The sequence below is a fragment of the Schistocerca serialis genome, unplaced genomic scaffold (genome assembly GCF_023864345.2).
Source record: "Schistocerca serialis cubense isolate TAMUIC-IGC-003099 unplaced genomic scaffold, iqSchSeri2.2 HiC_scaffold_1362, whole genome shotgun sequence".
NCBI classification, from domain to species: domain Eukaryota; kingdom Metazoa; phylum Arthropoda; class Insecta; order Orthoptera; family Acrididae; genus Schistocerca; species Schistocerca serialis.
The window spans coordinates 11,872,311-11,944,399 of NW_026047583.1; the positions used below are offsets into that span (position 1 = coordinate 11,872,311).

The following is a 72,089-nucleotide window of genomic DNA, read 5'->3' on the forward strand; positions in this document are numbered from 1 at the left end:
GAACAAGCCATACTAGATGTGCAAACAGCAATGTCAGCATGGTCATCACAACATCCCTAGTTCGTGAATAAAATGGGAACCTCAGATGGAGACGTTACTCTGCATCAGTAATGAAGTAAATGGGATCGAAAAAGAAGCCTTACACATCACGAAGGATGCTTCTCAGGATGTAAACCATGTCAAATGTTAATCGTTGCTGATCTTGGAGGTGTGACCACCAGTAGAAATATTGGAGCATATAGGAATCACACAATCCCAAGTTCCTGCAATTACTACGGGGACAATCCTGGTAAGGTCCACGGCGCTGAAATGACGATGGCTAGTGAACAAATGAAAGTGACACAGAGAAGACTGATGTTTCAAAAACTCCTGTGATATTATGTACCATGCCGTAGACCGCTCACAAGCAAAGTAATTTTGTGGTTGCCAGTTGCGAAGAGAAGACGATGTGAAGACGGGAATAGAACGCTGTGGTAGAGCATTGCTGTATCAGATACTGGTGTACTTCCTCCCAAAACAGTATGTCTGTAGTACACAGCCCGCCAGATGGCACCATATTCAAAGTTCTGTGTCTCAGACCTCACGGACGTCTGCACTGATTCTCATCACTTCTGTGTTGGTGGCTATAACTGGAAGAATTTTGATCATTTGTCATTGAAGAAGATCGTTCCGCAGATCAGTCAGCAAGAATAAGAGAAGAGGTAAAGCCAGAACTTCACCTGCTGTCGTTCACTTGGCGAAGAAGATCGTGGCCTCCGCTGAATGCAGTCCTTACAGCCATTTCACTGTCACTACTGCCTGACCTGAAAGCACCCAGCTTACGAGATATACAGTGAACGATGCAAGTTGTTGGCCAGCACCTCAAAAGTGGAAATCCGTTCCCAACGATTTACGAGCCTTTCAGCTAGACATTCCAGAGTTGGCTCTGGAAGGACAGTGATAGTTTAAAGGCCAGTGGCTCCGAAGTTCGGGACATCCCCTCCCCCCCCCCCCCCTCACTCCCCTCCCCTATCTTACGTACTTCATACTGTTGTTTACTGCTTCTGTGCCTAAATAAGTTACATAAAGTAGCAAATAAAATTTCATGTTCAATATATATGTAAACTGAAACTAGCTGTCAGATCTCTTAGTAATACATTTTCCCTCAGTTTTACAATTATGTAAATGACAATCAAAGTTGATGCATTACATCACATGACTGTAATATGATTAAATGTGCAAAATGTGAGTAATATAGTACTGTCATTAACACTTCAAATAGTTTAAATTTGTAAGTGCAAATGTTTTTCACCATTGTAAAAGACGAAAGTTGTCGTCAGACGTAGGTAATAAGTTAGAATGGTCGAAAGAGGAGAGAAGTGGTGTACTGGAAGTATCCTGTTCGAGGGTGTTGTTTATCTATAAATGTGTCGGTAGGCTAAAAAACCGAAGCAGATGAAACGCCCGTTGTATCCATAGTCGTTGAGATGGAGCTATAGCTCCGAAACACATTGGGCGGATAGTAGAAAATGAAACTTGTGAATGATTAAGGATTTTTTCCTCTCTGTACTGAAAGTTGACAGCCAGTGATGTTCGACAATTTCCATGAAATTGTCCGTTAACAACAAAGAAGTTTATTGTAAATTAATATTATGCATATATTGTTACCAGTACAGTAACATGACTATTCCAAATATGGACGTGATGTTTCCATATATCTCTAATTCATTTGAGAAAGCGCTGTGCCTGAACATGGAGGCGTTCTAAATGTACCAGTAAACCTCTGAGCCTTAAAGACTCGAACTCTCATGTACAAAACAGCTTCAGTCGTCTGATTACTTTATAAATTAGCTACTGTTATAATAATTGCATGTCAAATTTAATTTCAAATCATTCATAAACTTTCTAAAAGAACTTTATGTACATAAGCAAGAAAATCACTGGGTGTTCGCATCCTCATAATGGATGAATTGTCAAGATACTTCCGTGCTGTCAGTTATGCTGCCTAAGGTCACACAGTACGTAACTGTAATACTTGCTTAGTTTTGTTGTTAAACTTCAAAAATGAGATTATGCCTCGTAATGTGCAGATCATTATAGCATTGTACATATTAAGTCAATTACGTGAAGAAATGGAACTCAAATTGGTTGCTCTTGGAAGCAGCTAGGTTCTTCATGCACAATCGACCAGGTCTGTAGTAATATTTATATTGAATGGAGTCTGTCAGTAGTTGGATTAAAATAATCCTCTAATTTACCATTCTCCACTAGTAAACTCCAACTGTGTAGTTGAGCACAAATGTTTTTGACGTAGCTAAGCAGCCACCTTCTGTAATGAGGGGAGGTTGTAAAGCCACTTCCTACAATGTGGTGTATCTGACACCGGGACCACAGTGCCATCTTGCGTAATGAACACGCGTCAGATAATGCTCTTACACTTCCTGCTGTGGGTTCGTCATCTGAGCACCCCATCTCAGATGTTTTGCGATTTCCAGTATTTCCTTACTTTCAGTGATCGTCCATATTTAGCTTCCAAATCATTCTGTACAAACCTTCAAATTCTCCTTTCCCTGATGTGTATCATCCCTAAAATATGCGGAAGGCTACCCGAGGTAAATTTTAAATGAGCTTTCGTGCAAAGTCTGTAATACTGATCGAACTGACATTTCCTTACGGCAAGAAACTCACCGTTACCATTATCAATAAATAGTAAAGGTGTATCATTCTTAGCAGTTGAGGCAGTTGCAATGTAGTGAGCATTCCATCAAAGTTACTCGTAATCGGTTTGAGGTCTAGTTCAGGTTTGGTCGTTAACTTCAGTTCTGCCTGCACATCTCGCAGCTTGTGATTAACTGGAATTCTGAGCTTCTGTGCTGGTGTCGCATTCTAGCTGCTGTATCGAGCTCGGAGGGATGTTGTTACTGCACAAAGTTGTTGGGCATTGTGACGTGTAACTTTCATATTCGTGGTATGTTACGGGGTCTTTGAAAGTACAGTGATGTAGCTGGAAAGCGATTACCCTGCGCGTTTAGGGTTAGATTTTTAAACCCAGTCATTCGTGAGGTCACTTTTGTCCTATAGCTCATGGACACATTTTGAAAATACGTAAGCCAAATTTCTTCGAATTTCTATTCGGCCTAGGGGCAATTAGGCCTAATTGTTATATGGAATAAAAGAGTTAATATTATTTTGCATGACTGTGTCTAACTAGGCACAATTATTTTAAAGACGGAGTGTCAGTTACTCGCAGGGGAAAAAATCTCATGTTTTACAGTAGTCAGTTTGTATGCTTTTGACACTTCCTGAATGAGAACAGGAAAATTTTCTCAAAGTAAACTAAAAGCAAAAGAAATCTTAATACGCGGGACAATGTATCAGAAACATGTCGCACGCACCAACGATCGCTTTGCGAAAGAAGACCTTCAGCAACTGTCGAGATGACAAAACACCGTCGGGCAGAACGCAGGAGCCGCTGCCCAGGGAAGGCGCGGCCAGGCCGCACTGCACGGCCAGAGCTCAGCTGCGGCGATACACGGCCCTGCAGGAACACCGCTCCGGCCCTCGTTGTTACACGCTGCCGACTTGGGCTGAAGACAGTCCAGGCTTCGTAGTAGGGAAGACACGTCTGCTGCTAACCGCTGTCCGTTCCTATCTGCCCACAGCTCTGAGACACACCTCGCCACTCCGCGAGAACGGCCAGCAGACGTCGCTTTCTTTCTTTTTTTTTTTTTTTTTCGGTGGTGTTTGATCAGTCTCCTGACTGGGCTGATGCAGCCTGCCACGATTTCCTGTCCTGTGCTAACCTCTTCATCCAGAGCAGCACTTGCAACCCACGTTCACTATTTGCTGCATGTATTCCAATCTCTGTCTTCCTCTACAGTTTTCGCCCTCTATGCTATAGTACCACTAGTACCATGGAAGTCATTCCCTCTTACCAGATGTCCTATCATCCTGTCCCTTCTTATCAATGTTTTCCACATATTCCTGTCCTCTCCGACTCCGCAGAGACTTCATTCTTTACCTTGCCAGTCAGCCTAATTTTCAACATTCGTCTGTAGTTCATCTCAAATGCTTCGATTCTCTTCCGTTCCGGTTTCCCTCCAGTCCGTTTCACTACCATACAATGCTGTACTCCAGATGTAAATTCTCAGAAATTTCTTCTTCAAATTAAGGGCGATATTTGATATTAGATTTATCTTGGCCAGGAATGCTTTTTTGCCAGTGCTAGTCTGCTTTTGATGTCCTTGCTCAGTCCGTCAGTCGTTCCTGTGCTGCCTACGTAGCATAATTCCTTAACTTCAGCTACTTTCTAACCATCGATCCTGATATTAAGTTTCCCGCTGTTCTCATTTCTATTACTTCTGATTACCTTCGTCTTTCTTGGATTTACGCTCAATCCATACTCTTCTCGTGGAAGCACAGCAGTCACACCTGAATAAGATGCGTTCGTCTGCACAATGAAAGATTTCTGGAAAGCACACTGTAAGAAATGGGGTTAGCCAAAGCAGTCTTCACAGCATCATAGGCAGACAGTTGCGATTCTCCCCACCTGAGCTCCGCATCTGTCTTACATAGGTCGTTCAAGGGGATGGCTAATTGAGCAAAATGGGCCACGAACTTCTTCAAGAAAAATTGGCCATGCCTATAAAACCGAGCAATTATGTTCTTGTTCTGAGATGGACTGTCCTTGATCGAATTTGAACCTTTCAGCTGACAGTAAATGACCTAGGAAAGAGATTACCTTATGTGGTAGACTTACTTTAGACAGCTTAATTGTGAGGGCTCCATCACGTAAACGAAATAAGACCTACTCCAGATATTGGTGTTCGAAGAGAGCGCTGTAGACGACAGCATCGTCCAGATAATCGTAAATAGACTTAATTTCAGATCTCGCGAGATATTATCCAATAATCGGGAAACGACGGCTCCACCTATGTGCAGTCGCAATAGGACTCTGTTAAACCTAAAAAAATAGTCACTGCAGACGGCAATCACTCCATCACTCCATCCCTGGCTCAGATTTTTCAGTGAGAAGAATCTGAAAAAATGCCTGGTTCAGATGGAAGACCGTAAAAATCTTTGTCTCCGTAAATCTGGTGATACAATGGCGTAAGTCGGTAACGGAACAGGTTGCAAAATAACCTTCACATTCAACCGCATATAAAAAACGAGCAGGCGGTACCCAGACCACCCTTTCAGGACTAGAAACACGGACGAGGCAGAAAGAGAAGCAGATGGCCTAATGACTCATTCCTCAAACACTTTGTCCCCTATCTGTCGTAAGGCCTGCCTTGCACAGTGAAAGCAGATACGGGGGTTGCCTAACTGGAACATCATTGGTCAGCCCTTTCTTGTAATGTATGCTATTGGTGACCGACGATTTATTCACTAAAAAGTCGGGGAACTGAGTGAGAACTTCAAACAGGTCCTCAGACTCCCCTCTGGATAAATGGCTCGCGCCGAACCTCTCCACAGCTACATTCTTAAATCCTGTCACAGCTTGACATGAACATGATCTGAATTTGTCAGTACAAAACCTAAAGAAAAATGCTTTATCAGCTTCATCTATAACTAAGCCCGCTCGCTGGATCCAAACGCAGCCAATAACAAACTGCCTGAAAGATATCTAGTTACTAATACTTGAACTAGCAACGAAAAATCTTGTAGACACATCACTTTACAGTAACACCTGTCCGTTGACAGCATGATGTCCTTGTAACGTAGGCTCCAAGGGAGAACACGTATGTGAATGATTACGATACGACTGGTAGTTGTAATCTCACCCTCCCACACACTACCACTAAAGTTTTCATTCTTTGCACAATTTTGGAAAACTGAGAGAGTAAGACTTCAGAAGTGCAATTTTTTACTTACGTTGATTATTTCGTTGTTGTAGATAGCTTAGTCTTGTCTACAACTACTTTATTGCAGCTGAAAATTTCGATTTCCTAGGTTCGTGAAAAGAAAACTGTTGGAAAGTTTCCTTTTGCTGTGAACGTCCTTTTGTTATACCATTCTTCTAAATCACACACACTTCAATGTTCAAAAAACCAATAATTACATTGTTGCTGACAGGGTCAACAAAATACATGCGTTTCCATCAGACATGTCCACCACTCCTTACATTCTCTGCGGTACCCAGAATATATAATTAAATCCAGACATCAATCATTAGTGTTAGATTGTGCAAGAAATGCGAATTTTAAGTATGCCACAAATTTTGTAATTTACAATAGTTTCTAAAAGAGCCATTTTAACTGCTACTACCAATGGATTGACAATTTTTTTTATACATTTTAGCCTGACATATATCATATACAAAATAAAATGAATTCTTGTAATGAAACGGCTGATAGTTTAACCTGTGAGAGATCTGAGATTATACATGGTATCGATTATGTCTATAAACGTAATGTCGGAGGAGGAAGATCCATTATGTAGTGCAACAATGAGATATTACTGCCGGATTCGAAAAAGTTGCAGACTGTACAAACAACCACAGCACTTCAATAACGTGTGGCAACTCATCCAAGGTAAGCACATCCAATCCCTGCACAAAGGTAAACGTAGGATGGAGGAGCTTAGCAAAGGGTCATCAAAGTCATTCACTACAGCACCAGTAGTTCACGCGTTGCTGTACATACCACCTTGATTTCCTACGCTAGTCGAAAAACGTAAGGAAGGAACTGCTAAAAGCTTCCTTACCAACAATATCCATCTGTAGATAAAGTTACTGGGTAGCTGTAGGTAGTGCCTTCATTTTCTAACCTAGGCGAAAAACGTAAGAAAGAACCCACCGGAGCTTCCTTACCAACATTTTGGAAGCCGTTCTTTCTACACAGACGTAGACAGCAGGCAGCCTGCATCCCGGATTTGAAACTATCATAACTGTCGTACCAACCCCACAGTCGCAGCAGTTGCAAACGTTGTTTCGGGAGCAGAACTGTCGCAACATCGTAAGGGTGTAGATGAAAGGCCAGTCTTGGATACCTGGAATTAAAGAAGTAGACAGCCGTGCAAAGCAAGTACCGTGGCATGCAGCTAATGGAGCTACTATATATATGATAAGCTCCCTATCAAAGATACGATACCGATGCTCACGAAGCGGTTGTCTTTGGACTGGTAAGAGGAATGGTCGCAGACATCCAAAATCAAAGGCGATCACTACACATTAAACAGTTCAGTGTGTTCCAGGGTATGATAACAAACATAAATGAGCTTCAGAACCACTACAGTAAGGCTGAGAATTAAACATTGGAAGTTCAACACACACTTGTAATGACTCGAAGTGTAATCCATCCACTCACTTCTACGATGTCCTCTGGGCATGTATCACATCAACGTCCTTACCAGTAATCTTCGGGCACTTTGTCATGTGTTCCCAATCAGCCTCCGAAGTCCGTTAACATCGAACGCTGTAGCAACATGCAACCTGCCGTACGAATTAGACAACAGTGCCAACATAAGGATATAGCTCCCAGTTGCAAATTAATGCTTAATGTACATACAATGCCAGATGAAGACCAAAGCTCAGTTGACTGTGTCTGCTACTCTGCAGAATATGGAATGCTCAGTCTCTAAATTTATGTCGCTGTATACGTTCTGTGTGTACTTGCCTGTGTACTGGTGTATCTATGCGTGTGGCTGTAATACAACACTTCAGTTCTTGTGAACTCTTTTGCTGTGCTGTTCTGTTCTGTTCTTTGTAGACGGAACTTACAGACCCGTACAAACACTCAATTCTCTATCCGAAGCTTTTGAAACAATTGTTAGAGAACATGAAAAAAATTTCATTGTTAATTTAGTCGTCATTGTGGACTGACTGGCAATATCCCAAATGTGTACCAACGACAAGTTATGTTCTGTTACCAGTACATTTTTTATAGCATACTAGCACTGTGTATCCTGTGTGCGATTTTCGTAGTGTTCACTCGTTTTCTTGTAATGATCGTAAATCTTGTCCAATGTCGAATCCGATCTTCGTTAATCCTTTGTTACATGGTACCAGGACACGAATTCAAATAAGTCTTACATGAACTGTCGAAACCAACTGTAATGACATTTCCTGTGTTTGTCTGGCTGTGTGTGCACATTCCAAAAGCCAAGAAATTAAAAAATAGTTAGGCCTCCTATTCTTCCTGCTCTATTCACACACTTGATTCACCGACATGCACTGAAGTGGCAATGTGCACTGAAGTGGCAATGTGCACTGAAGTGGCAATGTGCACTGAAGTGGCAATGTGCACTGAAGTGGCAATGTGCACTGAAGTGGCAATGTGCACTGAAGTGGCAATGTGCACTGAAGTGGCAATGTGCACTGAAGTGGCAATGTGCACTGAAGTGGCAATGTGCACTGAAGTGGCAATGTGCACTGAAGTGGCAATGTGCACTGAAGTGGCAATGTGCACTGAAGTGGCAATGTGCACTGAAGTGGCAATGTGCACTGAAGTGGCAATGTGCACTGAAGTGGCAATGTGCACTGAAGTGGCAATGTGCACTGAAGTGGCAATGTGCACTGAAGTGGCAATGTGCACTGAAGTGGCAATGTGCACTGAAGTGGCAATGTGCACTGAAGTGGCAATGTGCACTGAAGTGGCAATGTGCACTGAAGTGGCAATGTGCACTGAAGTGGCAATGTGCACTGAAGTGGCAATGTGCACTGAAGTGGCAATGTGCACTGAAGTGGCAATGTGCACTGAAGTGGCAATGTGCACTGAAGTGGCAATGTGCACTGAAGTGGCAATGTGCACTGAAGTGGCAATGTGCACTGAAGTGGCAATGTGCACTGAAGTGGCAATGTGCACTGAAGTGGCAATGTGCACTGAAGTGGCAATGTGCACTGAAGTGGCAATGTGCACTGAAGTGGCAATGTGCACTGAAGTGGCAATGTGCACTGAAGTGGCAATGTGCACTGAAGTGGCAATGTGCACTGAAGTGGCAATGTGCACTGAAGTGGCAATGTGCACTGAAGTGGCAATGTGCACTGAAGTGGCAATGTGCACTGAAGTGGCAATGTGCACTGAAGTGGCAATGTGCACTGAAGTGGCAATGTGCACTGAAGTGGCAATGTGCACTGAAGTGGCAATGTGCACTGAAGTGGCAATGTGCACTGAAGTGGCAATGTGCACTGAAGTGGCAATGTGCACTGAAGTGGCAATGTGCACTGAAGTGGCAATGTGCACTGAAGTGGCAATGTGCACTGAAGTGGCAATGTGCACTGAAGTGGCAATGTGCACTGAAGTGGCAATGTGCACTGAAGTGGCAATGTGCACTGAAGTGGCAATGTGCACTGAAGTGGCAATGTGCACTGAAGTGGCAATGTGCACTGAAGTGGCAATGTGCACTGAAGTGGCAATGTGCACTGAAGTGGCAATGTGCACTGAAGTGGCAATGTGCACTGAAGTGGCAATGTGCACTGAAGTGGCAATGTGCACTGAAGTGGCAATGTGCACTGAAGTGGCAATGTGCACTGAAGTGGCAATGTGCACTGAAGTGGCAATGTGCACTGAAGTGGCAATGTGCACTGAAGTGGCAATGTGCACTGAAGTGGCAATGTGCACTGAAGTGGCAATGTGCACTGAAGTGGCAATGTGCACTGAAGTGGCAATGTGCACTGAAGTGGCAATGTGCACTGAAGTGGCAATGTGCACTGAAGTGGCAATGTGCACTGAAGTGGCAATGTGCACTGAAGTGGCAATGTGCACTGAAGTGGCAATGTGCACTGAAGTGGCAATGTGCACTGAAGTGGCAATGTGCCATTACTTGGCTACACACGATTCATACAAAAGTTTGACACACTTCTAGTCAACGATAAATTACACCTCTAGGTAAGAAAGGTTTGCAACGCTTGTGCAAGGGCTCGTGCTATTCATTAATTTAATTTTAAATACCAATTAAATCTCCATGTAGATACTTATTTGCGGTTCACAAGCAGAGTGGCGAATTAGAGCTTCATAAATGATATTCATCTAAAAGATTTGTGGGACATGGAATGTAATTCATCAAAACCCCAGAATAAAAGCATAATTGGCAAGCTGGTGCATACGAAGAACGAAACGGGTGGAGACGCTTAAAGATAGTTCAGAAATCTAAAGAACCTATGCAAAATATAGTTACGGTTCACTGCTGCAGATCAGCAGCAATCGTATAAGCGGGACTGTCCTTTCTCAGATTTCAGTCATAATGTATAATACTTTCTGTACCTGTCGCTGCAAATTTCTCAAACTTCGCTCACAACTTTCGATAGCATATTTTTGTACACTGATGGTTCCAAGTGCGCCCACAGTGTTGACTGTGCTTTTGCCATCGGGGCTGATCAGTTTCACTAACTGCTTCTCGATCAGTGGAGCAGAGCTTTTTGCCCTGTATCAGACTGTTGACTACGTCCATAGGCACCAGCCCACTCGCTGCATCATCTGCTAACTCCCTCAGTGCCCATCAGTCTGGATCTGGTCCACCCCATCGTTCTACGGATCCAGGACTGCCTCCATTTGTTCCCGGATGGGGAGCCCAAGTGATGTTCTTCTGGGTTCCTGGCCATGTTGGGGTGCCAGGGAATGACGCTGCCGAGGTCGTAGTCCATCTCGGTCGGCCCGCCTCTTACGCGGTCGCTTTGGCATGACCAATGGTGCTCCCTTCATGGGAACAAACTGGGAAGTGAAACCTCTCCCAGCAGCCTGGTCCACTTCCTCCCGGCCGTCTCGCCGTGAAGAAGTAATGTTAGCTCGGTTGCGAATAGGGCACTGCCGCTTTAGTCACCGCCACTGAGTGTCGACCCTGCACCCGAGTGTCCTTACTGTAGCCAGCCATTAAGTCAGACATTCCCGATCCTCTACCCCTATTTTGACCACTTACGTCTCAGGGTCGGTCTGCCGCACACTTTGCCGGACATTTTAGGGATGACGTGCGAGCTTTGGCTCCCGTTTTGATTTTTTAAAAAGCAGTACTATGACGAAAGATATCTGATCTTTACCTGGTGACTCCAGTGTCTTGTCGACGTCTTTTACACAATCTTCTGTAACATCTTTAAGTTTTACATTAGTTTTTTCTCACTTCCTGTATTGTACCTCGCAGCGGTTTTTTTATCCTCGCGGTCCCAGCATTCTATGGTTCTCTACTGGGAGCTTATGACTTCAGGTGTTTCGCGCCTTAAACCCCCACAAGAAGGTACTTCCCACATTTACGAAATTCGTGGATCTCTCTCGTTTGCCCCCTCCCCTCTACGTTCTTGTACGTAAACAAACATGCGCAATTTTTTCTACCGGACGCGAGATACTACCTGTGTCAGCGATCCGATTACCTGTCTTGGCATAGCAGCGCTGTCTCCGTGTATCCGGCCACAAGGGTGATAGCGGTAACACCTTGGAAACGCCCTGCATCATCGCCCTCAGGCAGCAATGTTGCGGAGCCATACCGAAAAACTGCCGTACGTTGCATCCACACTGCAGCACTCCTAAAGGAAACAAGATTTCCGACACACAATACCATTTAAACGTCCTTAGAATACCACACGCTGCCCAGGGATTATCCCGATACAGCGCATCACGACAGTCACACGTCCGCAACTTCGAGCTCATTCACAGAAATCGGAAAATGTTACAAGAAACTGGATGTAACAGCCACTAAACGGCAAGTACAAAATCAACGACGACGTTGGGAAATTATTTGCGCACAAGAGAAATGCACACGTCAAAGAAAGTTCAGCATCACCTCGGATCCGAGAGTTTCGGTACCTGTACAGAAAATTGGAAGAGATAGACATAAACATCAATTCCGCCCTTTCTTTTGCTCATGAAAACAAATTATTGCATTTTGTAGCACCACACAGCGAGACCTTAAAAGACGATGGTCCAGATTTCTGTACACACCGGTACCTCTAACACCCAGTTGCTCGTCCTCCTGCATTGATGGATGCCTGTATTCATCGTCGCATACTAGTCACAAGTTCATAAAGCCACTGTTGGCCCAGATAGTTCCACTCAACGGCGATTCGGCGTAGATCCCTCAGTCACGTGGTCCATAAACAGCCCTTTTCAATGTATCTCAGGCATATTCGATAGGGTTCGTGTCAGGAAAATATGGTGGCTACTCCTTAGACGTTATCCTGAACGAAGCCATTCACAAGACGGGCGCGATGGGGGCGCGAATAGTCTCCCATGAAGACTAACGCCTCGGCAATATGCTGCCGATATGGTTGCACTATCGATCGGGGAACGGCATTCGCGTATCGTACAGCCGTTGCGGCGACATCCTTCACCACCAGTAGAGTACATCGGCCACATATGCCATCTCAAAACAGCCGGGAACCTCCATCTTGCTGCACTCGTCTGGACAGCGTGTCCAAGGCGTTCAGCCTGACCGGGTTGCCTCCAAACACGTCTAAGACTGTTCGGTTCAAGGCACATGAGACACTAATCAGTGAAGAGAACGTGATGCCAATCCTGAGCGGTCCATTCGGCATGTTGTTGGGCCCATCTGTACTGCACTGCATGGTGTCGTGGTTGTGAAGATAGACCTCGTCGTGGACGTCGGGGGCGAAGTTGTGCAACATTCAGCCTATTGGGCAAAATTTTCTTGGAAACACGACGTCCTATGGCTGCACGAAAAGCATTATTCAACATGATGGCGTTGCTGTCAGGGTTCCTTGGAGCCATAATCCGTAGGTAGCGGTCAACCACTGCAGTTGTAGCCCTTGGGCGGCCTGAGCGATGCGTGCCATCGGCAGTTGTCTGTATCTCCTCAATGTCCGAACCTCACTTCGGTTCACTCAGAAGCCCAGAAACTTACGTTGTTGAGAGCCCTTCCTGACACAAAGTAATAATGCGGACACGATCGAACCGCAGTATTGACCGTGTAGCCATGGTTGAACTACAGAAAACTCTAACTCTCTAACCCTCTAGCTCCTTCCTGGTGGAATGACCGGAAGTGATGCACTGTCCGACCCCCTCCACTAAAAGGCGCTGCTCCTGAACGGTTGTTCACGTCTTTGGGCTGGTTTAATAACGCCACTGAACAGTCAACACTGTGTCTGTGATACAGTATCCATAGTCAACGTGTATCTTAAGGACTTCTGGGAACTGGTGTGATGCAAAACGTTTCCTGACCTGTGTTAATTTACTGAATACGTATACATATATTTTTTAGTCAGAGTTAGAAATGATACCAACGTGTACATAGATGATTCATATTTCTCATCACGGTACGCGTGATAGATAGTGAGCGAAACTGGATGAACAGGACAGTCCGCAGCCCATACGCTAGTTCGGGAACTACGGATTGAGGATGAGCACGAAGCCGGGACATTTCTCCGATTGACGAGCGGCGAGGTGGGGTTTCTTCTAGACTCCGTCCATAACGAGACAAAAGTGAGACGAGCAGTCAGATTGCACCACAGTGATTGTTGCCTTCCGCTTCACTGCAAAAGCTGGGACAACCTTACCTTAAAATATTTTATTTCACAAAAAACGTTCATTTAAATGTACTGCGTTCCAATAACAATTAGCGTTTATGTGATTCGTGCGGCAGCCTACAGGATCCCTTTCTCGACCTTGTTTACACAATCGGCAGGATCATTAAAGAAGCTGCTACGGTGCTCTGAAAGTTAAGTATCTGCATGTAGGAATGTAAACATCTAAGCAAAGTCTGACAGGAAAAGAAATAAAGCTCATTATTTATAATTAATTCCAACGTCGGTAACTTTGACATTTTTGAAAGGTACTGTTCTAAATTTGCTTTGTCGTGTAGCACGTGTTCATTATTTTTTCAGCAGTGCTCAAAATACAAAGAAATTCCGGCTTCGCACATACATAACATATTGCTGAAAACGCAGTTAAACTACATAGAATTTCTGAAAATAGTTAAATCTGACAGCTCTTTCTTATCGGGAATGGTGGTTTGTTACATATCCAACAAAGCGCAGAAGACTGGCCACAAAGATACCGCGCCTACTCATCACTGATTTCGTCCAAATTAATGGTGCATGTAGTGCTTGGCCTGAATTGAAAAGGCGAAGCGTTTAGAAAAAAATAATAATCACTTCGCTTTTGCAACTCCTTGACGTCTATTTTTATTGCAAGGTAAAGAATTTAATCAAAAAGCTACGAAACTGTTCTTACCTTACCGAGTCACAAAACTGAATCACATTCCGAGAAGAATGCATCTCTGTGCATCACCAGCTATACTATTTGGCGAAATGATGCGTTACACGCCAAACTGTGCGGTGAGAGAGCCTTTCGTGAATGTACACAAAGTTTGCTTCGCCATAGAAACTTTAAAGTAACCTTATGCAGTAAAATGAGGCGTTCATAACGCGTGCAAGTTAGAGAATTAGTGCTACCTTGTTTTTACGATCAGTATCACTACAGAAGTGTATTTCACTAACCGTATAGCAATGAAGTATTCAGTTTTATATGCTAAGGTCTGGTGTACGCCTCATAATCCTTTCCTGGAAATTTGTTCGCAGTGTCACATTGTCCTCTGCTTTCCCTTTACACACCTTTTATGAAAACATCAGTATTAACAAATAAAATACATTGACCTATACTTCGGTTTATATGCAGCGCAAGTGACGTCAAATTTGAAAAAAAAGTTGTTGCACTTACGAACTCAACCCCACGACCCTCTGATTACCGTTCTGCACTACATGCATTGTCCGACCCGCAACAAAATACAGTTTTTCTGAACGTCTGGTGATGTGGAGTTCCCACTTCAGTCACTTTAATTTCTGGCCAAGTTTTGCACACATCATGTATGTGAACGAAATCTGTGGTGAGCCAGGGCGGTAGCCTTGTCATTGCGACAGCAGATTGCGAGAGAAGCTGAAATTTCCCCCTCATCGTCTCGACGCGCTACATGGAAAGCACGTGATAACAAGCTCGATGAATAGTGCGAGCCTTTTTATAAATTTAAACGGCGGCATAGAACTGTTCTTTTGGAAATGGCAGATGCAAACTATATATTTGCGTTGACTGTGGTTGCAATGGGTAAATATGACTGTAGTTTCTAACAGTGCTTTAAGAAGCTAGAACAGGGAAGTATTCTCCTGTCGAACGCCTCACCACTTCATGGTAGGAGTATTCCAGTTCCATAAATTATAGTCAAGGATGATACTTCAGCAATTCAGTCAGTCTTGCTAAATCCAAGCCCCATTAGACGTCAGCCGGCACCAGAGCGTGTTTTTAACCGCCGGCTCTACTGAAACCAATTTCGGCATTTTAGTTATCAGTTTTAGAGAATTTAGAAAGCCATTGTACTTTAACCCAGACACAGTATCAAACACTACTGTGTGTGCGGTCCATAACTTCTTACTGGTACAAAACGTGTCCTCTTGCATGAGTAATGGGATGCGTGACTGAGGATTCCATAAACAGGGATCTCGTGCCAAATCTCAACCATGATGGATGTAATAAAGAAAATTGATTTTCCACTGCAACGAGGGAAACTAATAAAACGCGCCATTATCGTGAAAAGATGGGCTTGTTTAGGGACTATAGCTATTGAAAGTGAACCGGATTGTCAGCGAGCCAAGAGCTGCAAGATTTCTGGGAACAATGGCTTTCGGGAGACTGAAATAAAGCCAAATACTCTTGCGATTTTCGTCTTGTCTGTACCTACATTCTCGGTTTCTTATATTACCCAATTCATCAATCACAAGATGACAGCAAAATGAGGGTAAACGTAATTACTATGAAACACGTATGTAACGTAGCAGCGATGGCGAGGCATTGTAGCATCTGTGACCAGAGAGTATGCGCTTGACCGCGCGAGTGTTGCGAGCGGTTCTCTGTCAGCAGTTAGTCGTTGCGAGTCTGTGAGTAGCAGTCGTTGCGAGTCTGTAGCTCTGTCTAGTTGAGTGCAGTACTCAGTCAGTAGTCGTCGCGTGCAGTACGCCAATAGTCGTCATGGAGAGCGGTCGGCAACACTGGTCAAGATGGTGAATAAGATATACTGTTAATTAATATAATCATTAGATAATGAAAAATTTTATTTATTGTAACTATTCTCCAACAAGTTCCCCAATAATAATTTTTATTTCAAAAGCATTTTCTCGAAAATTTAATTTTTTATTGAACTAAAGATCTCGTTGCACTTCCCATTTCATTCCACTTCTTTTGAAGAAAAAATTTCACTAGAATCACAAAAAAAAGAGAATATTATTATTTGCAATGCAGTTCCTCCGAGCGGTGCGCAACAACAAGAGCAGATATGTGACATCTATTTATTCTGAGGTAAGACTTTAATTCTGATTGTTTTACACAGGGCCAAAGACCGATATTTCGGTTTAATTGAAATTTCTTGTCACTGAATGGACTTTAATTTTGAAGGATTTATATTTGAGTCAGATTGCGTATTTCACATTTTTGTTGCCATTGTCAGTACATTTCATTGTGGGCAGGTTACGCTTAGAGCAATGTCCATTAGCATTCATAATTAAATATTGTTCATTACTTCTAAATTTTTGTGGGGAGGTTACACTTGGCGACACCCAGTCCAGGATCGTATTTCGTTGAGAGTCTTTTGAGCAACAGTCAGATATCTGCTCTTATTTGCTTAAGTATAATTAGGATTTGGCGCTACGCTTTTATTAATCTTGTGACTTTCTCTCTGCAGGTCAACGGCAATTTGTTGCTTTGTTGTATTTGTGTGTTGCTTTTGCATTGTGCTCATTTGTTTTGTGAATAATTGTGACCATTGCAAAAATGCCGCGAAAGACTATGAATAGTGTATCGCGAGGTATTACGAACGAAACTACCGATTTAAACAATTTTACCGATAGGACGTGTGACACGCAGTGTAATGATGACAATCCTGCGTTCACTAACAATCAGTGCATTCCAACCACTAATGATGACTTTCACCTTAATGATGAACAAACGAACTCAATTGTCTCGTCTGTTAACATGACGAGAATTGATGACGCAGAATGCTCTATGGTAATGAGCGCTGCCGAGCTTAACACACCCGATTTGGAAAATTTAAGTGACGAACAGACGAATTTGTCTAATGAAAATGAACAGGATACACAAAGTAAGACGGATTTATTTAATTCCGAAATAGTGAGTGACAGTGTACATCGGACTGATAATCCTTTTTGTAAGTTGCAAAATGACCAAATGGTCACACAAAGTGCGGCAACTGCAGGGATATCATTAAACAGTACTGAGAATAGAAATGCTAATTTTGGTTCGGATCAAATTATGACACTATTGCTGCAACGAATTAACCAAATGATGGAAAACCAACACAACAGTAGTAAAGAGTTCAAACAATTTAGTGAACAGAACGAAAATTTTAAACAACAATTTAGTGAACAGAACGAAAATTTTAAACAACTTAGGGAACAGAACAAACAAGATAATGAAAATCTCAAACAACACTTAAATGAAAAATTAGACGACAATTCGAGACAGCTCAGTGAACAAATTAGAGCCGTTGCTGCGCAGTGCCATGACACTAAGGAACAGCTGCGCGCGGAAATTGAGGCTTGTTCACAAAAAAATAGCGAAGAAATTAAATCTGTTTCGCAAGAATTAAGAGAAATGCAAACAGCCGCAACAGAAACACTCAGAGACGAAATTAGCGGAGTCGCTAAACAATGCTCTGAAAAAGCTACACAATTACGCGACGAGTTTAAAGCAATGACGGTAGAACTTTCGCGCACTATGGACGCAAAGATAGACGCGAAATTCGAACAGCAGAGCACTCAGATTAACGAGCGCTTTAGTCAGCACATACAGGACAGTAATACGCGTTTCCGCAGATTTATTCAAGATCAAAACAAAGTAAAACGACAAGTCATGGAAACAATCACTGCACAGAGACAAGAGGACAAACGTAAAATATTCGCGAAAGCGAAGACGTATGTAGACAATAATATTACTACAGTGTCCGACAAAATTAATACCATAGAACAATTGAACGCGGAATTACAGGATGAAATTTCTGATCTTAAAGCAGAAACAGATACACACACAGTAAATATTCAAACAGTGACAGATAGATTCGAACAACTAGATCTAACACAGGATTGCGATGTCATCAAAGCTGATGTTAAAAAACTGAGCGAAACTACGCGCAAGTTGCAAAAACAGATTAATGCGTCTGATTCTAAAACCGATGATCAGGTTAAGATATTGACTGAAAAATGTGATGAATTGGCCAGTCGTATTGATGTTATCGAAAATGCTAATGACAATAAATCAGACGATACTGCACCGGTTTCATTTATCCAAACGCCTGAATTTCAAAATTTACAGCAGACTATTAATGAGATCGATTCATCTAACAACACGTTACGTAGGAAGTTATCAAATTTACAACAAGAAGTAACAGAGATGAAAAACACTTCAGTTAATAACATACAGCAGACGCCACGTTGCGAGCATTTGTCAGAGTCACGCAGCGTGTATAATGTGAACAATTTACAGAGACTACGCGACTTAAAATCCGAAAGGCCACGCGACTTAAAATCTGAAAAGCTACGCAACTTGAAATCCGAAATGACACAGACGAACAGATTCACACACAAACCTGAACGTGTTATCAAACTGAGTGACGAGAATGTAGATTTCGAGCAATTTGCATTTGTAAGAAAATGTAAGGAATTTAATAATGACAGCGTACAGGTACACGCTTTGCACTGTATACGACAATTTATCTTTGTACATTCACCGCTATTACCTGTAATGCAGAAACTAGCTTTGAACCTGATGCAACAATTTGCTATTGTATTTTCATCAGCATTACGTATTATGCAGAAACTGGAGTTGGCAAGAATACAGCGATTTACTTTTGGAATTTTACCGCTATTGCCTGTAACGCAAAAACTAAAATTTATTTGCAGTGCGTAAATGACCTCAGGGGATTCATTACGCTTTAATGAATATGTGCCGTAGCGAGCATAGGGCCCCGAGCTGTAGTAGTGCTGTTTCATCTTTAGTTTTCTGCACTGCTGCCTTTTCTTCTACTATCCTTTATATCTATCAAAACTGCTCTTTAACTATTGCTCTATCTAGAATTAAGAAATATTGTACTGAAAACCCGATGTGACAAATCTTTTACCGAATGTGACAATTTTCAGCAGGCACTCCCGTAATAACTACCGCCGTAATTTTAATAACAGATAAAATCGTAATCATCAGTATGTGTAAAATTAACAGCAAACGCATTTTTTGGTAACAATAGACGTTTTCCACCACAATAGCATGAAAGTCAGCCGCTTAGCATACGTAACCAACAATGCAGTCTACAAGGTCAACCAAACTTTAATGTTTCGCCGCGTGCACGTATAGTCCCAGCTCCAACAAATGGTAACGCATGGCAGCAAAGAAATAACTACGTACAGATAACACACCATTTCAATTCGTATCGCAATACGCCGTATAGAAATTACTATCTTGACAGACGTAAAAATAACGAGCACAATTTTCAGCGTACATTTAATAACAGTCGATCTTATGAGCAGCAACAACATCAGCAACAACAAATAATCATGAATGAAACAGACAATAGGTGTCATCCATAGCGTAACACGTCAGTAAGAAATAACAGAACAGTTCATATAGTGGATATGCCACAACATTCTCCCGTAAACAATAACACGTACGATAGATTTTAACCAGATACAGCACAGATTGCATATTACAGTAACGCAAACATTACTTTTGACACGCAGAATTTTGTTAACGAGAATGTTATTTGAAACATGCTTTGTTGAATGCTCCACTTTTATCGCACCCAGATCTTACTAGAAATTTTTCCATTGCCACTGACAGTTCGAACACCGCTTTAGGCGTACATATTTTCCAGGAAATTGAAGAAGATGGTTCAACAGTTATTAAAAACATCGCATTTGCAAGCCGCATTTTGTCATCTGCTGAACGAAATTATTCCGTTACAGAACTTGAAACATTATGTGTTGTATGGGCTTTTACGAGATTTCAGCACTTTCTTTATGGCAGACATACCACAGTTTACACAGACCACAGAGCGATACAATTTTTACTTTCGGCCAAATTCACTCACGATAGATTAAGTAGATGGAAACTGTATTTACAGGAATTTAATTTTACAATAGTTCACATTCCCGGCACACAAAATGTTATAGCAGACGCACTATCGCGTTCTCTCGGCAACAATTAGCAAGACGTAGCAACCAACTTCTGCAAAACAAATTTTAGTGTCATGTACATTCAGCAAGTTGCATTTGAAAACTTTATTTCATCGTCATTACAGGACATAGCACAAGAGCAAAATAAAGACAATGTGTGGAAAGAAATTAAACACCTTTGGCAAGATAGGAATAATGTTACGATTAGAAACCACTACACTGTGCGCAATGACATTCTGTTTCGCCGCTCTCATCCTGACAGCAACAATTGGTTATTATGCATACCTGACGAACTGGTCAACAAATTAATTTGGTACACTCATTTAAGTTACGCACATTACGGAGCAAGAAAATGTTTTCTTATACTGAGACAGAACTGTTATTTTACTAACATGGAGAAACGTATACGACGAGTTTTAGCGTCTTGTAAAATTTGCCAGAAAGCTAAATCAGACACCACTTCACATATTCCTCCTTTATATCCCATTATACCTGTTAAATTAAGACACATGGCTGCAGTAGACATTTTTGGTCCGATTCCCAGAACCAACAGAGGTTTTTGCTACATCTTTGTCGCTGTTGAGCTCACTTCAAAATTTGTTACTTTCACTCCATTACGCAAAGCTACTGCTAAAACTGTTTCAAATGCATTTGTAAAACATTTTCTATCTCATGTAGGGCATGTAATGAAAGTAATTTCTGACAATGGATCACAATTTCGTAGTAGTGTATGGACACGCATGTTACGAGCTAGAAACATTTCTCCGATTTATATATCCAAGTACCACGCTTCTTCGAACCCCTGTGAAAGATTAATGAAAGAAATTGGTAAACTGTGCCGAATATACTGCCACAAAAGACATATTGATTGGGATACACACATACTCTCATTCCAAGATGTAATTAATTCCATTCCAAATGAATCCACTATGCTATCTCCGACTGTTATACTGAAAAACGTTGAACCACCGAACAAAATTAAAGAATTAATAGAATTTCCCAAAAGTCGTCGCCTACGACACCACGAAATAGTTGACATTGCGCTGAAGAACATCAAACGTGCCGCAGAGCGCCGGAGAAGACAGCAAAAACAGGTTTGTACACGCCGCGTCTTTCACGTTGGACAGAAGATACTAGTACGTACACACTATTTATCCAGCAAATTAAAAGGTAAGTGCAGTAAATTTGAACTTCTATACGCAGGTCCATATCGGATTCGCAGCATCCCTCACCCCAATGTTGTACACGTCGAAACTTTGAGAACCAGAAAATCGAAAGGCAATCACCATATCTCAAACATTAAACCGTTTATTGAATGAAGACACTGTATGATTCAACACACTATGATGCCATTTACTAATGCAATTATTTCACGTGACTAATTACTGATGATTATCGTATTTTTTCTTGGCAAGTGCCCGGCAAGGTAAGGTCAGCAGGTCGCTTTTCTTGTCGTTACACATCAGACCGTGCACATTTTCCACTTTTTTGTGTATATGATTGTACTCCAGTTTTGCTTGTATGTATTGTGAAATAGTTAAGATATAACACACAACAGTCGACTTTGAAATTTTTTTTGCCGTATGACATCTCAACATCGTGACTGTTTTACATTTTTTTTTTTGCTACTGCATTGTATTATTCTATGTACATTTTTGCATCTGAACACTGTCAACGTCTTTAACATATTACGTTTTCTGTCATGTTATGCTGTATGGTTAATTATGTTACCATAAACCAGTCATTATTTAGTGGGTATATGATTTAAATGCAGGACATTAATCTTTGTTCATCAATTTCAGAAAGGAATGATGATTCTAAGAAATAAATTTAACATAAATGGGAATTTCACCTACGGATAAACGAAAGGAGATGCAATAACTTTATGAGGAAGAGTAAATGGATCAGGATTAACAAGCATTAGCAAGACTATACTGTACTCATCACAGAATAGCAGTCTTAACTAATTTTTTCTTTCAGATTACAAGGTGATTGATGCAGGCTGTCAGAGAGAACTACACATCTTAGTTTTAATGATGAAATATGCTAGAGATAAGGAATAGTTGTATAATGAGTAATGAAGTGATTTTTTGCAGATGATAATGAATACTGATGAATAATGATGAAGGAAATGGTATTATGAATAATGAAGTTTTTCTTTACAGGTGATGATAATGGTGAAGTTATGATGATATGGATAATGAAGTTTTTCTTTACAGATGAGAATAATGTTGAAGTAATGTATTTATGTTATGTAGTTATTTAAGTATTTGTTGCAGTTTGCTTTGACAGCAGGTGTTACATTGCATAGTAGGATGACTGAAAGTTTTGGAAAGGACAGCTATGGAACACATTTTTATACACATTTTTATACACATTTCACTACCTGTTAATTCGAAGTTCACTACTTTTCAGCATAGTGTGCGTTTCTTCTTTCAGGTCAATAATCCATTTTGTATTTTTTTCAGGAGAAGCTTTTCATGATACTTGCTAAACCTGTTACTTATTATACCTGTTCTAGTACTTGCATTTTTATATTTTTACCCATTTGTGTCTATCGTTTATAAATGTGATCACATGTACTGCCTTGTTACGTAATCTTGCTACAGCTGACTCATGACGAATGACGTTACCTATCCTCATTTGCAGCAATAGGTCAAAAGCAAAAGGTATTATGCCTCAGCAATTAATTATCGATCCCAACGCAATGCATTGCTAACAAAAAAAAATGTATTACCAGTCCCACATAATGTCACTAGTTTATGATAATTCTGAATAATACTGATCAACTCTGAATAGCATGTCACTTGAGTAATGACCTCTTAATGAGACTATATTCAAAATAATGCTTTGTCACTAGCTAATAACTGCCACTGTTTATTGTAATGTTACCACTTATAATGCTTGTGATTACTAATGATTTGACTGTAATTAACTGATTTTAATAATGCCTTTGTAATGATCTGAATACTACTGAATGAGGAACACTGTTTATTGTAATGAGTACTTGTAATGCCCATGATTATTAATGCTATGACTGTAATTAACTGATTTTTAATAATGACTTCGTAATAATCTGAATAATACTGAATGATGATTTTATTCAATACTTGCTGGCCACTGAGTGCCAATAATTAATGTCACTCCACGAATTGTTATTAATTATGCCATTGATTAGCTCTTGTTTCCAATGTTGATACTTTGTAATTTGAAATGAATGTGACTGTTTAATAATGCTTTGTAATTAGGAGAAGGCTAATAATTCTTAATATATTGGAATTTCAAATGATTAATTAACGATGCCATACTTTGTTGTTGGAAATGAATGTGACTGTTTCATAATGCTTTGTAATTAGGAAAAGACTAATGATTCTTAATAGATTGGAATGACACATAATTAATTAACTATGGTACTGTTTAATAATGCTTTGTAATTAATTAAGGCTAATAATTCTTACTATATTGAAATGACAAATGATCAATTAATTAACTGTAATTAGACAAATGATTAATTAACGACAAATGATTAATTAACTGTAATTAGACAAATGATTAATTAACGACAAATGATTAATTAACTGTAATTATACAAATGATTAATTAACTGTAATTATACAAATGATTAATTAACTGTAATTAGACAAATGATTAATTAACTGTAATTAGACAAATGATTAATTAACGACAAATGATTAATTAACGACAAATGATTGATTAACTGTAATTAGGAGAAGGTTAATGATTCTTAATTATACTCTGTAACTGAAAAGAATGCGATTATTTCATAATGCTTTGTAACCAGGAAAAGAAGGCTACTGATTCTATGTACAACAATTAATGAACATTTTTCTGTAATACTACATACTTGGTACAGAAATGTTCAATAACTGGGCTATGAATGCCACAAACTACTAATTAAGTCTGTAATTGTCAATATTATGTGACTTGATGTCCTTCACCTCATAAGCTGACTACCCTGAATTATTGCAATGTCCATTTGTCCTGTCTATCCCAGTGATCACGGAGCACTATATTTGGTTTTGCACTAATTCTACGTTGGTGTGCCTTGTAAGAGTGTGGTGTTGACACGACATGCTGTCCACCACCATGAGCGATGAAGACATTATTATGGTCCCACTGTTTGGTGTACCTAATGTACTGCCAAAATGAAAACATGGAACATTACTACGACAGTTCAGTGTCTTGGCTACACTGATAAATTCTGATGGGAAAAGAACTTCAAGTTGTGTCACTTGGTGTTGTACTTCTGTGGAAAGATATGGACTTTCAGAGCAGCTGTGTGCAATCTAAAGTGCTACAACCATGATGCAATCCTTCCCTTTCCTATCCTGATTCTTGTCACATAAAGAAAAAATTTTTTGGTAACATCATTTATGTTCATAGGTTATACATTTTTCGATTCGCTGAACTCCAATGCGAGTACACTTATGTCACTTGTCAACATAATATTTTTTGCCAGTCTGTTCATTTGTTCTGAATATGCTAAAGAATTTTCAGTGCCTGTGCACTTTGTTATCTGTCAAATAATTTGTATATACTTTTCTGATTTGCTACTATGTTTTGTACTCACATTTTGTCTTTGTCTGATATATTTTGTACTTAGTGCGTGTGCACAACATATACTTTATGTACTACATCTAATTATTCTTGCCAGTCTGTTTATTTGTTCTGCATATGCTAAAGAATTTTTTTTCAGTGCCTGTGCACTTTATTATCTGTCAAATAATTTGTATATACTTTTTTCTGATTTGCTACTATGTTTAGTATTCACATTTTGTCTTTGTCTGATATATTTTGTACTTAGTGCGTGTGCACAACATTTAAATATTCTGTAAGTTGTAGAATTTTGTTAATTAAAGAAAAATTTTGCCGCGCTTGGCAAGTCCAAATGACTCACCATCGCTGCCAAATTTTTTCCCCCCCAGTGGAGGGTTATGAAACACGTATGTAACGTAGCAGCGATGGCGAGGCATTGTAGCATCTGTGACCAGAGAGTATGCGCTTGACCGCGCGAGTGTTGCGAGCGGTTCTCTGTCAGCAGTTAGTCGTTGCGAGTCTGTGAGTAGCAGTCGTTGCGAGTCTGTAGCTCTGTCTAGTTGAGTGCAGTACTCAGTCAGTAGTCGTCGCGTGCAGTACGCCAATAGTCGTCATGGAGAGCGGTCGGCAACACTGGTCAAGATGGTGAATAAGGTATACTGTTAATTAATATAATCATTAGATAATGAAAAATTTTATTTATTGTAACTATTCTCCAACAAGTTCCCCAATAATAATTTTTATTTCAAAAGCATTTTCTCGAAAATTTAATTTTTTATTGAACTAAAGATCTCGTTGCACTTCCCATTTCATTCCACTTCTTTTGAAGAAAAAATTTCACTAGAATCACAAAAAAAAGAGAATATTATTATTTGCAATGCAGTTCCTCCGAGCGGTGCGCAACAACAAGAGCAGATATGTGACATCTATTTATTCTGAGGTAAGACTTTAATTCTGATTGTTTTACACAGGGCCAAAGACCGATATTTCGGTTTAATTGAAATTTCTTGTCACTGAATGGACTTTAATTTTGAAGGATTTATATTTGAGTCAGATTGCGTATTTCACATTTTTGTTGCCATTTTCAATACCTCTCATTGTGGGCGAGGTTACAATTAGCGTAATGTCCATTAGCATCCCTAAATAATATTGGCCATTCTTTTAAATTTCTGTGGGGAGGTTACACTCGGCTCCCATTTGTATTAAGTATTGTATTTTTTTCTTTCTTATAAAATTTCGGTGGGGAGGTTACAACTACCAATTCCGTGCCTGCTTTCAGTGTGGTTTAAATACTCTTAAAATTGAATCGAATAATTCACGAACCGTGCACCTGCCTCTGAAATACCCTGCGGAAAATAATTCACCTTCAGCTACCCCTGAGCTTCATTTCCTTCCTTCTGCAGAGTCAATAACAGAACCGCAAACTAAAGCAAAACATAATAGTAACATAACATAACTTATCCGCGTACTATATAGCGTAATAAAATTTTTTACGTGATTTTCAGGCAATCAACTGAATGTTTGTCCTCTGTACTTCCAAACATGTCACAGTTTCTTGAGGGAAGTCATTGACCTGCGTACGCGATTTTAAATTTTGAAACAAAGACTTTATTTCATGATGTTTAGCTATTAGCTAATTTTGTGACATTGCTCATATTCAAGCTACCTGGTTGTCACATGACTAAAGTTGCAGCCGCTTCAAGAAGTCACTTAGGAAAGTGGTGGTAACTGTCACAACCTACAGATAAATCACTAGATAGCACACTCCACATGAAATGTAAAAATATGAATTAAATTTGGTATCACCGTCAAATGACGTTACACCGTTCACATGGCAATTCTGTATGTGAAGTGATGAATTGCAACCCTTGCACGGGTCTTTGTCGCTGTTCCTACCATAAAACGCAATAAAATCCGTTGACTCGCGCTTCAGATTCTCCTAACAATAAGACGCAACTTTATGAATCTTTCTGCCACATGGCCGGCCGAAGTGGCCGTGCGGTTAAAGGCGCTGCAGTCTGGAACCGCAAGACCGCTACGGTCGCAGGTTCGAATCCTGCCTCGGGCATGGATGTTTGTGATGTCCTTAGGTTAGTTAGGTTTAACTAGTTCTAAGTTCTAGGTGACTAATGACCTCAGCAGTTGAGTCCCATAGTGCTCAGAGCCATTTGAACCAGCCGACCTTGTGAAGATTCTACAGTTTCAGTGACGAAATGAAGCAGACTGGTTCCAATGACAATGTACTTTGAGACTAACATTGATGTCAGCTTCAGCAAATTAGCTGTCATGAAACTCAGCTATATTAAGATCATACAACCGTAAAAATATGCTTCCCTTCGACACCAGGGTCTCAGCTTCTAGATCTACCTGGACACATTCCGCAACAATTCTCAAAATTGCTGGTGACACTGCATAAGTAACGTGGACTTCCCATTTCTCAAACTACCTTCCACAACACACAGAATAAATAAGTTCTTACAAAACAACAAAAAGTGTTGAAAAGAAACGAGCTTTGAATAACAGCAAGATCAAATTTCTTTAAAAATAAGGTAGCTAGGAGGGATTGGATACACTATCCCACGCGGAAGCGTCAGATAAACGGGATCAGCATTAGCCATTCTACCGGCATGACGAAGACTCCTGATCACCCATTACAGAAATGATGATAGCCAACACACACGGAGTAGAAGGAATGACAAAACTGAGATTTCTAGCCAACCTTGTTAAACATAGGAAGAATATGCATGACCTGTGTGTCCTGTACAAAAGAAAAATGCATATTTTCTAATAAAAGTGGAACAGAACAAAACGCTTAAAGCAGAACTTTCTAACCTTGGAAAACAACATTAACAGTGCCGAAATATTGCAGTCCAGTAACGTAAGCAAAGCCTTGTGGAAACTGATTGAGGCACCTGCAGTCAGCAAGCCATTATGCGTAGTAATATCGTAAAAATATCAAAAGCAGTATGTATTTTATTTTATAAGAATTTCGTATCACGAGCAGAAAATAGAATATTGTTATTGGTATCTACCATGAGATACAAACTCAAAACCGTGAAGATTCAACTTGAAGAGGTTAAGGGAAACAAAACAAGCAAGGTAATCCTAACATTAAAGAACAAATACCCAGCTGTTATGTCGATCCCTGAAGAAGTGCATAGAAGGAACCACAACTTGCGTCAATCTGTAGTAATAAGGGAAACGTCTTTGTAGTCTAAAAACACAGTTAAAACAGTGCTAAGAAGCGAAGTAACCTACAATAGAGGCTTCAAACTACAGCTAAGTATCATTGTTTCCTAGCTTTAGTATGGTTTTTGAAATGGTTACTCTTTACGGGCTTTCCGCTCATTTGACTTCATAAATGAATGCTGCATGGCTTTAGAAAAGACTGTACACTCTCCTAGATAAAGGAATGAGAACCGGCATGGTATTAAATCTTTCCAAAGCCTCCGATCTAGTGAGCCGTGGATAGCTCATGAAATTTAAGGCATAGAACATCAAGCACTTGCCTACGCAGTCACAGTTAACATACTTAGATAGCCAGCAGTGCACTGAACTATTACTACTACTACTACTACTACTGCTACTACTACTACTACAGTAATGTGACAGTTCTTCCACTTCTCTGGTAAGGTATGCTGAAGACACCACCCTTTTATTTTACCAGCAAAGCTGACTATATAGTCATTTGAAACTGAAGGAGTGACAGAAGAAATCACGTATTTTCCTACATTGAGGCCTAAATCCTAAAGTCAGTAAATCGCTTACTAACATTAAAACTACTTGCTCTCATGGAGATAAAATGTGATATTACGTAAGTAGAAATAGGTAACATACCTCTATATTTTAGACATAACTGTACAACAGCAACGGTTTCACGTAATTAAATCATAAACAGCCGACCAGTTGCAATGGATAAAGAAATTCCTTACCGAGGTTTCGATAAATATAAATGTCCTCTTCAGAAGGTAACCTAAGGGCAATGAACATCATAGCTTACATTAGAAAAGTATGAAAATTAAAATTTATTCTTGGCTTATAAGACATATTAGAGAACTCTTGCATTACAGAATTATGACGACGCCTGGTACTTAGAATTTTACACTAATAAGGACTAATGTACCATAGCCGTTTTTACAATTGTCGGCATAGATCCATGTGTCAAAAATAAAATATAGCCCTAGAATTAGGGTTTGTCACGTTAATATAAAATAGCTCATGGATCTTGCAGGGCTCACAACCGACTTAGTGTAATCGGCGAGCGTAGTTACTCTGCAAACAGGGCAGGTGGCTTCGTGCCGAGAAACATGTGCCAATTGGCGTACAAGAGCAACTTGTAAATTATCTGTATCAATAACGTCCATAGGTAGAGTAACAATAAAAGAGGGAGGAAATTAATACTCGCGTTATAACAGTATGGGAGCATTGGTACAAATAATAGTTATACATCAAAAGGCAGGTGGCGCTTACGCCGAGAAACTTACGCCCAGTGGCATATACAGCCGAAATGTAAAAAATTTTACATTACTATATTAGTGAAGCCCACAAACGGTATACATGTCAGAACTTGAAAATTGACAATGGCTCTTGTCAAGAAATACGAACACTGGTAAAAGATCCTGTTAATACACATTCACAGGAAAAACAATTTTAGAGCCAGGCAAAATCACATAAGGGCCGATGTAGTAGCAATCATACATCGTGACAAAACCACCATTACGTAAGGGGTAGTGAGCTTAAACCACTGAAGGTGCACCATAGCTTCCTGAGAAAATAAACCACTAAGGTTACCAGCATTAATGTTATACCGTAAAAAGTACAGGTTTAAAACCTTCGAAAAATTGTCTACAAGCTAGGTTCAACTGCGTGACCAACACGCAACTTTTACCCAAAACTGTTGATAAATTTGAATATTTAGGAGAAATCGTAATTAACAATCTAAATGAGAACCGAAAATGGCAAAATACAATAGAAGAAAGAAAACTACATTATTGAACAAAAACGCGTATTATAGATGCTAAATTAAAAAACTAAACACTTGCACAACCAGAAATAACATACGTAGCTGAAAAATCTTCAGAACTACTGCACCAGAAATGGACCAAAGACAGAAAGAATTACGAGACAAACAGTATGAGGTAAATCAGTGAACAGCTCCACAGTAAACAAAATACAAGAGAACAGAACTAAAAACGATCACCATCAGGAAGAATCGCGTATCGTTTTTTGGACATCTCATGGGAACACCAGAGAATAGAATGAGTACAAAAGTAATAGAAAAGTTGTGGAATAGTAAGAGCAACATTAAATACGTCACAGAAATTAAGGAAGACATAAGAAATCCAAATTATGGAGAATAATTGAAAACGTTGGAACACAGGCAAACCAGACCGCAAACGAAGATCATGGGAAAACTACAGGAAGTCATGTCGTAAGAAGAAAGGAAACATCGGAAAGAATGAAGAAATATCGACCAGACAGAGTAAAAGACCCTTTACGTAACAATAAATTGACACTCCTTGTACAACCACTGTTACTATTCGTCATATTGAGTTATTACAGAACAATCGGATTTCATAACACCACCGACAAATTCTATTAGCATTTGTAAATTTAGTGGAATTGCTTACATGAAGTTCGTAAACTAATCATAATAAATAGCCCATGAAGCCTGTCGAATATGGAAATAATTCGTGTAGTCTCAAAATTTTTGAGCAGTCTGGACCCGCGCGACAGCTATGGTCGCAGGTTCGAATCCTGCCTCGGGTATGGATGTATGTGATGTCCTTAGAACTACTTAAACCTAACCGAAGTCTAGGGGACTGATGACCTCAGAAGTTAAGTCCCATAGTGCTCACTGCTATTTTTTGAGCAGTGGTAAAAGGGAATGCCATGAGCAACATACTAAGAATTCTGACAGGAGGGAAAGGGGTGGGTGCGGATCGAGTGTGAGGAAGTGAGTGTAGTAGACCACTTTTGTACGCTTTTCTGTACCAAGCCGAGAAGAGACCACAAGCACAAATGCATACCATTAAAAAATTGGACCGCATTAAATGCGCTACAGAAATGCTCTCATTTTGTTTGTCTGCGCGAAGAGAGCTAGAGAATACTGAAGATCTCGCATGACACGGAGGCACTGTAGCTTTGGTGTTTCGTGTAGGTCAATCTGACTGAGGGTAAAGCGTGGCATTGCCGCCACACCCCTCTCCCCCTATCTTGGTTGTGTGTGGTAACAGATTGATCCGTTGCAGATCCCGAGCTCAATGTTAGGTTCGAAGCTCACACTTTGGTTGAGAGTTGTCGAAGTCAACGAATGTGAAAGGCAAATATAGGTTTTGGAAACGAATTGATCGGTTGCAAAGCCCCATGTTTATATCCGCGCCGTACTGAAAGATGGAACAGGTTGAAATACCTGAAATTTACCAGTAATGAGGCAATTTACGCGGTAGGTGCACCAGAAGTCTTCTATCGAATTGTTCGTCTCGACTTGCCCTACAGCAGTCTGGTACGTTGTGAACAGCTACTGTTTACATCCTGCGTTACCCCGCAATATGATACGCGTCCGCAAGCGGGAGGAGCGGTCACGGGAGAGACATTACAGAATTTTCACTCACGTCTAGCACTGATTCATTGTTTGCGCTTGAGAGGCTTAACAAAATCCGAATCATTTAGTCACTGTTAAAGCCACAATATTTCCCATCACGGACGACAATACTAGAACTACGTTGTAGTAAAGACTTTCCATACCTACTTGCAATTACCCGCTCAGGCTTAAGATCAAATTTTTTGATGGGTAGGAAACAAAAAAGGTGCTAACGAATCTGTCACGAAATATTTCTGGGAGATTATCATTACTTACCATAAATACAGCATGATTCTAATACTGAATAATTCCAACGCTTCCTTTTTCCTAATACTCTCAGGTGACATGATGCTGGTAGTTATTACTTTAATAAATCATTTAAAAAAATGAAATACAATAAAATTTAGGTTTCGTGATTTGAAACACTAATTTATTAAAAGAAAATTGGTTTAGCGAGGCGCTAATGTTGCTGTTGGTGTTTGTGGTGGAGGGGAGTATCAGATTGCATTCGTGGGCAACATAATTCTGAGCTGAATTCTGTGCTCAACTACGAACGAACACTAGCTACTCAAGATTGTGACGTTTTCATATCATTGCATTATTCGGGTTAAGAGGGCAATGATTAACATCAGCATAATATTACTGCTCACCTCGATACTTCCATGTCCGAACAGGCTGCGTTATGCAAACAAGGTTCACACAGTTGTCCAAACAAGTTACGTTATGTAATTAAAGTTTACGAAAGTACTACAATGAGCGAGGTAGCGCAGTGGTTAGCATACTGGACTCCCATTCAGGAGAACAACGGTTCAAAGCCGCGTCCGGCCATCCAGTTTCAGGTTTCCCATGATTTCCTTAAATCGCTCCACGCAAATGCTGGGACGGTTCTTTTGAAAGGGCACAGCCGATTTCGTTCTCCATCCTTGACACAATCCGAGTTTTGTATTCCGACGCTAATGATATCTTTGCCAACGAGACGTTAAACCCTTTCTCCTCCCTCCTTTACGAAACAACTATTACAGCTCTGTCGTACACTTCAGCTAGGCACACAGTGAACTGGTGAAAGAAGCTTAAAGTCTCCCGGTTTGATTGGGTAGTGTTGCCGACCCCGTTGTGAAGGAAGTAAACGCGAACCGGTAAAGAGAAAATAAGGTTTCGAATGGCACTGCAACAGCAATGAACCATGGCCCTCCTTCGCCCTTATCAGTGAAAATAAAGCGAAACTCTTGACCACAGTTCATCCACAGAGCAAGAGCTTGTCTTTCGATGTCCCCAGTACCCGGCACACATTGCTTCCTACGACACCCCTCCCCAACCGCCACCTTTGATCAATCACAACATTTCAATGTATTTAAATCTAACAACGTAAAATTGTAGGTTGTTCCTGTAGACCCGCTAGTGTAAGTTAGTGACCTGTCGCAAACGCAATGTTGCATCATTAATGTCCTCCCTATGATGAATGCTATCTGTTACGGACCTATCCACCAGAAATGAACAGCTGTCATCTTTTGCCATAAGCCTTTTCATATGTAGGAAGCCACAAATTAGCGCCCTGTCTACTTTTGTTTAGTTTTCATTCGGTTAGTGGTAGACAACATTCTCTCTACGTCAGCACTGTCATGTTGCAGACACACAACAGACTATACGAATTGTGCCAAGGATGGAAGTAAGTATCTTTCCATCAGTACTCCGTTACACACACAACCCAGATGTTACACTGAATTACTTTGTGCTTCAACCTCTGCGTTCTCTAATAATCACCATTCGATGTATGTTTGATTTCATTCTCTCCAGCTACATTGGGCAGCGTGGATACCCAAGGTCCTATTATTTGAATATCTCTTACTTTCGGAGGTACCAAACCTACATTCTTCACGACAGGTTTAGGGAGAGGAAGACGGTGACAGATCTGAACTGTGGCCTCGTTGTAGAAAGAGACATCTTAATTCGAATATCTGTAAGCCACATTCAGGAAGTTTCCATTTAGGCAGTGATGTAGCCACTTGAGCGCCGAAATACATGGTTTCTAACGGTTGAAAGTTCCCGGACCCTTAAAGTAAAATCCACTTTCTCCTACTTAGTGACATGTCCATGTTTCACGTAACAGTCTGCAACGGTTTTTGTTGTTCCACATCGTTTCTTTATTAACTGACGTATCTGGGAGAGTTCTCACTCGACATTTGCTTAAGTCTGTTGTTAAATATTGGCAAGACAATCTGGAAATCAGAAGTACGAGCGGTTCCAAGGGTTATGTAGCTTTTGATGTATTATTTCCGAACCTGCAGATATCTCTACTGGCTGCACAAGCGTGAAACAAAGCTTCGAGCTAGTCTTTCCAGTACACGAGATAGTGCCCGGTGCAAACACAGAATGCGACGGTTTGTGAGGTGCTACTTGAACAAACGCCTGAAACTGTTTTAACGACTCTGTGCGTTCATCACTCACGTGGAAACAGACAGAAAAACGGGTAAGGTCTCCTGCAGGCCTTGAGAGTTTCGGGAAAGTAAAAGGGGCACAGAGGATAAATGACAAACGCAGTTAGCAAAATCTGTTTCTGCTCGATATTTCTATTACCGCAACATTGGGCAGTAGTTCCAGGCCCTGTGTACTGGGACAACATGACATCACCCGACACACTCTACCTGCATAATGTTCTTCGCGTACTTCCTAGGCAACATGCTGCACGACCGACCAAGCGGTTGGATGAACCCAGTAGAGTGACAAGATCACTTCGGCCCTAAATGTCTTTATTTATCGTATCTGACCTTTTTCTGGGGTATAATGAAAATAAATTAAATAAACCTAGAAAGTTTCATTCCTGTGCCTCTCCCTTATTGTCAGGCAAAGAGGACACTGTGGGCAGGCCTCCTGCCGACTCGGTCCCCACCTGTTTGAAAAAGTAGGAAGCGTCGAAACATGGAAATGGTTTAGAAATAAAAACAAACTTACATTTCGCGACGCTTACCACTTTTTTCCTACCGGCGATGGGAGCGGAATCTGGATTTTATTGGAGTTCACTCCATTCCATACTTTCGCCTGTCGCTTCACCTTCCAGCGAATACGTGCAGAAATAGTTCGGCGAAACAGCTTGTGCAGCGTCCCTGCAACTGCAGCTCGCCGCTGACGTCATTCGCCTTCCGAGGAGTGTGTTCAGCAACTGTCACCTCCTTATTTAGAGTTGGAGTATTCGTCGTCCAGTTGCGTGTAGGAGTTTGCGTACTTGCAGCTCACGAATGTAAATACTTTAGGATTAAAGGAGACCACTCTCCGAAAAGCGAAAGTGTTGACTTGTTGCTAGGCACACACTTAAGTCCGAAAAGTTGCTAACTTTCGGATTTTATTTACCGTTTGACGAGCTAGAGCAATACAAGTAAAACAGTAAAGTCCTGAAGCTAGCAAGCTTTGCCCCTTTCGTGTGCACTTTTCGACAAGTCGACGCTTCTGCTTTTCGGTGACGGGGTCCCATTTAAACTGAATGATTAATTTCAAGTATTTATATTTCACTAGAATCTTCCTACAACACAAACTCCATGTTAAAGCTTGTAAAATAGGCTCATGCGCAAAAAGGTCTAACGTTGGCAACACATTACTGACTTTGGGTACAACAGAAGACGGCGGAGGCAGCGCAAAACTTGTATTGTGTGAACGGGGCGAGTGCTTTTGTACAAAGTACATCAGAAACGCATTTTCTCCTTAACACGAGTCGTTCCGGCACGAATGATTTTCAACATTCACGAACATAACTGATACGTGACTACTTGTGACTAAGTGTTGAGCGATATTTACATTGAATAAGCAAAGTTCAGGAGCTCGGAGTAGAGTACCGCATGCTCTAATTCAAAGTAACAAAAATCGGAGGGGTAACTGTTACTGCATTTTTCCTCGAATATCATCAGTTAGCTCACTGAGCATTCCTGTGCAATATTGTTACTAGTGGCGAGTTAAGTCTTTGTGTTGACTTTTTAAGAAGAAATTTGTCCCAACGAAAGACATACTCTAGCGGAGGGCAGTGAGAGCATTTTGCATCGTAAGACAAAAATAGGGTTCTGTGTACTGCAAACTCCTCCCCTGGGGTATGTCCATCTCAGCCGGTATTTATTACGTACTACTTTTGACACTATTTGTCGTGTTAGACGAAACTACCGACAAAAATACACGTGTTGTTGCTACACGTAAACGGACTCCGCTGATTTCACAAACAAAACTATCCAGAAATTATTTGGCGAGTCACTCGTCATGTATTTAGTCTTCTCATGATATGTCCTCGGATGGTTACTATCTCCTCCCTTCACGAAAAAGTAAAGAAAATCCCTTTCACTACAAAAATACTCTTGCCACCTGATTTGAAGGCATATTTAACTCGGCTCCAGTAGGTTCCGACAAGAGTGAAATCGGCGGCAGTGTGGCCCTTACGGAACCCACCCTGACACGGGGCCAGAAGGCCCCGAGACTAAAGTACCCAACTCAGCCTCCAGCTCACCATGCGTTCGAGCAACTTGCAGAGAACGTTAATGAGGCTACTGGGGCTGAATCTATCCACCACCAGTGGGTTTTTGTCTGGTCTCCAAACGAGGATTACGACACTTTCCCGTCATTGCGACGGGAACTCACCCTCAAACCAGATACGGTTGAAAAGGTCTCGGAGGCGTCGCTGGCAGTCCACCGAGAGGTGTTTGAGCATCCGACAGCAGATGCGATCTGGCCCAGGATCCATATCAGGGTAAGCGGTTAGGATACTTTCGAATTTCCATTCACTGAATGGAACATCGTACGATTCAGGGTGGCGCGTGTGAAATGAAAGGCTCCGACGTTCCAACCGCTTTTTGAGGGAGTGGAAGGCCAGTGGGTAATTTGCAGAAGCAGAATTGAGAAAAATGCTCCGCTAAGCGGTTTGCAGTTGTGACGGAGTCAGAACAGACTGCTCCATTCAGTGAAAGCACAGGTACGCTGCCAGGGGTCCGATAGCCAGTCACCAAATACAGGCCCAAAACTGCGATGGAGAAGTATGGAGGCTAATGGTGGAGATATACCTTTCCCAGCACGCCTGCTTGCATTGCTGAATGAGGCGGTGGGCTCTCGCACGGAGCCGTTAAAAGGTGATGAGGTGTTCCAATGAGGGATGCCGCTTGTGACACTGGCGTGCCCACATGGGATCTTCAATCGCCTCAGCAATGTCGGGCGACCTCCAAGGCACAGTCCTCCGCTGAGGGTACCCAGAAGAACAGGGAATGGGAGATTTTGCGGCAGTAACGATTCTGGTGCTGGCAAAGTGAACCATCACACCAATGGCGTCATTGAAAAGAGGCTAAATAGTGGTGACAGACGTGAACAAGCCAGTCAGCCTTATTCATAGCTCATCTGCTGGGGCGCCCAGAAGAGTGACGCTGTGGCAGTGACAGAAAGATGGGAAAGTGGTCACTCCTGCACAAGTCGTCATGCACGGTTCATTGGACAGACGGTAATAGGCTAGGATTGCAGATCAAAAGTCGATGGCTGAGTACGTGCCATGTGCCTCACTGAAATGTTTGAAGGCACCATCATTTAAAAGAGAAAAGTCGAGCTGTGCCAATACTTGCTCAACGATGCTGCCTCGGCCTGTTGCCACTGATCCTCCCCACAGAGGGTAATGGGCGTTGAAGTTGCCCAGTAACAGAAAGGTGGCACTAATTGGGATATCAGCGCAGCCAGGACATGCTGCGGGGCATCACCATCCGGTGGAAGATAGAGACTGCAGACACTAACAGCCTGAGGCGTCCACACCCGAACAGCGACTCCCCCTGTGGGTCCAGGGTAAGAATAGGCCCGAGGTATTTCTGCGTCCGGAGTCGGATGGTTCAACGACTTACATTTGTGGTCATTTTGGTTTTTCACTTATTCTGGTTTCTTTCTTCCTTTATCTCCTTTCTTTGTCCTTCTCCCTCTCTCACTGTCTTCCTTACTTTTTTTCTTGCCTTATTCTCCTTGCCTCCTTCTCCTTGCCGCCGACTCCTCCTTGCCTCCAACACAAACCATGTGCGACCTGAACAATATTGTAAATTCTGTGAAGAAATTATATATTTTTTGCCATATAATTGTTTGTGGACCTGCACTTTACAATGTCTTACATTGTGCTGGGTCATACACAAGCATAGTAATGGAAAGTTAACCAATAGTTTGGCACTTGTAACAGATGAGATCTGTTGGAATATAATCAATTATTTTGTTGCCACATTTTGCTTAATGAGGCCAGCGACTGGATGATACTGCGAATCATTAGTTTTACTGTTTACATTCTTTACCATGGTATTTGGTTTGTGTTCAACAACCTACATAAAAGTGAAAATCCTATGTCTACATCAGTAACTGAACTTCAACATTGGTCAACTGGAAACTTATTGTCTTGTTGGATGAGTCATCTCAAGCTGTATAAAGTGGATGAAATTGTATAGGTATGGAGACAACCTCATGAATCCATAGACCCCACATGACAGGAGGTGGAAGCTCTGTAATGATGTGGTGCATGTGCAATTTGAGTGAGATTGGACCCCAGAAATGGAAATGCCACGTAGCTATGCCTCTCATCAAGTACACAGCCTGGTGCAGGTCTTGCGAGTCGACACCACTTTGGTGACTTGGGTGTTGATGGGGATGAAATTATGAACATAACATCCAGTCCCTGAGCAGAGAAAATCCCCGACACAGCCAGGAATCGAACCAGGGCCGATAGGTACGATAGTCTGTCGAACTGACCACTCAGCTACATGGGACGGACACCTCTAATACGTCTAGATACGATCGACAGCTGACATGTACTTAAGAATCCAGGTCCATTGTGCATTCCAACAGACTTGAGCAATTCAAGCAGGTAAATGCGGCACTCCACACATCCAGAATTGCTGCCGAGTGACTCCAGAAACACTCTTGAGTTTACATTTACGCGGGCCCCCTCGTGTGTGCGAATCTCTTGGGTGAGGTCATCATGATAAGAAGTGTTACTGGTGCCTTTTTGCGAGGACACAGATGCCCAAAAAATACAGAATATATATTGGCTAAAAATAAATTGGGGGTTGATGGGTAAAGTCACACAGCAGAGCTACACAGCAACAAGAAAAAGGAATGGCTGTAGTTTACCCATGGTTTCAGCTGTTCGTTGTACCAGCACATCAAGGCCACTTTCAAAGATATTACAAGAACAAACTAGTGTTACAGGCACTTGCCACTACAATTACTGAAAAAGAAGCTACACCACCACACAATATCTCTGGCTGCTCAGGCCAGACAAACATATTAGGCAGAACTTACAATCCATAGTGGAGCAGGGCAGGTAGAGCGACAGCCCGGCACAGGTTGAAGAGGAGGAAACAGTGCAACCTAGCTGAGTGTGTGGGGACTAGAGGTGGCAGATGAGGCTATCTGGTGTAGAATAGGGAGGGAGGGAAGGAAGGAGGGAAAAACACTGAGCAGAGGAGAGGAAAGGAAAGGAAAGGAAAGGAAAGGAAAGGAAAGTGAAGGAGCACATAAAAGAAGGGACTGGTTGGTGCACTTGGAGAGAACTGTGCACAGTGGGGATGTGGCTTGGGAGGACATGATAGGACAGTGAGCAGAGGGTGGGAGGGAGCTGCTTGGTGGTATAAGGGGGACAGTAGGTTACTGTAGGTTGAGGAAAGGATGGTTTCAGGAGGAGAGAATGTATTTTAAGGATAACTCCAGTCTTCAGAGTTCAGAAAAGCTGATGGTGTATGGGACAACACGGATTTGCCCGGGTTGTGAAGCAACCATTGAAATTGGGCATGTTATGTTTATCTCCATGTTGTGCAACATTCCTGTAGTAAGCCTTGTCACGTTTACAATGAGCAGCAATCTATCCCTTCTGTAACTATATATACGAAGACAGTAACTTGTTCTCGAAGGAACGGTTACTGTTGATGACCGCGCAGCTTTTCCCTGGAATAAATGACTAGCTGAAAACATCAGCTGCCGACAGGTGTTGTTGAAATACCTCGATGTGGACAGCTGAAAATGTGCCCCGACCGGGACTCGAACCAGGGAAAAGCTGCACGGTCATAAACAGTAACTCTACTTTCGAGAACAAGTTACTGTCTTCGTATATGTGTGTGTATATATATATATATATATATATATATATATAGGCTACCCAGGCATTGACATTCGTCTGTGCGAATTCGCACAGGTTGCCCAAACTCTTACGGGAATCGCCAAAGCGTACACGAGTAAGGAGTGGTTGGGCAAATGTCTATAAGGCACAATACATATGTAGAATTATGGACAGTTGGGAATGTGTCTCACGGGAAGCGTGCAAGGGATACGTCCCTTCAGTCGCGCTATTCATCTGTGTCTTCGGTGGCACACATTTTCAGCTGTCCACATCGAGGTATTTTAACACCACCTGTCGGCAGCTGAGGTTTTCAGTTAGTCATCACTCCTTCTGTAACAGTTGACATTATAAAGTAAGGAACTTAGAGGCCAGTACATTCTGACTCTTTAATTTAGAAATTCATGGCAATCATCCTATGGTACTAGCCAGTCAATTTCTTTCTCTCTTTAATGGGAAGAAAAGGTGAATTATGAACTTCATCGTCTTTCCCGGCGTAAATAAGTTATTCATCACGTGGCCCTTACTTAATGAATACTAAATTCACTTAGAATTTACAGAGGAAAATAATGGTGCAAGCAAAAGACATGAAGGAAGGTTCCACGTTAATTTGATAATGCAATGTGCAACTTCATTTTAGAGGTAATTTTCATTATCAGGACAAATGAACATGCTGTATCTTCAGAACATGAAGCAATAAATCTTTAAATTTCCTACTCCTCTCACTTGGGTACCATTAGGTCCTGGTTGGTTTTCTAAGTAGGTTCTCTCAAAGTCGAGGTGTTTTGTTTCTGTGCTTGGCACGTATTTTGGATACTGCTGCGAACCATATGAGTTCGCTGATGTTCCTTTCTCTACTAACCAAGACTTCAAAATAACTTTTGTCCTCTGTATTTTGAGCCGTGCACTGGTTTTCTTTTTCATTTTTTGCTACGGTTGTGGAGTAGATAAAATACCATGCAATGCTCTAGTATGTGTACTAGACACCATGGACATTTATCTGTCATTCGTTGGTAGGCCTGGGAGATAACCTGGGGGTATCACTGCTACAACCTTGTGACTCCGGCTAAAAATGGGGGTGAGGTGCAAATACAAGAACTGAACAAGAGTGTTCTCTCGCCTCAATTCTCCACAATCCTACCTACATATAGTGGCCCTGTTAAGCTGAGCATACCAGTGGAAGGTTGGGTAACCAACCACAGCGGTAAACTGGGTCAGCAAGCTGACAGGATGTGGAGGACAGTGGAAAGCAATGGGAAACCACTACTGGAAATACTTCCCTAGATGTTCATGGGATGGACCTCTTTGTACAATATTCCAGAGGTAAAGCTCCCCCTCAATTGCTTCTCCAGGAGGCGAATACAACAAGGAGTCCAGAGATTAGGGCAAATGGAAAAAGGAAGGAAGGAAAAGAAGGAAGACTTATTTGGGATTTGTAGTTTGAATGTTTTAACCCTTCGAAATCGAATGCACAGAAGGAAGGCAGGATCATTTTAAAAATGCCATCAAAAATGCAGCTAAGGAAACGCTGTGAGTCAAGGAGAGGAAAATAATAAAGAAAGAATGGGTAACACCAAGTATGATAACTAAGATCGATGATCACAGAAAATGGAAAACTGTAAACACAGAAGGGAAGCACAACTACAGGATGTTAAATAATAAATTAAGAAGGGGGACAGAAAAAGCAAAGGACAAAAGGCTGACAGGAGAGTGTGACAAGATAATGAAGTTATAGAAAGAAGGAAAATATGATTTCATGTACAAAGAAGCAATTGATTTGGCATTCAGGGGAAAAGAGAAACGACAATGGACTGAAGGAAGTAGAGGCAGCAGATGGCAAAATGTTGAGTGAACCCCAAGAAATTATGATAGGATGGGAAGAATATATAAAATGGCTATATGCTGTAAACAGCCGACCAAGTGAAGAAGACATTGGGATAGAAGAAGAAGCTGAAGTTGCAGATGATGACAAAGGAAATGCAATACTAACTAGTGAGATTTACGTCTATAAAGTCATTGGAGAAAGAAGGGAAAAGGGAGTTGATTGAATTGTGTAATCAAATGATCGTAACAGGAAAATAGCCAATGGCCTTTACAGAAAGAAATCTTAATACCTGTAGAAAAGAAAAAGTACAGCAAAAAGTGTGAGGAACATAGAACAATGTGCCTGATACCACATGCAGCTGAAGGCTTGCTGAGGACGCTCAACACAAGGCTATGTGGACAGCTGAATTGTGTAGTAGGATGAACAATTTGGTTTCAGGTGAGGAGTGGGGACTACAGATGCCATTGGGCTACTGATGGTGATAGGGGAAAGGTACATGGAGAAGAAAAGGAAGGTGTATGTTGTGTTCATTGATCTTGAGAAGCCTTTTGACACTGTCAGATGGGACAAACTGATGGAAATCCTATGGAAACATGGAGCTGACTTGATGGATAGATGGCTAATTAAAATCTATATTTGAACCAGAGAGCAAGAGTAAAAGTAGGTGTGATGAATGAAGAAATTGAACTCTTAAGAGGTGTAAGACTAGGTGGTTGCTTATCACAAACACTGTTCAGTATATACCTCAAGGAAATTATTAATGAAAATTTTGATGGAAGGGAGGAGTTTATATAGGGGGTCAGAGAGTAGAGTGTATAAGATTTGCAGATGACATGGTTGTGATGGCAGAGAGTAAAAGAGAGATGGAACAAATGTTATATGATCTAAACACAAAATTAGAAGAATATCAAATGAAAATTAACAAGAAGAAAACAAGAAGCATGGTAATTGGAGAAAAGGGGACAAAACTCTGTATGAAAATAGGGGGAGAGGAAATAGAGCAAGTGAATAACTTCAATTACTTGGAAACTGTAATAATGGATGATATGTATTGCTCAACAGAAATTAGGAAAAGAATTGCAATGGCAAAAGAAGGATTCAAGAGGAAACAAATTACTTTATGGACAACTCAACAAAGATCTTAGGAAAAGACTTGCCAAATGTCACATCCGGAGCATTGCACTATATGGTGCAGAGACCTTGACATAGAGGAAGGAAGATGAAAGAAGATTGGAGGCACTAGCGATGTGGATATGGAGAAGAAAGGAAAAAGTGAACTGGGAAGACCGAGTAAGGGATGAAGAAGTATTAAGGAGAGTTGGAGATGAAAGAAACATGCTCAGTCAGCTGAAAGAGAGAACTGAACTGGATTGGACATTATTAGAGGAGGGACTGTTTATTGAAGGAAGGAATAGAGGGAATGGTGGAGAGAACAAGGGGAAAGGAAAAGATATCAAATGCTGGACAATATCAAAGGAGGCAAATATTCAGAAATGAAAAGACTGGCTATGGACAGACAAAAGTGGAAGAGGCTTAATCCACGATAAGAGCTGCTGTAAGGCAGAATACCATACTACTAAATACTACTACTACTACTACTAGTACTACTACTTTGGTAGTATTCCCTGCGTGATTCTATTGAGTACCCCCTACATTAGATCAATAGCTTAGGGAGAACTGTCAACTGCTGAATCATCACATGGTAAGTTTGATGCATCATGGCTGAAATTTGTTTCAATAGAATGCTCAGCAAAAACTGAAGGTGCAAATCTAGACTTGTGAATCACTTAAAAATTGGAAGGAAAGATTCCTGTTTCTTTGAAACAGCAGTCAGCCTCGTGTGTTGTTTCTCTCAGCAAGGCACTTACAAATATCACATCTGTAACTCTTAACTTTTCCAGATGTCCAGTAATTAGGTCAGCAACGTCCCAGAATATTCAAATGTTTTGAAAACATTTATCAGTTGGCATACATTCACATTTAATTCCTTTATAGGCAATAGAATATTTTGTTTTCTTAAGCAGCAGCAACAATACTAGGCATCCAAATGTGATTTAGCTCCATTAAGAAGTAGGAAGGTTTTGCAAGGATACTGGCGGCCATTGAGCTTTTTCTGTTGTTTTGAAACAGGTCTCATCATGGAACTTTTAATGCTTTTCATCTTCACACAGTTTTCCTATGAACAGAATTATTGGTGGCATACTTGCAATTACAGCATCTCCACGTTCGACTATTGTTACATTCTCACCATGATCACCAGCAATAGTCTGAACTCTCTTTGTCTCTGAAAAAGGGTCAAGTGGCAATCCACCTTGTCCACACTAAATATATTTTAGTGTTTAACAAGAAATCCTTTATGTAATTCACAAGTTGTGCCAACTTTGTGGCAATATCAGTGAAAGAAACATTCTCAACCATGTCCTGCCTGCTAGTTAATTTATTGTTTTGAATGTTATTTAAAAATTATTCATTTAGCAAAAGCTAAACAAACTGCCAAAAGATATGTTCTGTTTCCAAGGTTTATATTATGGGTCTCTCCATTTTAACCTAATGAGGTGTTCACAGGTGTCATCTGTCTCAAAACAATAATTATGGCAGAGCACAATGTTTCTTTTGCTGAGGATTTCTTCATAATTCTTATTATTGCAATGAACCACTGGGGTCTTACTAGAGATCTAAATTCAATGAAAATCCAGGGTGGGATGTAATGGTATGAGAGTGGTCTCAGTTGCCCGAGACTGCAGTGTGTTGTGCCAATGCATGTGACAAGGTTTCATTAGATGGTGGATCTGACTTCAGTACATCAAAAGTACCATAAAGTTGCCTATCACTAAACTGCCACCATTTAATCATGACGTAATGCAGTTCAGGCGTTTTTATGACATTTTGATTCTTGTGGTAAATAATGAGGAATTACAGGGCACTGCTAAGTATTATAATTTGCTTAGTTAAATAATGTGCAGCTCACAATGTACATGCTCATCTTCTAGTGACTAGCACTTATTTTAATGTGGCCTCTAATATGGTTTGCAACAGATACAATAAGCCTCAATCTCTTGCATCAACACATGGGAAGAAACTTAGCACTCCCATCAATGACAAGGGCATGTGCAAGTGAACTTACTGCACTGATTAACAAGGCTACAAGCAATTCTGCATGCACTGGTGGCATTAAAACTAGATGCATCCCTGCAAGATATGATTATGTTTCAGCCCCTGAAAGAAAAAGTTGACCAGTCTGTAAGAACAAAATCTGAAGCCAGTCTGAGTCCCAATAGCTCCCTGTCATCTGAAGAGTGTACTTTCCTCAAATATAAATGTGAATCATTGCAAATCACAAGACTACAGTACCACCATGGCACAGCACACCTGGGAACAAACAGCAGTCTCCCTCCAATGCCAAGTACTTAGGTCATTGGAGTCAAATCTAAGTTGCTATTAGAAGGCAAGGATTGTCCCCATATGAAGTGATCATCCTGTGCTTCAGTATATATCAGGGCAGTATCAAATGGTAGAGCACATTTCATCAAGGTGTTCAGTCATGTTATGCTTTGCAAAAACTTACACTGATGCTCAAACTTCCTTCAACAGATTCTTTGCGACAGAAGAATGGCTTGTGCAACCTTTCTTGCAGCATGGTGTCCGTTACAACCAGCTCACGAAGAGAGTGACCACAGTGCAGCAGCAAACATGATCACTAATTGTTTCTCTGTGGACAATCTTTGATTGCTGCCCCTACTGTATCATAACCTAACTCCAGCAAGATCTAAATAACGTATTTGTGAAAAGTGTATCCTCACTACGGAAATGGTCCAGCAACAGTGAGGAACTACTAAAAAATATCCCCTCAGTGTTGCAAGAAACAAGATTACCTCTACAGCTTGACAACAGTGAGGATGTTAATACTTCAGGCTTACTCTAGCATCCAGCATCTTGTGAACAGTGTCAAACCAGCCCCTGATGTCTACAGCTTCACGAAATGCACTGTATTGTCTGTCACATGATCCAATTTTTATTCATTTGGATTAATTAGGCCCATTGTGACCACATGCAAGATATTTTGCAATGACTATGGCAATGTCAGTTAAAGTGGCATGAGCCCTCACCTTAAGAGTGGCACTCCTTGTGGCAGACACTATACAGTGTGATTTTTATGACAGACAGCAATTGTGTTGATCATAGTCATTGCTGGAGGGACACATGTCAGGACAAAGAAGTCAGTACAAGAACTGACGGATTGTCAAAAGAATCATCATTTGATTCTGTTTCATGTACCAGAGACCTATCTCAATATTACATAGCTACAAAGTTACTTTTACATTACACTGCACAAGCAGTGATACATGAGCTTAACAACATGAAGTCAGTTTTATTGAATTACTAAGCAACATGTGTGTGAAACTCCTGATACACAGAGACAATAAGACCTATCTATGAAGTGTGTGTGATACTGACTTAAAAACCAGTGAAATATTTTAATAAGATTCTAGGAAGTTGGTACAGCCACAATTGTAGGAAGAGGAGTGGATCTACTATCATTTTAGAAAAGTACTTGGATGTGTTATTGCAATACATATAAATATTTTTGTAAACTGTATGTGGTAATTGGCATTTTAATGAATACTAACTGTCGTGGCATGCACAGCCACACAAACGCAACAGTCGGCTACTGCAGCAGAGTTATGTGGTGCCTGCAACTTCCGCCAGCCGGCGCTAGAGGCGTTCCCATCAAACATTCAATCAGCCGCCAACTATGCATGCACACGAGCCTTTTTCCAGCGCAGATGGTCACACGATGATATGACCATCCACCAGTCAGGGATCGCCAACGGCTGCCAATCATCACTCTGGAATCAGTGGAGGAAGACTGGAGCTGCTGGTTTAAATAGCCAGAAGAAAGGGAAACCAGCAGCTTTCGACCCAACGCAGACTGCCGCCTAGAAGATACTTCAACGCAGCCAGAACATCCAGGTGCCACGTCTTCACTACGCCGGCCATCGACCTCTGACTCTGCACCCTCTACTTCCTTGGCATCTGCCAGAAAATATCATTAGAAAACCCAACAAAGGAACGTAAATTCAGTTCAGTGGCTAATATATCGATTCAAGAAGGTGGCATATTCTTTGGCTCGTTATAAAACTTTTGGTAGGAGAAGAAGCCTTTTGTTTTTGAAGAAAGTTTATCTTTCTGTAAAGTCAAGCGGTGGCCTAGCTCCACCTAATAAATTTTTTGTTCGCACATTGCTTGTAATCTGTGTGTATAACATGAACAATGTCTTTACGGTAGACACCATCATTCATACATACTATAGTTACTTTTTAGTTCAAATAAAGGATTTACACTTTTATATGCTTTAAGAGTTCTCTCTTTCTGCATGAAACCTGGTGCATGTGAATGATGCATTTCTGCAAGGGTTTGACAACAATAGCTGCTTTATCATGCTTCACTGTACCTGCTGATTTGAGTTGTTTATTCCATGCCGTCTCATTCTGGTTCAGTGATATGCCGTGCCCTTAGATCTGTGAGCACTGTGAGAACTGCCATTACATCGGTAGAATGAAGATGAAGTTGAGTGTCATTAAGATTCTGTATACTATGTACAGCCATTAGTTATTAAGGAGTTTCTCTTCTAAATGAAGAGTCAGAATGTCAGTATTCTTCGATAAACATTTTTGCTTGTTCGACAGAGAATTTAGGCTTGAGGTAATATTTCAGTTACCAGTGCAAAAAAAGTTGCTAAGGTTCTGGGGTCAGGAAACCAGCTGGAGTGCAGGACATGATACCAAAGTCATGGTAAATAGGATGTGTAGAAAGGAGTTTACTTCATGAAGTATGTTGGAAGTGTGCGGGGCAGCACACAAAATGAGGAAGCATTGTAATGGATGAAACCCCTGGGCTGATCAAATTTGTGAGCACTCTGGAAAGAGGACAGGAAGGAGTGTGGGGTTAATTATGTGCTACAAAATCTTTCTTGCTCCTGGTGAAACTCACATGTGCTCTGCCAGGCTCAGGGGTGCTGCCTGACTGTCCCCTCTCCTCCACTATTGAGGCCAGCTCCTCTTGAAGAGGTCCTGATTGACAGAAAAAGAAATTTTGTGTTAATGCAACGAACATTTTACCTGCAAACGTAAAACAACCAAATAAAATAAGATTGTTTCAACACAAAATGAAAGAGAATGGAATCATTTATTTCAGTCTTTTCAAATCCCTGGTTGATAAGTGAATGATGAGCATATAATCTACTCAATTATGCACAAGAATCAACATTACTAACAAAGTTCCAGAAAGCCAGAACTTTACTCCAGTTGGAGGCTGGCTATCTGAAGACCTTCAGGGGCAAACAAACATTTACCATCACATTTCAAATAATTACTGAACAAATTTTAAAATTTAAAATCCTGTAGTAATCTGCCTATTAAAACATACAACCTTATGTTAGAGTTAACTCACTGTGGCAAGTTCTACAGTTACAAACTGTGAGTAAGACTTATATGAAGCATCACTCACTGCAGGCATATACACACACTATATTAATTCAGTCTTTTGCAAAGAGAGAACTGAGTGACTAGCAAAAAGCTTCACGCACAATTTCAAAAAATCATGAATTTTTCTCAGGAATACCCAACACAGTTATAGGAAAAATGTTTATCGCTTACAACATTTTTGCTGTTCATGCAGTAAAATTGCCACACCAAACACATACAATGTAACTCTCCTTTCTTTACTTACAGATGGGCATGCAGCCACGAGAATCAGTGGCAAATGGGCGGGGTATTTCTCAGCTGGATTTTTTTTGTACAGGTGGGGCAGGAAGAAAAGCTGGTTGTTATGGCAACATGACGGAGTAAGAGAGGACGATAGGATTGAGGTGCAAGTGGGTGATGTAGCATCTGACTGCTGCCTTAAAATCCATCCTTATTCCACACAACAGAGGGCTGTCTGTTGCTGCCATGTTAAGGAGCCCGAAACCCAAACTCGGTGCATATCATCTTGCCTGTGACAGCCACTGCACAGTTCCCATCCATGAGCCATGTGGCACTGGACAACTTTCCAGTATTCCTCCAATACTCAGCCTTCATAGGTCACTGCCCAGTGGAGCGCCACCCAATACAAGTTCCAGACATGACGTCAATTATCTACTTTGGAGTGTCGTGACTACATTCTTATAAGTGCAGAACACAATATTGGTATTTAAAGTGCAGCCTATACTGATGGTGCCTACAGCAGTGTTTGTCAGTTGTTAGATGACAGTGTGTGGGACTGAAAGCTTCAACAATTCTTCTCATTTTAGTGCCAATCTTTTAGTAGATCAGGACAATGTCTACCTTGCCTTCACTAGAAAGCTGTTTCATTTGCTGCGTGTTACGATGTACAATGCGTGTTGCAATGAAGCTCTATTCTTTTCTGCTACTCAGGAACATCTCTCTTCTTGTGCATTTTTCTTTACTTTTGTCTCCGAAAATTTATTACCAGTGTCTTGTATTCCACCAGGTAGCCTACTTATCTGTTTTAATGTGCTTCCACACCAAGTTTGCATGGTTTTGCTCCATGTTTAAAAAACATTGCTTCTGTTTCCTTTGGGCTGCAGATTAGGACACACTTCTGCTTTCTCATGTTCTGTGATTCTTTGCCTCATTCTCACATGTTTTATCTTGTCTGTCTTGTGGCACTTCATCCCTTCATTCTGGTATCTTTCTGCCTGTGACATTCCTCCACATAATCCCTCCTTCAAGATGTCCTGGCCTGATTCCTGTATTTTTCTCCCAGGTCTGCACCTCCTAGATGGCACCGCCATCTCCTCCATGGGGATAACAGCTTTCAAAGTTGTTGCTGCTGTTATAGTCACAACCTTTCCTCTGAGTACAGCACACAACATTCGACTCTAGGATATCACCAGTGCACTTTGCAGTGCTCAACTTGCACCTTCAAGAATGATTCTCATTAGTGTCAACCTTACAGCTTGTCAGGACTATTTATATGTTGCTTTCATAATGAAGCTGTTTCACTTGCTGAGAATTATCATGTACCTTACGTGTTACAATGAAGTTCTAATGTTCACGAATACCTGAGCATGGATTATCCACAATTAGTGGTACATAGGTCCATGAGTGTGGGTGACAGGTTGGGCAAGGGAATTCCCTGTTGGACTCCCTATAGAAAGGTGAGGCAGGAAGGCGCGCACATTGGGCTGGGAACAGACTGTAGTGAAAGGCTTAATGGGAAACATTTTATGAGCAAATGCAGTGGCATCGCAGATAAATCAAGATGACAAGAAGTGTTACTGTATACACAGTATCTCTGGATACTTATCAGCCATTCTCTCCTCATGTGTGAACACATTTATCCTAAGTGCGTCGGTTGTTATAGTATACTACTTACTCCCAACATCATTTCAGAAGTGATCAGCTCTCGTGTATCATAAGGCAGATCATAGATATCTTATTTCTGCTGATTGGATTTTTCATAGACACCTACCCATTATTCAAAAGTCTGCTCCATTAAGGACTGTGAAGACTGACGCGATTCCAAGAAACTAAAGACATCCAAGACAAAAAAATGAAAAATACAACTGTCTCCACTACACTATCTCATAAAAAAGAAGGAAAAATAGTACATCAGAGTACATTTGTATGTATCTGTACATTTGTGAGGGCTAATCTAAAACTACATTCAGGATTTTCACATGGTTTTCGTTAATATATACACGGGTTAATTAGCAAGGTGGGTTTTTATAGCCTATTACTGCAATGCCAGATATGTCAAGCCACACCTATACTGGCGGGGGAGGTAAAGGTACTAACATAGACATACGGTTGTCAGCTAATGTTGCTGGCCACTTGCAAACCTGGATGGTCAGAGACCAGGTCACTACTAGTGATAGTAACAATTACCTTCACGCTTTCGGACATTGTGCCACTGGTACATAGGGGGGGATGTTCAGCTGAAATACAGCAAGTCTGGGAGCGCCTAGCAAGAGAGTTTGACATCCTGACATGGCCAGATGGTGACGAAGACGTCAATAAGCATGCAGAAGAGCTAGTGGGAGCGCTTACTAGAGCAGTTAAAGCAGCTGTACCAACCAGAAGGGGGGCTGTGACTGCGTCTCCGTGGTCCGCTGAACTAGGGCAGATGCACCAGTCTGCCAGGAGGGCGAGGAGCTACTACCAGTGAAGTGTCGTCTGGGAAGAGAAACAGTAATGGCTGCAAACTTACAGGGACGCCAAGGAAGAATTCCAAAGCGAACTAAAAAACGTCACTCCTAAGCTGGGAAAATATGTACAAACCCAATTGGCAATTGACCCTTGGGGCATACCCAAAAAATAAGGGAAAAGATACGGTCACCAATCGTACTTTCAACTGTTAGCGATGGGAACCGGATGATGGGTTCTTGGCAGGAATCTGCCTATCCCTGGTCCTGGACGAGGAGGATATTGAAGAAAAAGGCTTAATTAGGCAGGCATTTCGAGAAGAATATCCGAATAGCAACGCTGTGTATCTATTCTCAGAACAAGTTGGCGACGCACATTAAATCACTTAAGAGGAAAAGCCCAGGACCAGACGGCATTGTAGTGGAGGTGGTGCAATACCTCGCTCCTTAACTGGTAACACCTCCAACAAGAATATACAATGAGGTGTTGAGGCTCATAATGTTTCCCTCGATCTGGAAACAAGCCAACATAGTAATTATCAAGAAAGGCAGGCTCCTAAGGAAGTCTAGTCTTACAGATCGATCTGTCTGTCTGCAGGAGGAAGAGTGCCAAGGGCCCCAATGAGGGTGCCGTAGGAGCTACAGCATGGAAAGGGAGGTCTGGCTATCATCCCCTAGTGGGAGAGAGGGTAAGAGGATGACGGAGTATCTACAGGTCTCTGTCCTGGGGCCACTCTTTTGGGACATCAATATGGAGCCTCACCTAGGCAACTTTGAGAGCAGCGCTGATGTGCTAGAGGTGATAGCCAACGCTGACGACCTCCTCCTGTTGGTTGGCAGCTGAAGCCGAGAGGAGCTAGAACCCAACATCGGGAGAACTATGACCATATTGTCGCAATGGTGCTACAGGACCAAACTTAAAACGGCGCCAAACTAGTCAACTTACTTGCTTTTAAAATGCCAATTGGCTAGGAACCCAACCGTCAGGATTGAGGGCACACCAGTTATGCGCCATCGAGAGGCACAATACCTAGGTGTTATTCTGGACGAGAGATGGAGCTTCGCCTGACACACTGAAGTGGCAACACATAGGTCGCTAGAGGTCTTTAACAGCATTATAACGATTGGGCACAGGCGATTTCATCTTCCCCCACAACTCATCAAATTATACCATAACACCATCCTTGCTTCCATCGTGGGCTACAGGTCTGGAGTCTGGTCTCAGAGGGGTCGTTCCTGCTTTAGCCGTGAGGAGGGTGCAGCGCAACATGCTATTGCTATCGATTGGAGCCTACCGCCCATCCCCAGGGGGAGCATTGCTGATTTTCATGAGGCTGTACCCCCTAGACGTTAAAATCAGGGAGCAGGCTGCGTGCTATTGGGCAAAAGGGGACAAGTTGAAAAGATTGAGGGCATTTTGGGGATGTGAGTGGGGGCAAACCATCGATTAGAAGAAAGAGGAAGAATTATGGCAGGGCTTCTGAGATACGGACAAGACAGGCAGAAGAACCTACCAGTTACTTCCAGACATCAGGGAATGTCTCCAAATAAACCGTTTTCAACCTAGTAAGGGACTGCTGCACTTCCTCAGGGGGCATGGTCTGTATCAGGTATATCTCTGCCAGTTAGGGAAAAGGGGAATTCCCTCGTGTTACTGTGGTGCCGGGATAGGTACACCGGACCATGGCGTCTACAAGTGCCCCATGTTTGATGCTGTTGCCACGGAATTAAGAAACCAACTACCCAACACAGACACATTTCACTTGATCAGGAATCCGGTCACCTTTAACATCATTGACAACTTGCCAGCGAGGTATCCACAAATTTCCTGCATGAATACCGAAGGGAGAGAGAGTGGCAAGCAATGAATCGACATCCCACAGCCACCCCACACTGCCGGGGCGCGGACTGGCCGACCGCCGTGACGATTGGAATCCGCCACGTCCTGGATTAGGGGGAGGGTGTGAACTTACACAAATTATACACCGTACAATGTTTGTGACCCTAGTAGTTAGGATTCATTGGTAGAATATAGTTTTTCTGGATAATTTCGAAAGATCTGCAGCGATTTCCAGTTACGGCCAGCCCAGTGCAAAGGGCACGCCCACTGGAATTAGCTCGGTGGGCACTGCCAAGAGAGAGGTTTGTATTTTGCTGGCACATTTTTAACGCTGCAGGACGTAGATTGGTAGAGTAGCTACTATAGTAGGTTGAATAGTAGGCTTGCCCATATAGCAGCTAGCTTTCCATCCTGTAGTTAACATTTAGTAGATAAAAGAACAGTAAATGCTGCTTGGTAATCAGTACATTGTATGTAATTAGGACCCACTAATGTTTTAGGTGGTGGGTTGTTATGTATAATTTTTTGAAGAATAAATTAAAAAAAAATAGGCTCATGCAGACTTAGACCCCAAATCTGTGATACGGAGAAACCCACTATATTGTCATTTTAAACTGTAACTGTATTATGTTCTTTGAAAATTGAAAGATTATGTTGTAACCTTCCAGAATAGCAGTTTTTGTGTCCCCTCAGTTCACTTACTATCATTGCCTCTTTTCTTGTTGATAGCTCTAATTCTGAAGAAAATGCATGCCCTTGTGAAACATTCCAGGAAAGATCAGAGAAAAGGTAACGCTTTATAAGATAGGCAACTTAAATTCGCATCCTATGCAATATCTTAAAGTGACCAGTTAGTACGCTGTCCTTCCATGAACAGTTGTTGATACAGAAAGAGCCCTGAATCACTTTTTGAACATGTTTTAATTTCCGTAACTCAGTGCTATATTCTGTATTCTTTTGTCAGAAGATCCTTTGTTTCTATTTTAATAATTTCTAATTACTTGCGTAGGCACGCATTAAGTCACACAGCAGTGGGTTTTCGTGGTTAACGTTTTGTCTAGCAGCAATTTCTTCGTTAGTCGTTAATTTACTTCTTATTTTCCTGCAAAATATGTTCTAATTCCTTGAGATAGCTCCATTCTCGTGCCCGAATATTTCTCTCAATATTAGGCTCATCACTACAGCCTGAATCAGCAGTGGATAGGTTTAGAATTGGAACAGCTTCACTCTACCTGCATTTAGAACGAGCAGTCAACAGTTCTTTTCGAATCTCTTCCGTAATCGCAACCCAAAGAGCATTTTGAACTGCAAGCGAATCTGCAAGTTTCAAGCATTTATTTTCTTTTTGTCTCACCGCTTCTAGGGTGCGTAGCAAACCATTATTTTTCACGTAAGAACTTACTCTAAAAATCCCTAAACAAGCCGATAATTACGCCGTAACTCTGTATTCAATGACCAGTCACTAATAAAAATTAACATTGACGCAAGGAACCATGTTTTCGCTCGAAAACGCAATTACAACACAGAACATAGTGGCAGTCCCGGGCTGCTGAGCGCTGTCCGGGTCCACTTCGACGACGGCGGTGCTGGTCGCTTGTATGCACACACCTCGTGATCCCTGCCGTGCCTTCTAGTATCCATGCACACACCCTACTGACAGCGAAATCTTGAAAGGTCATTCTTATTCGCCATTTCACCTACATATTCCCCAAGACGTTTTGGCAACTTCGTAACCCTTCAAAAGAACATGAACCTGTGGGAATATCAGCACCTATTTTGTTGCTACATCTACCGACCATTTTATTTCCATTCATAAGTGAAACCTGAGTCTGATCCACTCATTATTTTTAACCTAATCTCATTTACTCCTACTGATAAAATTATAGCAACAATGTAACAGTCGAGCCCCTGAAGGAAATTTAGTAGTAACTTACACTTTTCTAGAAAACTTAGTGCAGAATTTTTCATTAATGTCTGTTCACAAATGTTGATGCTTCTGCAGCTCGTTCCGAATTTTCTGCCTGAATGTTCAGCAGAGTTAAACTGTCAACTTCAAAGCCATTCGTGAACCATACTGACAGACGTATTTAGTGTCCCTTTTTAATCTGTTTTAGAGGTCTTCATTCTCAGTTATTAATCAAAAATTAAATGCACTGCCGAATCACTCGTAAAAACAGTGCTGCAGTGTCAAATATCTATAGCCGACTAGATCTGTCTACATGTCACCATACCGAGACAGTTATGGTTCATACATAGGGCAGGGAGGGTTCTAGAGGCGCTGTGCACCCAGCTTCCCAAGCCAGACAACCCCGAAAGAAAATAAAGCAAGAGGTGGCAGTCCCATCACGTGCGCAGATTGTCTCTCTTTGTCAATGTGAAATGTTAGAAGACTGACCAAAACAGAAAACGAGTTAAACCAAATACGCAAGGAGAGGGAAGAATACACTGCAAAACAGAAACTAAGAAAAAACTAAGAGAAACAAAAGATCAGACGGACTACACCATAGCTTACAGTGGCGTCCCACAAAGAAAGAACTAGTGCTGGAGTGGCAACTTCAGTCTATGATAAATGGAGAGGACAGGTTCGTGAATTCAACCTCATAAATGACAGATTTCAAATTCCAAGAGATCATATAACAGTGAAAGGTGTCTACAGCCCAGAAAACGAAAAGATGGTCTCTTGTTGATTTTTATTTACTTTCTGAGGCTCATCACTGGTGATTTTAATGCAAGAGCTGGAAATCTACCTATACCAGTAATATCAGGCTTTTTTGGAGGAAAGACCCTTGATAATAATGGAAATGAACTACGCACAGTTGTCTCCAACAATTTTAAAATTACTACCACATTTTACAAAGATAGTAGCAATTTTACGTGGAGTGCACGAAGATTGTCTGTGATTGACTACACACTGATTAATGATAAAATGAGGAATCTGATTTAAGATATACATGTTTATAGAGGAGGAGACTTAGGCAGTGATCTAGTAGAGCAGCAACCGTTACATTCACTCATACCTATTACTTGCAAGTTATAGAACACGAGAACGTGTAACCCCTGAACTACAATCGCAACTGGATGTCAACGTGTTATGTCATGTACCAGTATAGTTTTACTGTTCATTACAACGGAATCATAATGGATGCAATTCATCGAGTTACAACACAGAGTGAGTTCAGTAGATGACAAAATGCATAGCACTGTTTACGGGATTACCGAAAGGTTGCGATCCCACATGTCTGCTTTGACTCATGATGTTATGAAAATACCGGCAATCTGGGTTAAAAGCATAAATATGTCCCCTCAGTGCCACTCATTGCATCCGCGAACAAACTTAACTAACATGCGCAATAATGACTACTAAAAACTCAAATGGACGGGCCAACCACGAGAAGTAGAAATTCTCGGTGGGGACAAAAGACTAAGAATAAGAACACCTTTCCAGACCAATATTAACCCAAAAATCAAGCACACGAAATTCTGCACAGTAAGCACAATTCAAATACGCAAAACCAAAACCAGTGGCATTGTAGCTTCGCCTGGCCTGTATTGCTTGAACGAAACCCTCGATACCAGATACCCACATACATCAACGAAAACAGATACCGCATATTTCACTTGGCCATTATGGCAGAAAGAGAAAGCCATAGTGACAAAAACAGACACTGAAATCGTAAAAACCCGTTACGTAAACCTTCACTTACAATATCTAACAAGGCCACAGTAAAACAAACGAAAACTCTCCAGACATAGTACAAAAAAGATGACCAACCAACAATGGTAAACCGATGTCGATGATACCTATCAACCACTAACAACTGCCAAATACTAACAAGAAAACACCTTAAACTAATGGAAAGAATCATCCGTTATTGGTCCAAATAGTTGCTGGAAACTTATCACACACAACTTCTTCTCCCACTGCAGGAAGCAATGCCCAGCTCGTAAATTTCCTTATCACAGACAACGGATTTTATTTGCATTCCCTGTCAACTTCCTGAAAATTCTGAAAACGTATGTCACGTTTGGTGAGTTTCCAAACTTTTATTCTCACACCCTTCAGCCAGAGCTTTTCGAGTTGGATGGATACGAAATCTGAAGTCAGATGACGGAAGGAAAACCTCTAATGCAAAAACAAACAGCGCAGCTACTGCTGACAAAAAAAATCAACTATCGAGTCAAAACAGGCAAAAAGAGAGAGAGAGAGAGAGAGAGAGAGAGAGAGAGAGAGAGAGAGAGAGAGATCTAAATCTAGGCCATTTTCTTTTACATGCATAACATGTTTGCAAAAACATCAACTAAAACAGGAACACTCATTTTCTTAAAACTTAACATCCCCGCAAAATACAATTTACAAGAAATATCAGACTTCACTTACCATGGCTGTTAACTGGAGGCAAAACTCTCGTCCGCTCCAAGAAAACAACTCTCTCTCTCGTCCGCTCCCACCCTTCACCCAGGGCTTTTCGAGTTGGAAATCTTAAGTCAGATGACAGAAGGGAAGCCTCTAATGCGCAGCCACAAATTACAAAAAAAATTTAAAAAAATCAACCATCCATCGAGTCGAAACAGGTAAAACAATAGTGAAAAATGACTGTTTTAGATGTTTACTGTAAGAAAAATATTCGCAATGAGCATGCTATTATACAAGTTGTATCAGAGTGACGTTTTAGTAAATGAGAGAGATCTACATATGGGCCATTTTCATTTCACATGCATAACATGTTTACAAGAACATCAACTAAAAATTGAACACCATCATTTTCTTAAAACTTAACATCGAAGGAAAATAAAATTTACAAGAAATATCAGAGTTCACTTAACATGGCTGTTAACTTGATGGAAAACTCCGCCAAAAACCAATCACGCGTTTCTCCTCTCAAAAATGCAACTACACCAATCTCCTGTCGAAAATGCAACTACACCAATCTCCTGTCGAAAATGCAACTACACCAATCTCCTGTCGAAAATGCAACTACACCAATCTCCTGTCGAAAATGCAACTACACCAATCTCCTGTCGAAAATGCAACTACACCAATCTCCTGTCGAAAATGCAACTACACCAATCTCCTGTCGAAAATGCAACTACACCAATCTCCTGTCGAAAATGCAACTACACCAATCTCCTGTCGAAAATGCAACTACACCAATCTCCTCCCCCAAACAACAACACAACTCCTATCGCCAACTCTGTGCAACAACACTTCGTAATTGTCAATGCGAATCAAGGAAGACGAATAACCCTCAGCTGTTCGTATCATCCATTGCAGTCGTCAGGTCGATCACGTGACTCGATAGCAGCGCCTCTAGTGGCACCCCACCAAACGACCGTCTGAGAAATAGGCTGTGTGTCGGTGTTTTGACTGACCGACCGACGAACTTTTATTGTCGGCTTGTCGGGCGCGTACAAGTCGACAACCGACCCAAGAAATTGTCGTGTGTAGCGCGATCATGCCAACCACATGAGTAAAACTCCTGTTCTGACACAGCTCTCGGAATTAAATACTGTTGTAATATACATTTCGACGTCCGAGGTGGACGAAACCTTATGGACAGAGTTCTTAGAGAAATTCAAAGACTGCAGATGTTTTCGCGACACACGAGTATAAAAACAGAGGTGCAAGAAATGAGGCACTTATTTCCTTTTTTAACGAATCCATAATGGTTTCTCTATGTGCAACTCGACATTAAGTCTGTCGATCTTCCTTATTTCAGTTTTTAGATTTTAATTTCCCTGTAGACGAAAGTGTGCGATCTTTAATTATACTTATTTATTATAATTCTAACGCCGAGCGAGTTCACGCAGTGGTAGCACACTGGACTCGCATTCGGGAGGACGACGGTTCAATCCCGCGTCCGGCCATCCTTTTTTAGGTTTTCCGTGATTTCCCTAAATCGCTCCAGGCAAATTCCGGGATGGTTCCTTTGAAAGGGGGACGGCCGACTTCCTTCCCCATCCTTCGCTAATCCGATGAGACCGATGACCTCGCTGTTTGGTCTCTTCCCCCAAACAACCCAACCCAACCCAACAATTCTAACAGTCGCTAAATGTTTCATTTCTTACGTATCGTATTTAATAGATGATGTGCGAAACCGTCATGTGTAGTCTTTCTTATTCAAATATGAAATGAGTATCTGAAATTTCCAGGTCATCTTTTGTACTACATCCGTAAGTAAATTAATAACGTGTTCATGAACGTCTTTTGCTTTATTTATTTTAATTTCTCATGAAATTATTAACTCTGTCAACTATAGATCATGTTGCACGTTTCAGGAATAATGTTAGTTAATAATTGTAGCGGTATGACAGTACTGAATCTTAGGTCTGCCGCCAGTGGCGAGAAATCGTGATACAGCTAACAGTCTCTCCTCGGAGTTTAGCACCTCTCTCAGGACTGCATAATTTTTTCTTTAAGAATGGTTCTGTGATGTCCAGCAGCTCCGAAATGTATGATTCACGCCTTCTTAAATCAGGAAAATTATAAGCTCCCAGCCTGAACATGGGTGAATTTGTTCCCTTGCATTAGCCACTTCTTTGCCCACAGGTTTCTCTCTGCTTTTTTTACCTTCTTACCTTTACAACAGCCAATGCAAACCGCGTTATTATTTATGTGAAAAACCAGGTGGGATCTCGTAGAAGAAAAACGCAATTAACTGAAGATAAAACAAACAGGGCGACACTATAATCGCAGAGTTATAGTCGGTTCGGACGTGTGTAGGCTGCGACCAATTTGGTCATTCTGTCATCCGATAAATTGGGGTGTGTGTGTGTGTGTGTGTGTGTGTGTGTGTGTGTGTGTGTGTGTGTGTGTGTGTGTGTGTGTGTGTGTGTGTGTAGGAACCTTGTATACGCTAATATTGTTCATTTAGACCCTAAACCGATGACAAATCCGTATGTCCTGCTTCCCGACGCTGAGCTGCCTCTATTTGCTTTGCCGGGTCTTTGATGACAGCGCCAGAACGAAAACATTTATCCAGCTGCGCTGGCTAATTTCAATTACTTCCGGATGAAAAGCAAAGAATCGTTCCCAAAGTATGGCGCACAGGGCCTTAGTAACACCAATTTCCGTGTACAAATTGTGGCTCCATAGATTTGGACAAAAATTAATTCCAATTTCGTAGCTGGGGGGTGGAGGTTAGAGTTTAACGTGCTGTCGACAGCGAGGCCATTAGAGGCGGAGCACAAGCTCGGACTACGGAAGGGTGGACTAGGAAGTCGACCGTGCCCTTTCACAGGAACCATCCCGACATTTTCAGTACGCAATTTAGGGAAATCACGGGAATCCTATACCTAAATGGCCGGACGCAGGTTTGGACTCGTATTCGGCAGGTTGACAGTGCAGTGTGCTAACCACTGCGTTACCTCACTCGATAATTTCATAGTAGTTTGAAGGAACGATTCTGAGGTTACAAGCAAACCTCCGAGAGAAACCGTGGTCAGCTACCCAACCGAACTTTCCTCAAGCATTGCCAGTAACTACCCATAGTGTGTTGCCAGTGATCTGTCGTAATGTTGCTTCGGTATACTACACACCTGGCAAGATATAGTATTGAAACCCTTCAACACTGAAGTCAGTAACTGCTACTGCGAAATCCAGATTTTTGAGCGCTTTCTCTTATTCAGATTCCGAAGTCTCCTAACAGGCTTCTATCAGTGTCTCACTGTCAGTGAAGGACCCTACCCTACACATGCCCAGTTCACCGACCGATAAATTGTGCATGTGTAGCTTGTTGACCGACCGACCAACTGTACGCCTGTAGGCTTGTAGGTCTAAAGAGCGGTTTTTCTTTGCGGTGGGTTTGTTAGGTAAGACTAGCAGACAGCCGCACCCGCCTCCCCGCGGCCCCATTCGCCGTACAAATTGTGTAGTCTGTCCTGCAAGCCGCCCGACAACAGTTCCTTTTGAGTCACTACGCGCGGGGTTCAGTGCACTCCAAATGTGGCTAACATGGCAGTGTGCGAGGCAGACGAAATTTTTATGACAGAGTTTCTGGAAAGTTTTCGAGTCTTCAGATGTCTGTGGGACGTGCCGTGCGAGCAGTATAGCAACAGAGGGGTAAGAAATGAAGTGCTTCTTTCATTTTTAACGAATCTGTAGTAGTTTCATGTGGCAAACAGAGAAAAAAAAACATGCACACTTTTGTGAATAATGGTTAATCGTCTGTCTATTTCTCGGTTTTATTTCCAATACTCACCGGAAATAACGTTAAATAGAGACAGATTGGATTTTTATTTAGTTTCAGATACGTATCGATAGTAGGAACTAAAAACCGAATTATAGACAGTACACGGACTTTCATTCGTGAAATCCACTTGGTTCATTATTAGCAGTGTTACAAAAATCCAACCTATCGTCGCCTGTTCTGCTATGAAGAGCAAAGTGAAGGACTTTTCTTTTCTAACAACTGTTAAGTGCTTCACTTCTTATGAATATGTTGCTGAATTTATAATATGCGCCGCCGCCATTTGCAGTCGTCAGAATCTGAAAGGAGTTTCTTAAAATTACAGGGGATATTATTACTACATACGAACATAAATTCATAAAGTTTACATGAATATAATTTTCGTTTCGCTTCTGCTTTATCACGAATATTTCCTCAAGCAACTATGTATCATCTTGCAGATTTCCAGAATCATTTTAGATAATTTTGGGGATTAATTGCGCTGAATCTGAGGTCCTCGTAAATTCCGCCTGTGGCTAGAAATCGTATGTGGCTGTCGTTTAACGACGTTCAGGAGCTCCGAAAAGCATTTTTCATCAATTCTTAAATATTTCCGAAAATCTTCTGGTTTCTGCTCCGTAAGTAACAAAGCGTAGGTTCATTTGGTCCATTGCATTAGCCACTTCTTTACCTACAGCTTTATCACGGCTTTTTCTGGCCTTGTTAGTTCGAACAGCCAAGCCAAATCCCAATTCTTTTCCTGTGGAATACTAAGCGGTATCGCGTAGAACAGAATGTCATAACCAGCTGTAGGAGCAGGGTGGCGCTGAAATCATGCAGTCGGTTCGGGACGTGCGCTGTGTAGACAAAAAAGTTGACCATGCGTTTGACAGATAGGTACACAGTAGAGCAGTTGATGTTGGGGCGGGCTAGTTCTGCATGACGGAGTAATCGAGCACAAAATGCGACGTGTGCTGAGCACAGCCTACCTGGACAGCCTGCCCGCACCAGTCAACAGTGGCCGAGCGTAGAGGCCGTGGCCATGTCATATGTAATGTTCGACTCCAAAAACGTTAAACGTGCCTTCATCCCTGCGCAACTACATCCAGCACAGGCTTCTCATTCGTGGTGTATTTGTAATCAATCAGTGAGGAAGTATTCGCAGTAACAAGTAAAACTGAAACCAATATTTCTACTGTAAGTATGCATGTCAAAGAAGAGGCTTCTTGCAGTCCGAAACCGTATAAGACCTTTTGTTAAGTAAGTTATTAATAAAAAGTGTCTACCATGGATAATATACGTGGACTGATCCGTATAAAAGGTGGATTATTTGACACAGTACATTACATAGGCACAGATTGGGCTCTTGTGAAAACGTTCTATTCATAACAAAATTCACGGACGTTAAGCTGACGACAGTAAATACTATGAAAGACGCACAAGAGAGGATGACTATTACTAAATTTCGCCGGACGTGTTGCGTGATTTTGTTTTTGTCTCTGACCAGCTTCCAATGAAATAAGTTCCGGAAAATTGCGAAAGCCTTCTCTGTGGTGCTCATTCTACACTGCTGGCCACCGTAAATGCAACACCCTGAAGGAAGCATCGGAATCAAGTGGAAATTTACACCATTGGTTTGCAGCGATGAGATATGCAACTGATTAGAATTTCAGCGCAGACGCACATCACGCACGCCTGTGGCGCCACCTCATAGCACCATTTAAGGCTTGACGATTTCGACGAGTGTACGTTCGGCACGTGTGTTTACCTTGTGGTTGTTTCACAAGACGATCAGTTATGCCTCGTAGACAACAGCGAACATCGTTTGATCAAGTATCCGAGTTCGACAGAGGAAGGATAGTGGCTTACCGAGATTGTGGATTATCATACAGAGAAATCGCTAGTCGTGTTGGACGAAACCAAACAACTGTAATGCGGATATGTGACCGTTCGATGCAGGAGGGTACGACGGACCGACGTGGTCGATCGCATTCACCTAGGTGCACTACTGCACGTGCTGATAGGCAAATTGTGCGCATGGCAGTGACGGATCGCTCAGCGACATCCCGAACCATAGCACAGCACATTGCGTCTGTAACGCATCATCCAGTGTCTGCGCGTACCACTCGACGCCGTTTACAGCAGAGTGGTCTGTCCGCAAGACGTCCATTGCTTCGTCTACCATTGACGCAGAACCACAGAAGTCTCCGTCGCCAATGGTGTGATGACAGACGGATGTGGACGGCAGAATGGAATGACGTTGTCTTTACTGACGAGGCACGCTTCTGTCTGCAGCGCCACGATGGTCGGATTCGAGTGTGGAGACACCGTGGAGAGAGGAAGCTGGACAGCTGCATTATGCAACGCCACACTGGTCTTGCACCGGGTATTATGGCATGGGGCGGTATTGAATATTACTCTAACACGCCTCTAGTACGCATTGCCGGCACTTTAAATAGCCGGCGCTACATATCCGAGGTGCTGGAGCCAGTTGTCCTTCCTTACATTCAGGGCTCGGCCACAGTCATATTTCAACAGGATAATGCGCGACCACACGTGGCACGCATTGTTCAAAGGTTCTTCGTTCTTCGTCAATAACCAGATTGAAGTGCTTCCCTGGCCGGCTCGCTCTCCGGATCTTTCGCCGATAGAAAACATGTGGTCCATGGTTGCTCAACGAGTGACCCAGATTACATCCCCAGCTGCCACACTAGATGATCTTTGGCAACGTGTGGAAGCTGCTTGAGCTGCTGTACCCCAGGAACACATCCAACGTCTCAATGCCGAGACGTGTGGCAGCGGTGATCTCCAACAATGGCGGCTACTCTGGCTACTGATTCTGGCAGGAACCACATGTCACAGTTGTCTGTAAACATAATCATTTGTTACTTGGTCAACATGTTATCTACAAAATAAATTTTGTTGTGCTACCTCTTGTCTTTCTTGGTGTTGCATTTACCGTGGCCAGCAGTGTATAACAGCCCTTAGGACATTTGAAGAAAAGTGGCTTCTGCTCATGCTTCGAGCCGAAGTTCTGCACACGCTGGAAAAGTTCGTGCACTATGCTAGAGTCTGTACATAAACAATGCAACCAGTTTGTTGCTTTAGTGAAGAATACCGTAATAATTCCACTTACAGATTAAAGGTATTAGAATAAACTTGCGGGAAGAACTGTAGATTCCCTGAAGGGGGTACATATGAATTAGAAGGCAAAAAAGACCTACAATGCAGTTAGTTCTTTTTTGGTTTTACAAACTGCAGAAAATATGCTGCGTCAAAGAAATGAATGTGAGGTATCTGAATTACTGCACTTACATGTTCTGTTTCATCACGATGCGAGGAAAAAATACTCGTGATTAACTAGTGTAGCTGATGTATTTTGGCAGATTTGTATTTCTTAACATGAGGAACAAGGGATTAAAAATACCGTCCTGACTTATCACTTCCAACCATTAAATTCTAGGTTCGTTTTGTGTATCCGTTATCCCAATATGTTTGACACAAATGAAAATGTACCTAAACTGTCTCCACACATTACTCACGCAACACACAATTGACGTAGTCTTTGTTTTGCGTAGTTAGTGTATTGTGTCCAATAGCGAAATAAAGTACTGGGCGCAAATTAAAGTGCAGGTAGTTAGAGGTCCAGTGTGGGCTGTAATTATCGCATGGCAGCGAAACTTGAAACATATTCTAACGAGAGTACGGAACCGATTTACGCTGGAAAACATTAGTTCTAGGTTGGGACAAGGTGAAAACCAGCGCGCTGTGAATGGAAGAAGTATGGAATTGTTTCTGTATGTAACAGATTAGGAATAGGACAAGGGCATAAAAGGTCAAAGAAGTGGAAAGGCACAATCTTCATTTTATTACTAACCACCGCCTTCACAATTTGTTCAATATGAGCGCCAGAGACGTCGAGGAGATTTTGCAATAGTATCGTAATTTCAACATTGACCAATGACGCGACAGCGTGCTTCGCAGTGCCTGTATCATCACTAAACTGCCCATCCACTACTTCGCGAGGACCATATACTGGATTCCAAATGTAGATAAATCTATTCGTTGTTAATTCTCGAACATTTACACCAAAGTATACCAGACAGCGATCTACATATTTCTAGCACTTCGCTCATTGTGTGTAATTTACGATCTTCCCCTATGCAGATGGAGGTAACGGGGCATTCCCACATTCTTAGGATAAAGGTAGAGAGTGAAAGATCTCACATTGTCTTTGACCGACCCTCCCTGCAGCACTGTCACAGATTTTATATGCAGCTGACCAGAAGTAGACTGCTACATGCCGCTTCTCTTGAAGGAATAGAGCGACCCGAGCCCGTAACTATTATTCCACACCAAAATTGCTTACGGTACTGATAAAAGTGCACAAGATTCCTCCAGATGCACCCATGTCGCGGACGTTAGCACCTCATTATTGGTGTATATTAGATCTGAAAGCGTTGTGATGTAATAGACAGATGAGAACAAGAAACTTGTTTTTAGCATGATGAAACTCCAAACGTACAGAGTTGGAAGCATTTTATGTAAATCAACTGCGCTATCAATTGTAAATAGTTCTAGTGTCTAGGATCAGTACCAAGAGGGTTTTGGTAAGAGAGAACATAAACGCATGCACTACTAATGCTACACCGTTCTGCGCATAAGCATGCTATAATATTAGAGCGGTGCGCTTTTCGACCTATTAGTCGTGTGGAATGTAACGCTATTAATAATCAAATTTAAGAAATGTAGACTACGTGATCAAAAGTATCCGGACACTTTGCTGGAAATGACTTAAAAGTCCATGGCGCCCTCCAGCGGTAAAGCTGGAATTCAACATGGTGTTGGCCCACCCTTAGCATTGGTGACAGTTTCCGCTCTCGCAGGCATACGTTGAATCAGGTGCTGTAACGTTTCTCGGGGAACGACAGCCTTTTCTTAGCAGAGTGCTGCACTGAGTAGAGGTATCGATGTCGGTCTGTGAGACCTGGCACGAAATCGGCATTCCAAAACATCCCAAAGGAGTTCTATAGGATTCATGTCAGGGCTCTGCAGGCCAATCCATTACAGGGATGTTACTGTCGTGTAACCACCCCGCTACAGAACATGAATTATGAACAGGTGGTTGATCGTCCTGAAATACGCAATCGCAAACCCCGAATCGCACTTCAACAGTGGGAAGCAAGGAGGTGCTTAAAACATCAATGTGCCTGTGCTGTGATAGTGCCACACACAACTGCCAGGTCTTCAAGCCCTCTACATGAAAAACACGACCACACAACACTACAGCCTCCGAATCGTACTGCAGGCACTACACATGCTGGCAGATGACGTTCACTGGGCATTCGCCATACCCTCACTCTGCCATCGGATCGCCACATAGTGTACCGTGATTCGTCACTTACCAAAACGTTTATCCACTATTCAATCGTCCAATGTTTACGCTACTTAAACCAAGCGAGGCGTCGTTTAGCGTTTTCTGGCGCGATGAGTGACTTGTGAGCAGCCGCTCGAACATGAAATCAAAGTTTTCTCACCTCCCACCTAACTATCACAGAACTTGCAGTGGATCTTGATGAAATTTGGAATTCCTGTGTAATGCTCTGGATAGATATCTGCCTATCATATTTTCCGACCGTCTTCGCCTGTTGACTGAGACCGCCGACAGTTGAAGTTGGCCTATACACTTTTGTTGTAAGTGTCCCTTCACGCTTCCACTTCACTATCATGTCGGAAACAGTGGACCTAGGAAGGTTTAGGAGCCTGAAACTCTCGTGTACAGACCTATGACCCAAGTGACTACCAATAACCTGACCACGTTCGAAGTCCGTGAGAGAGCAGAATGGGTCGCTCCATGGAATACACAATGTCTAATGACTACTGACGTCGCTGATACGGTGTACCTGGCTGTAGGTGGCAGCACAATGCATCTGATATGAAAAAGTAGGTTTTTGGGGTTGTCCGGATACTTTTGATCACATACTGTGTTTCCAGCACGTGACATATATTCTCCTTGCAGTTTTCTCTGACACCATAGTTTGTGGTAAACTGTTAAATCGCCCCAGGGGGTCCACAACTCTTGCGTTGGTGAGCACGGGACTCTGAGCTAGTGAGGCTCTTTCCTTTCCAGGCTGCATACCTTCCTTTTCCACATCCTTCTCCATCCCCCCCACCCCTCTCCAGCCTCATCTCTACCCCTTCTAACTCTTTGGGAGTATGTATCATGCATACATCTGGAGACATTTGGTGGTAACTGTAAGACAGTCTTTTCTTTGCTGTCTATGCTTGAAAATCTTTGTCATCTTTATCCTATCTGTCCTCTTTTCCTTGTCTCTTCTCTTTATCCTCTTCTCCACTGTTGCGTTTGAGACATCTTCTTTAATTTTCTTCGTTCCTCCCTTACTCTCTTTCCTACCTGTGTCTGAAGGCCGACCCACGCATTCCCATGCATAGCCGGGGTAAGGCGTAATTCCCCACCACGGGTAGACAGGTAGGACACGTACGTACCCCCTGGTAATGGCCAGGCCCAAGGACGGATGATCACCTGAGCTGGTACCTTCTGAACGTGCCGATTGGTCCCTACATCCGTTTCTCGGGAGGTGTGACCTGAGGTGTGAACAATCACCTAAGGCAGGAGTGCCTTCAGAGAGGGCCCCCCACAAGGAAGGAGCGCGCCATCGGAGACGTTGGTAATCAGGGGGGATACTTTAGCAATGGTTTCCTGTGTCTAAAATTTCTGGTCCCAAGCGAAAGTTAGATGACACTCAGCCATGGACATTCCTTCCATCAGTGCACAGTTCCTTGTTACTTCTCGGTCAGACGAAGGTCAAGACTTCTCCAGTTAACCCTTTCATTATTCAGAACAGTGTCGATGCTATTGCAGGTCCTGTAAAGGCTTCTCCCGATTACGAAATGGCAATTTGCTGTTAGGAACAGTTAGTGCCCTCCAACCACAAACATTGCTGCAAACTCCCCTGCTACACACCTTCCCCGTCCAGGTAGAAGCACACAGGACACAGCACTTAAAACTCATCGCACACTGTGGTTTATACGCGCTCCCTCGACGTATTGTCCGCACGCTGTTCTCTTGGGGCTTTCGAGGTTGGCTGCCTCTTTTTCTTCGCGAATTTATGGCAGAGCGCGCATTTAGAGTGCGGGTGAACACTAATCTCTCCCGTACTTTCTCCCAAGAAAACGGGGTACCCTAGGACTCCGTGCTAAGTGTTGTACTGTTTGCCATTGCTATAACTCTAATTATGGATTGTCTCCTTCCTGATGTCTCGGGCTCCCTCTTTGTGGACGATTTTGCGATCTACTACAGCTCTCAACGGACGAGCCTTTCTGAACGACGTCTTCAAGGATGTCTCGATCACCTCCACTCTTTCAGCATCGAAACTAGCTTCCGCTTTTCTCCCAGTAAGACAGTTTGTGTCAATTTTTGGCGTCGTACGGAGTTTCTTACGCCTTCCTTACATCTACGCATTGTCAACCTTCCGTTTACAGACGTCGCTAAATTCTTGGGTCTTACGTTTGACAGAAAACAGTGCTGCTTCTCCCACGTTTCCTATCTTTCGGCTCGCTGTCTGCGATCCCTCAACATCCTCAGTGTCCTGAATGGTACCTCCTGGGGAGCGGACCGAGTAGTCCTTCGCGGTCTATATCGCGCATTAGTGCGCTCGAAATTGGACTATGGAAGCATTGTCTACTCCTTTGATCGGCCGTCTATTCTTCGACGTATCGACTCTGTCCACGACCGTGGATTGCGTTCAGCGTCTGGAGCTTCTTTCACTAGCCCTGTGGAAAGCCTTTATGCTGAGACTGCTGAACATCCACTGTCCAATCGGTGAGCTGTCCTTCTGAGTCGTTATGCTAGCCATCTGTCTTCCTTGCCTGCTAATCCGGCCCGTGGCAATTTTTTTTTTTTTTTTTTTTCGACGCCTCGTTGAATTTAGGGTATGCAGGCCGCCCTTCCTCTCTACTACCACTGAGAGTCTGCTTCTGTCAACTGCTGTCTTCTCTTTCCAACCAATTTTTCAAAACTTTCTTGACAACTGGGGGTACAAGTACCACCTTGGCTTCGCCGCTGAACCTGCCTGCTATGACCTTTCCCAGCTTCCCAAGGATTGAACCCCTTTCTTTAGTTTATCGTCGGGCATTTGCTGGTCTATGTGCACAAATGGAGGATGCCATATTTATTTACACCGATGGCTCAAAAACGATCATTTGATGTTGGGATTGCCTATATTGTTGGCGACACCCCTAACCAATTTCGGCTTCCTAACCAATGTTGGGTTCTTACTGCAGAGCTTTACGCTGTTCTCCAGGCTGTCCATAGCGCCATAAGCGGACGCAGTATATTATATGCTCAGATTCGCTCAGCTCTCTCCTCAGCCTCTAAGCTCTTTATCTTGCCCACCCTCTGGTCCACCGGATTCAGGATTGCTCCACTTTGGGGGCGTCTCTGTGGCATTCCTCAGGATACCAGGACACAATGGTATCTGTGGAAACGAGGCAGCCGATATAGCAGCCAATGCTGCGGTCTCTCTTCCTCAGCCCGCTGTTCGCATGGTTCCCTTCGCCCATCTACGGAGTGTTCTATGTGGTCGTGTTGCTCTTTTATTGCACGCACATTGGTCTACACGTCCCAATAATAAATTATGGGACCTGAAACCTCTTCCCTGTGCTCTGACATCTCCCTCCCGAAGTCGTCGGGAGGAGTTAATTTTAACTACACTCCGGCACCGTCATTTTAGCTATTGACATCTTTTAAGTGGCAATCGTCCCCCGTTTTGTCCCCACTACTCTGAACGTAGACGGTGAGACACCTTTTACTTCGTTGCCCCTATTTTACTCCGCTACGCACCCGTCTACATCTGTCGCCTGCTTTATCTTCCATTTTAGCAGATGACACGCGCTCAGCCGATCACGTCCTCGAGTTTATCAGTGTCAGTGAGATGACGTCGTTCATTTGAAGCTCTTTTTGAGGGGAAAAGCACTCGCTTCTATAGTGGTTTCCTAAGCTTTCCTTCTGTTTTCTAGTTTCCCATATTTGTGAGTTTCACTCCCGTTGCTGCTGGTTTCCCATTAGGTTCTTTTACCTTTCCCTAAGCCACAGAACGGGCGCTAATGACCATAGCAGTTTTGCGCCCTAAAACCGTAACAAAAACAATTGTAGGCCTAAAATGGAAAGACAACTTTCTTAAAACATTGATTCCTTCTGATACATACACCTCTGCAAAGCTATATTGTGCATGGCGTCCACTGTTCATATCAGATCACGGTTTAGAAATTATACTATGCGTGCATCAGTCCTATACAAAGTGATCGTCAGTTTCTTTGTGAGAGGTATTCTCCATTACTAACGAACGCATAGAAGCGGCCTTTGACATGTGAAATTACTTAATGCCGTCACTAAATCTGTAAAAAGAACATCTGTCGAGCAGATGTGTTTATGTTAGTGACAGGTATACATTAGGATTCAATGCCTCACAGTTTCAATATAGTTACGAAACTGAAGGCTCGATTTTATGCCAAAGATATTTGCAAGGTATCCCACTAATCTGCATTATCTTCGTTCGTCTAGAGGAAAGTGCCGAAACAAGATGGGCATGTTTCGTCGCCGTCGTCATAACACACACGAGATGGAACTCCGCTGATGCCAGAGATCTGCTGTTAACAATCGCGATTAGATAGTGCTCTAAGCCACAGACAGAACACGCAGTTGTATAAGAGTCGAACACAGGTTATGCCCCACAACTGATGCACCCCAACAAAACAACGGAAAAAATGCTGCTGCACATCATTTCACCATCTTCCTCTCCCTCTAGAATACATGTACCATTAAATCATCTACCATTACATCATACATATTTACAACCCCATTTCATCCGATCACTCCATTCACTTTGTCATCCTTCCACGCAGATGGAAGTGAGTTAACTATTGTCTTTTATGCTTTCCTGGACGTAAGTGAAACATGTGCCTCTAAACGTAAGTGTGTTACTATTACCTCAATAGAAATGTAGTAGAATGTTGCCACACAGCAAATGTTTGTTGGTTGATACCTCACGTTTGTGATTGGCGAAGACTACAGAGAATCACATTTAGTCCAGTAGGGTTAAACCTAAAAATTAGACAAACTGAAAGTAACTGCTACAAAAGGTTTTATTGTTTCAATGGCTTCATTTGTGGCCCAATATGACTATCCTAGGTTTTCCCCCACGCCGGAGTTGTGGAGGGGGCGGGGGCGGGGTGGCAAAGATGTACCAGAAAAAGGGATATTTTTTCGGTTTTGTGATAATAGCTTGTAAATGACTCACATATCGAAAACAAAGTGCAATTAAAAATTGTAGGGCATGAAATCCTGCATAGAATGATCCACAGAACTACCATCCTACATCCATGACACTGACTTGTTGTAGAACATTGAAACATATTCTCAGCTCAGACATAATGATAGCCCTAGCAGAATAATCTCCATGCCAGCCACATGTATTCTGATAGCAATGTTCATTTGAACATCAACTCACGTTTTTCACATGACACGCCGGATGCTTTTTATGGAGGCAATGAAGTAACAGCAGTATTTTTTATTTCCAAAATGAATATCAATTAATACCACATTTACGTTTGTTATCAAAAGTACAATTGTTAGGGAGTATCAAGCAAAAAAATTTATTGGATTGACTACGCTTTTGATAGGACATGGTAAGAGTCATCAACAGATGTCGAGGTAACTTTGGGTGTGCCACAGGGAAGTTAAAGTTGGCAAGGCAATTCATATAAGATCTGAACAGCAACATCCGCAATTATTACTAGTGACCTCACATTCTTTACAGGTGATTGATTTAGCTATACACTGAAGTGACAAAAGTCACGGGATACCTCCTAATGCTGCATCAGACCACCTTTTGTGTGGCACAGTACATCATCTCAGCATGGCATGGATTCGAGAAGTCACCGGAAATCCCCTGCAGAAATACTGCACCATACTGCACCATGCTGCTTCTACAGCCATCCATAACTGCAGAAGTGTTACCACCGCAGGATTTTGTGAACAAACTGACCTCTCAACTATGTCCCATAAATGTTCAGTGGGGTTCACATCAGGCAATGTGGGTAGAAAAATCCTTCATTGAAATTGCCCAGAATGTTCTGACATGGCACAGTGTCATCCATAAAAATTCTTACGTTGTTTGGAAACATGACGTCCATGAATAGCTGCCAGTAATCTCCGACTAGCCGAACAAAACCATTTCCAGTTCATGATCAGTTCAGTTGGACCACAGAATCCAGTCCGCTATATGTTGACAGCGTCCACACTATTATGGAGCCACCAACAGGTTACACAGTGCCTTGTTGAGAGCTTGGGTCCATGGCTTTGTTGGGTCCATGTCACACACTAATCCTACCATGTGATCTTACCAAAAGAATTCTGGACAGTTTTCCGGTCTTATTCTGTCCAAGTGACGTAGTCACCAGTGCAGGAGAGGTGCTGTAGGCATTGCAATGCTGTTAGCAAAGTCACTCTTGTCAGTCATCTGCTTGCATAGTCAGATAATGCCCAATTCCAATGCACTGTCTTAACAGATGCATTTGTCATAGATCCCAAAAAGATTTATGTGGTTATTTCATGCAGTATTGCTTGTCTATTAGAACCGACAACTCTACACAAAAACCGCTGCTCTGTTGTTGAGTGAAGCCCACTCGCCACTGCATTGCCTGTGGTGAGAGAGGATGCCTGAAATTTGTTATTTTGGCATGCTCTTGACACTGTTGGTATTTTAATATTTA

At 42.0% G+C, this 72,089-nt stretch overlaps 1 protein-coding gene across 1 annotated transcript; it reads left to right on the top strand.

Annotated features, from left to right (window-relative positions):
* Positions 1-8,163: 8,163 nt before the first annotated feature.
* Positions 8,164-26,160, top strand: LOC126440360 (uncharacterized). The gene is made up of 2 exons (XM_050090649.1): positions 8,164-9,726; positions 26,149-26,160. Exons 1-2 carry the CDS (start codon positions 8,164-8,166, stop codon positions 26,158-26,160), a joined length of 1,575 nt encoding a protein of 524 aa, XP_049946606.1.
* Positions 26,161-72,089: the final 45,929 nt, after the last annotated feature.

Coding starts and splice junctions, on each gene's coding strand:
- LOC126440360 (XM_050090649.1), top strand. CDS start 8,164: ATGTGCACTGAAGTGGCAATGTGCACTGAAGTGGCAATGTGCACTGAA.